Consider the following 68,136-nt stretch of genomic DNA (forward strand, 5'->3'; position numbering starts at 1 on the left):
AGAAGCATCATTTTTACCTTGGGAAAAATACAAATGCCTTATCCATCTTTTTTTAATATTGAATGGAAGCCCCATGGTCCTGTACTTCTTTTGTAGTCCTCAGAGATAACTGAGAACAATGTAGCTGATACCTGTCGGCACAGGAAGGAAGAAGGTACGGTAGATTATCCACCAGGATTTGGGGCAGAAAAAATGTGTTTTTGTGCACTTATTTGAGATAAAACAAAACACTTTCAATTACTTTTTTTGGGGTTAAAGGTTTAGAAAAGTTTTTTGTTGCCATTTACATACCTTTACCTAAATACGTTGTCACAGCTGTTTAGAAGCATATAGTTCTCTACAACGGTATTGAATTTGTTATTTTTCATTTGCAAATTCTGTTAATCCTGATGTGTCAGAGCTAAAATGATATCAAATCAGCAGGAAATGTGGAAATCTCTAAAAGCAGCTGTTATTTCTTCTACAAAATCATTGATTTGACGCTCTTCATTTTCATTTTTCTTTTTTACTTTTACTGTATCAGAATCTAAGCTAGCACCTGCTGCTCTTTTCTTTCAGTGGATTTTAGGTAAAACATCCCTACTGTTCAGGAGGCTGTAAGTGTAACACAGCATTTGTAAGGCAGGAGCCAACACTACTTGGTCTTTTGGGTACCCAGAAAATAAAAAGAATAGATAAAGATCATCATGCAATTCTTTAATCATCTAAATGAAAAGCTGTGAAAAAAAAGGAAAGAGGAGGAGGGAAAAGCAGAGGGAGGATGACTTGGAGGCAGTGTGGAGTGATGCAGTTACTAACATCTCTTTCCACGCCTTTGTGAGTTTCAGTCTTTGTGCAAGCTCTGTCTCTCTCCAGAAAACCATGCAGCCTACTCTCTAACATCCTGTGCAATGAGGGTGCTGCGTCTGTGCCCTCCAAGCAGCCTGCTCCAGGGGCTAGTGGCTTTGCTGGCCATTTGTATCCAGCCACCAACCCAAGGATGGAGTCAAGAGGGACACACTGAAGAGGATATTTTCTTACTTCCTATTAATTCCTCAAGCAGGTCCCTGGCTAATTTGGAGTTTGATTTACAAACTGAAAGGAGGACCACAGTAGAGGAGAATAGAGAAGAATTAAGGGGAACCCAACCTGGACATACCAAGATCCTGCCTCCTTCTTCTTCTCCTGTACCCTCCACCAGCAACACCTGGGAGAACAACAGAGAGACTTTGATCCTATCTCCTCAAACCCACCAGCAGTTCCATGCCTCCCAGTCTCAACAGCATGGGTCAGCGCACTGCAACATCAGTGTCCAGAGGTTAATGCTCACCTCTCTGCTGGTCCGCTGGGGTCGTCAGTTGGGTTTCCAATGTGACCTGTTGCTCTTTTCCACCAATAATCATGGCAGGGCATTTATTTCAGCGGCCTATAACCGGATGGTTTCTCCGGTTGTTATTGACCATCTTGGGGTTTCTGGAGCTCAACAAGAATTTCGTCTTTGCATAGGATGTGGATGGTCAAGAAGCAGAAGGAGTGGTCACCTAAGGCACCAACATGCATCTTCTGCTGCATCTTCATCATTTTCATTTATTTCTTCAACTTCAACAGATCATCAAAATTCACTGCTAGGAGAATCACTGAATTTCTGCTGCTTGGACTTCAGTTTGGAGGAGCTGAGAGGTGAACAAGGCTGGAGAATGAATAGGAAGCCAATTGAATCCACTTTGGTAGCCTGTTTCATGACTCTGGTTATCATTGTTTGGAGTGTTGCTGCTCTCATCTGGCCAGTACCGATTATTGCAGGGTTCTTGCCTAATGGTATGGAACAGAGGACAAGTAGTAAATAGCATTTCAAAATGAAATAAGGCATAGTTTATTTATTATACAATAAGTGTTGTGCTGTGTTGTGAAACAACTGCCCTTTTCTTAGTAGGCCTGATTTTTTAATGTAATTTTTTAAAATATTTTTTGTCTTTTAGTTAATTAAAAAATCAATCTATGATGTGTGCATTTTTATTTACATTTGTTTTAATGACATATATGAAATACTATTATATGAATGTAAAATACATGTGGATATTCATAAATACTGATAAATGTACATGTCTAGATTGTAAAATATAATAAACCGTGGTCACTCAAATTTACTTTACAATGATGTACAGACAAAGAAAAACCACCATTCAAATCATTTATTCTGTCAGACAATCCTTTAAGTATTTGATGCAGGATTCTTTTAGTACTGGTGGGTCTTAAGGGTTAATTAGGTTAATAAGGTTAATAAGGTTAAGTGTTTTTGGACTTAAGGTTTACAGTGTTTTAGGGGAGGGTAAACAATTTCAGGTTTCTTTGGGTTAAGAGTAAAGTTAAGGAAAAACTGGGTTATGGACTAAAGTTCGTTAAGGGTTAAATATGGCAGCTAAATATGGTTACATACAAATTAGGTGATAAGGGTTAAATGTTTGCATTAGATTGGGGGTACATTTTTAGTGCTAGTGCTTTTTTTTGGGAACAGAAAAGGTTCAAGTAACATACTGGTCAGGGTGTGTTTTGGGGTGGAGGGGGGTTATTTACATTTTGTAACCTATTTTTGCCAAACGTAAAACAATTACATTCATTATTCCTGAAAAAAAATTCTAAAGGTCTAATCATCTTTGTCTGAATGTATCTTTGTTTTGAATTCTCTAACAATACCTGCTTTCTAGGACTTACTGTATGTTATGTCATTATTGGTGTTTTCAACATTTTCCTAAAAAACACAAAGGACAAAAATGTGCTTTAGCTCATAGCAACCAATGATATACTAGTTTCCAGCATTTGCATGTCATTTTAATTTTAATCAGCGCTGATTAGCTGATCACAGCTCTTTGCAGTTTAATATTAAATAATGCATGATGACTTAATCTTGCATTCACTTAGTTCTAAAGCAGAAATGAACTACTAAACTTAAAGTGTATCTTAAGACGTTTTAATAGCTTTTGATAAACTACTGACACTGAAGTTAAAACATCTATCACCTGTCAGGGTGGCAAAAAAAACTGATGGGCTATAGCAATTAATTTTGGTTCAGAATATACTTTAGAGCCTATGTTTTGTGCTTGTGTTCATGGCATCAGTTTGAGATGATTCTGTTATAATTCAGAATTATTAGATGCATTTAAACTGCAGCCATCCTGCCTGAAGTAGGTTTTACATTCCTATAGAGTTTTATAGAAATGTAAAACCCATTTAAATCAAACAAAACCCATACACAAGGCCCTCAAACTCAATTCAAGGGCGATGTCAAAAATGTATATCTTTAGATACAAAAATGTAAATGCTATAGGTGGTCATCTAAGCCTTTTTTCTCATACGTGCATTTATAATAATGACCTGGCCCCCAAAACCTTACAGACACTGAATATATTCATGCTTAATATGCATAAATTAAAAAAAACACATTTTATTGTTTATTTAGTGATCCATTGTGAAGCACATATCATTTGGCTTCTGACTTCTCTAAACTCATGAATTGTGAACAGATTGGTTGCTATGGGTTATTGTAATTTTCACGTCACTGTTCTTTGTACTCCCTTATACAAACAAAACGGAACAGAGACTGGGAGCATTTTAGCTCATGCAACACTGAGCATACATGTAACAACAACAAAATGAGTGTTTCTATTTGTTTCTGAATCAAGTTTGCATTTTTTAATTTTTGACTGAAGATTGTTTTATGTATATTTATATTTTCACTTAGCATACAAGACAACTATCCTTAGAATGTATTCTTCTTGAAACCCTGCAATAGGAAGATATTAAATGAATTTGTGCTATTCATTACATACTGTGCAAACTTACCATTGTATAGCCAAAATCAAAATCCAACATGTGTCATTCACCTTCATACAAGTCACATGGAAATTAAAAAAAAAAAAAAAATCACAAAAAAATTAAAATCACAAAATAGAGGATGAAAATTCTACTTTGCGGACACTGAGATTTATTAATGACCTGAACTTATTAGGAAATCCCAAACTAAAGAAAACACTTTCATCTGATATAATGATAAAAAGACATGCTTCCTGCCTTTTTTTAATAGCCTGTCCTGCTGCCCACACCTCTGATCTCCTCTGTATTACAGAGATACCACTGCCCGATGGTCTTTTGCACCGGACACTTCTAGGAGTGTCAGATGTCTGGTGCTTTCCTGTATACTATGGTTCCTCCCATTGACTCATATGTCATTACAGGAAAGATTGGTGATATACGAGCTGTTAACAGGAAACACTCCTGAAGTGTGCTAGATAGGTACAATTTAAATATAAAGAACATTTTTCTTTTAGCTGCCAGTCAGTAAGTGCTATTCTTAAATTCTCAAGCAACAGTAAGGCTGTGGTTATACTAATGGTTGCAGTGTAGGTACATGTCGCAACCCGCCAATGGTCACCCATAAAGAATAGGGGCAGCAGTAAGTGGTTCAGTGCCACTCACTGCCACATGCTGTAAAACTTTCAATCTCTGGTTCTAATAGAACCAGCATGGCAATGTGGAGATCTGAGCAGCAAGCAAAGGTGCCAGTTGCTGGGAGTCTAAGAACACCTGTTCCCACTACAGGTTGGAACATAGCCTAAAAGGAGATTTTGACTGCTTGTTGGGTACTAATAAATAACATTCTCCTGTCAATCATACATGAGGATCATGTGCCTTATGTCTTCTCAATAATGCCTTCAATAGGTTTAGGTGAACTTTAAAGATTATCTCTAGAGCAGACTTGGCTATTTAAGACTATTCTCACACTTAGAAGTCAATGAAATATATCACATACACAGTTTTTTTGCTAAATTGGCTACAAATGTGTAGTGATCCTTCACAGAATGCCAACAACATAAGAATGAGGATGCTGCTGTCATTATTTTCAGTACATGAATCTGTTGCTGATTCCTTTGTTCGCCATGTAGGGGAGGTAAAAATATGTGTAGGTGTAAAGACTGATTAACTGTCGCAGAGGAAAAATGAACTTTGTATACCAAGCAAAATCCATTATCACAATTCATTTTGACATTTACAGCTCTACTTTTACATCACCTGACAATCACTCATTCGGAGCAGGAGCAATATGTGAGCACAAACTAGAACTTTAAAGGCTACATATGATAAAATTGGAAAAAAACAGAACACTGTAATTTATTTGTATTCAAAATTGATTGTACATTTAGTATGACTTTAACAGCTGTACTTCTAAAGCACTTGATGAATATAAAAAAAGCAGGGTACAACAGGGTATTTAGTCTTTTTTGCTTTAGTTGAGAATTTTTGGGGTATTCATACTATATTACACTGCCTACCGTATTTCTGTCCCGGGGCTTCTGGTCCTGGAAATGTGCTGCTTTCCCTGTAAAAAGAATATTACTATGGTAATATATGGTACCTTTGAATAAAGACTTTTTAATTAAAATCTGTCGTATATTTTTATTTTTCTTCATAATACTGGTAATATTTTTTGATAATGGTTTGTTGAGAATGAGAACAATGGGGATGCTGGTAAGCAGCAAGATGTGCAATACTTTGCAGTTAATGTGATTATTATTACACAGTATAGTGCTTCACTGATCCTGGAGGGAAGTTAAAAATAGAATACTGGGAAGATTAAAGGTAACACTTTTAAAGATTTGGTAGGTGGTCCTGGAGGGGACAAGAGGCGGAGATGACTCTTGTGATGCGCTGTCACCACAGGTGGGGAGCTTTGAAAAATTTTTATAATCATTTTTGTTTATAGTTTACCAACTATCATGTTGGAGGAAAACGGTGATTAACCTTTTTCTGGGGACCTCTACCTCCAAACTAGGCAAATGGATGGCAAAACACCCTAAAAGAATTAGGTGCTGAAGTGACTTGCTGGGTAGCCATGTTGATGCAACATGCAGTCATAATATGTCATTGGCCCAGTCTGTCCTCTAAAGTTAAATTTCAGGAAACAGGTATATAAGCACATAAATACATATGGGAGGACTGTTTAAACAATTTGTATTTCTGTCCATCCAGTGCTAAGTTTTAAACAGCAGTCCTGTCTGGCAGGGGAGGGGGCACCTTCTTCTTTTATAGTTTCACTTTCGTTGACTCACTCGCAAGGGAAGCCGATGGAATAGGAACATGTTTGTGCCGTTAGGCTGTATGGTCTTTTATCTGTTTGAGGACTGAAGGACATGAAACTTAGGACCACTGTGATTTATATTGAAAATTGAAAGAGATTACTCACTAATTAGCTAAACGGGTTTTGAATATACCATTGCCGCCATCACCACCTCCTTCCTTGCAACAATTTTAAATAAGAGGGCTGCTGGAAGTACGAACATCAGACTTCTCCTCTCCTTCCTCCTGAAGAGGCGATTTTTTTCTGCGAAACGCGTCGGGAATTCAGAATTTAAACCCTTTGGGGGTATTTTGTAAGGAGAGGTCATTATATACACCCACGATTTTATTGTGTTTTATGTATTTGAAATGATGTTTGTTTTTAATGTTTATTAATAACAAACTTCTGTAATATACTGATGGTACTGGCTTTAAAAGTCCCGGTTAAAATTGATGTCTTTCATCGCACATCTTTTCCTATGAATGTTAGGGATGTGGCCTGTTTAAGATAAAGAAATGTATATAAATCTCTTCTGTCAGCATGCTCTTCACACAGAACATCTTACTTGTTTCTTGTTATATATCTTCTTCATCCTCCCTGAGCTCCTCAGTAGAATGCATTGAGATATGTAGTGCATGCTGCTTAAATAAAAAAAAATAAAAAAAAAGTACATTTAATGATTACAGAACTGCATTAATTTCCACTAGTTTTAAAGGTAAAAAATTGAAATAGTCACCATGCAGAGGAAATGCTGTGTGTTCAGCACTGTGTAGAGTTATTGTTATGAAGGCATTGGTGATGGTGGGATTAAAACCCAGGGTCGTAGTTTTGCAATACAACTTAGTCACAAAAAAATTGAGGGATAATTTTGAATGCGCTAACAAAGGTAAGTAATATATGTCACCTTATCATTCACCTTATCATTATTTCACCTTATCATTCCTATCAAGAGTGCACTCACCAGATGAGTACCCCTTGCAAGTACCAGGGTGGAACCCCTTTTACATTTAGAACTACCATAATTCTTTATGGCACATTCCTCTGGGATTTTGTTCCATGTTGACATGATAGCATCATGCAGTTGCTGCAAACATCAGCTGCACAGTCATGATGAAAATCTCCTGTTACACCACATTCCAAACATGTCCTATTGGATTGAGATCAGGTGAACGTGAAGGCCATTTGAATATTGTCTCAAAGTGTGCCAAGAAAATATATACCACAACATTACAACACCAGCTGTTGATGAAACACAGGGTGGATCTATGCTTTCATGGTGTTGACACCAAATTCCAACCATATCTTCTGAATTTTGCAGCAGAAAGAGACTCATCAGACCGGGCAATATTTTTCCAATGTATCTTGTCCGATTTTGGTGAGCTTAAGTAAACTGTAGCCTCAGGTGTTTGTTCACAGCGGACAGGAGTGGCACCCAACGTGGGCTCCTGCTGTTGTAGTCCATCTGCTTTAGGTTTCTATTGTGCATTCAGAGATGCTCTGCTACATTCATTGGTTGTAACCAGCTGTTAAATAGGTTACTGTTGCCTTTTTATTAGCGTGGAGCAATATGAGCAGTTTTTTTAGATGGTTCTGTGTGGATCAGCAGTTCTTGAAATACTCATACTAACATGCCTGGCCCCAAAAACCATGCCACAATAAACTAAGTCACTTAAATCACCTTATTTCCCAGACCTGGGCTCTATTTTATCTTCAGCAGATCATCTTGACAATTTCTCTATGCCTAAATGTAGTAGGTAGCTGTCATGTGATTTGTGTTAACAACTAGTTGAATAGGTGTACCTAATAAACAGTAAGTTGCAGTCAGACTGACTATACAATCGATTTTGTACAGAATTGTAGAAAAATGTGTGTGGTCATGTTGCTGATCTAAACATTAAATAAACAACTGTTGGTACTTAATCCAATATACCATTGTTGGGTGTGATTGCACAAGTCTATGCATTATTCTATAAGGCAGTTACTGGTAAAATACAGTGAAATTGTTTAGTAACCCTGCTATATTTTCATATCACCAATAAATGATATCAATTTTAAAGTTGAGTGTGGTGACATTGCCTAAAAAATATTAACTATAAAATTTAACTTTAACCTTAAAAATAAAACTTCCTGAGTATACTGTATACTGTTCCTTGAGTAATCACACATGTAATTGTGGTTTGTAACCAGCAGATGGCAGTCACCTAGCAGTTGGGTGAACTATCACTTCCCCAATGAAAGATGCAATGTTTACTAATAACTAATATGTACCCTGTGCTAATATTGATACTGGTGTGGTAGAAAGGAGGTGATGAAAACTCCTGAATTGTAAGAATCATCCATAAATCCCCCTTACCAATAGCTCAGTCTAAATTAACCAAATGTACCTTACCTGCAAATTTAAACAATGTAACACTAAGGTAAAAAGATAATAGTGTTGCTGTATAAAATGTATAACCACAGGATTACAGAGGTATACAGTCTAAGGGTTCTAAATATTTATCAATTTAATGTCCAATAAACAAAAACTATGCTAACCATTGGTAAGTGTGTAACTTACTAGTAATTATGACTTCCATTGAAGATCACAAGTCCCCCCTACACCCCACACACACACACACACACACTTTTTTCTTTAAAAGCTCAGCACTCTATTTGTACATTGTCAGGTAAATCTTGGTGCATGTGCAGTTTATAGCTGTGTACACAAATGTCTGACTTCTGTGACCCACCATAAAGTTATAATGTTGCACTTTCATCCCTGAGGTAGAAAAAAGACTGAGGACTCCTTAGCCTTTGCAATAGCACAAGATAAGAGAGCAATGACTACTGGTGAAAATTTCTTCTTTTTTTTTTTTTTATAAGCAATATTGTGGCTACATATCCTTAGAAACTGAGTAATCTACTTGGATGATTGAAGAACGACTCTAACTTTACAAAGCAAGTTCAATTGAATGGGGCTAAATCCTAGAACAGCGGTCGGCAACAAGTGGTCTGTGGCCCTGGGGGGCGCACCAGCCAAAGCCACGGACCATGTCTCCTGTACGGATCGCAGGCTCAGGGAAGTGGGTGAGTTCTTGAGTGACAACTGCCTCCCCGTGCATTCGCGGTCCAGGACTGGTAAATTTAGTGGCGGTGGGTCCGAAAAGGTTGGCGACCTCTGTCCTAGAAGTCTTAATGGATAAAAAAGTTCTCACACCCCTGGTAAAATGCCAGGATTTTGTCATTTAACAATTGGACCACAATAAATGGTTTTGAAACTGTACTATGTAATCGAAAAACAAATAAGTTAAGGGGAAAAAAATAAAAATGAACAATAAGCTGGTTTCATATGTGTGCACACCCCTAAATTAAAACTTTGTTGAAGCATAACTACAGCAGTCTTTTTGGGTAGGAGTCTATCAGCATGGCACATCTTGACTTGGCAATATTTTCACACTCTTCCTTGCAAAGGAGCACCAAATCTGTCCTATTGGAAGGATAATGGCTCACTTTGTCTTTTCGTGAGATTTAGGCTATGAATCGTGTCAAAAGAAGGAAGAAGTCACCCCTGCAATACCGAACTGAAAGAAAGGAAAGTATATTATCTAAGGTTGAGAGGTTTGCAAGGTCCACTTCAAAAAAATATTAATAAACAGGATTTATATAGCAGCAACATATAACACAGCGCTGTATATTATATAGGGATTGCGAATGACAGAGATACAGAAAATGACACAGGAAGAGAAGAGGACCCAAAGAGCTTACAATCTAGGAGGTGGTGGGAAGTATCATACAAGAGGAGGGGGGATATGCAGTGGTGGGAAGTAGTGAGGGTTTGAGGAGACAGAAAAAGATGGATAGGGGAGGTTGAAAAGATGGGTTTTGAGCGCTCTTTTAAATGAGCAGAAAGTAAGAGCAAGCCGAATAGGACAGGGAAGACTATTGCAGAAAAAAAAAATATACAGGACCATTGCTTGTGTTGACATTTCAATTCAGTGCACACTGTGACTTTCTGGTATTGTGTAATACAAGCTGCAGCAAGTCAGAGCCTGCCTTATTTTGTGGTTGATGGACATAAAATATCATCTAGCTATTTCCTTCCCCAGCCTCACTATTCCAGGCCTATACCTTTCTTTCCTTACAATATGTCAACAATACATGTAGGTCTTAGTACAGCTTTCTGTTTTCAGGAATCCATGTCTAGCACTCTACTGATGCCTACTACCAGACATGAATTGCTTAAAGAGGCATAGAGACTTTGAGATACGTCATTGAATAGTAAGTAATGAAAAAGTGACAATATTAAAAAAATATTTCCAACACGTTGATGAAAATGAAAATAAATCTAAAATATTATTAGATCAAACATTAGCTTTATCAGAGCTAGATTAAATACAAGTAGTGTGTAACATGTGTTGGACAGAAAAGATTAATATTATAAGTAAACAGGATTTATATAGCGCCAACATATTACGCAGCACTGTACAATAAACAGGGGTTGCAAATGACAGATGGATACAGAAAATGACACAGGAGAGGACCCTGCCCTGAAGAGCTTACAATCTAGGAGGTGGGGGATGTAACACACATCTCATATACATTTTTTTCAACATTTATTAGATATTAAAGGGAATTCCAATGCATAATTCATCAGCCCAAAGCAATGAAATGATAGTGGGAAAATGAATAAACGTGATTTTATAGTGGTGGGAGCAGCCAGCAACTCCCATAATGCGCCAGTATGCACATTTTATTGGCCCATCATGACGCACTTACCTCTGGGTGTGATCCCCTCCAATGAAGGCCAAAGTCCAAGCTCCCAGCATCATGTTGGCCCTGCCATGCCATCTCCCTTTTATATTGGGTCTGGCATCTTCTTCCTTCATCCATAGAACAAGCACTGGGCAAGGGAGTTACATTATCGCAACACTGAGCAATTCCAGGACTACACACTGTACTTTGCATACATCACATAATGATTTTAAAAATAAATGAGAAGACCATTTTTTTTATCTACACTATAGTAATATATTTTTACAGTACAACATATAACCAGAATAGAGCAATATATGTGTAATACAGGAATATATCTACATTACAGTAATATATTACCTAAAGTACAATTTGAATCTACAATGTAATAAAATATATCATCAGTCAACATATATATTTTACAATACAGTTATAAATCTACTGCAGAGCAATTCTGCACTATTATATATATATATATATATATTTATATATACATACATACACACACACATGCATATACATACATACACACACAACATACACCTAATACAGCAATTTTATATATACATATATACACACACACACACACACAGCATACACCTAGTACAGCAATTAATATATACATATATACACACCTAATACAGCAATTAATATTAATATATATATATATATATATATATATACATACATACACACACACATATTACAACACAAATATACAGTAATATAACTACAATAGTGTATATGATAGATAGATATGGAAAGGGTCATACTTGGCAAGCATAGATTTTAGTTTTTATTCAGATAGATATAGGGCTATATAGTAAATGAGAAGTTACCCATAGTAATAGAAGGGTGTAATATCTGAGATACTGACATGTGTGACCAGAGAAGTGGGTGAGGGACAAGCAGGTCAGTCACCTCAGCAGCCATGTGCTCCGTATGAATGTCAGGCTCCTGTGTGTGAATGTTTCAGCCCTTGGCTGTGTGGTGAAGTAGCTATGACCAGCTCCATACCTGGCAGGCAGAGCTCGGTTTATATACACCTTGTGTGTCCCGCCTCACTGACGAGCAGCTGCAGGGAGTGCACAGGTCTCCTTCCATCCGTTTCCTGTGGGTTGGGTCCTCCTGGAAAGGTGAAGACGGCAGAAGAAAGACTCTCTTATCGGCCTGTATGTGTGGCTATACTATGGCAGAGCTGATAACAATGACAACACACCGAGCACAGGGACACAAGTGAACTTACCTGTACATGGGACAGGGGGAGAATCTCATCTACCTGGACTGATTTGTATGGTCGGTGGATAATAAACTCAGCAATGCTGATTCAGGGATTCATCCTATGCTTCTTCCTGGTTTCACACCTGACAGGTAAGAACCACTTACTTGTGTATAACCACTTACCTGTGTATAACAATATATAAGAAGTTCTAAATAATTGTTATCCCATGTATGAATGTTACTTTGTACACGATGTACAGGTATTGTATGATATGGCTTTCCCCAAATACGCATGTTTTTTTTCCATTTGCTTCCTGTAATGTTGGTTTACACTATGGAAAATCCATCCTGGAAATATTGGGAAGTTTCAGCCAGGAGATGCCCAGGGTGTACATAGGGGTGTACAATGTTACCCAATCTGACCATAGGGGGATGGTAATGATTGGAGAATCCAACCTGGGAATATTGGGAAGGTTCAGCCAGGAGATGCCCAGGGTCTACATAGGGGTGTACAATGTTACCCAATCTGACCATAGGGGGACGGTAATGATTGGAGAATCCATCCTGGAAATATTGGGAAGTTTCAGCCAGGAGATGCTTAGGATGTACATAGGGGTGTAAAATGTTACCCAATCTGATCATAGGGGCATGGTAATGATTGGAGAATCCATCCTGGAAATATTGGGAAGTTTCAGCCAGGAGATGCTCAGGGTGTACATAGGGGTGTACAATGTTACCCAATCTGACCATAGGGGGATGGTAATGATTGGAGAATCCAACCTGGGAATATTGGGAAGCTTCAGCCAGGAGATGCCCAGGGTCTACATAGGGGTGTACAATGTTACCCAATCTGACCATAGGGGGATGGTAATGATTGGAGAATCCATCCTGGAAATATTGGGAAGTTTCAGCCAGGAGATGCTTAGGATGTACATAGGGGTGTAAAATGTTACCCAATCTGATCATAGGGGCATGGTAATGATTGGAGAATCCATCCTGGAAATATTGGGAAGTTTCAGCCAGGAGATGCTCAGGGTGTACATAGGGGTGTAAAATGTTACCCAATCTGACAATAAGTAGATGGACAAGATACAAATCTTGTTGTTATACACCGCTAAACCTTTCCTTCAGGAAGATTTTGAGAAATGTGTTCAAGTATTGGGTCTGGCAATATATTTAAGTAGATTGTGGAAGGGTCTCACGTCTGATCTTCTGATGGCTAACTGTTTATCTTTGATGGCCTGTAGATACAATATTATAGTAGTTAGAAAAGTTGATCAGATTTTGTATACCAGACACACATACATTATACGGTATATATATATATATTCTAGATTCCTCTGGTTCCCAAACCCAAGTTTGCAATGGTTAAATCAAATCTTGAGCAGGCCTTATTGCTTATCCAGATCATTTACTTCTCTATTGTTAGGCAAGAAGTGACAACAAGGCTGTACTTTGTATTGGGAAATAAATCTGGTTTCCTTTATAAGAATTACTGTAAGTTGATATGGCCTTTATACTATGGACCTCTGGGTCCTTGAGTAGTCATTTTACCTGTGCTGGTTCACATGGGGACAGAGTGGGGATGTGATTTTTGATACTTTCGAAAAAAAGTCAAAGCTTTCATAGGAAATTTTTTGGTGCTTAAGTCATGGATTAAAGGGACCCAGCGAAGATAAGTATAGGCATCCTATGGGAAATCTTTTAAAGCAGAACAGTTTCTTAGCCTCATAGAGGCAATGTAAAGGTTGGCCTTACATTTCAGTTCCAGGTATCAAGCAATCAATTAGTGATGTTTTCAAAACTCATCCACACATTCACATTTACATACACATTCAAAGTAGTGGGCAAGGGGAGTATAGGTGTAGGCATTCTATGGTGAATCATGTAAAGCAGGATTACAGTTCACTTGGTGCAAATTCAGCTATCAAGGGTAGTCAATTAGTTAGTAGCCAACCATAAATTGTATACAGCAAACAATTCAATTGTTCTAAAAACAGAAGGCTTAATTTGCCCTAATCTTAGTGTTTCTGCCTAGACCACTTTTTTACCATGAGAGAACCCTTGAAATAACTTTCAGGTCTTCATGGAACCCCTACAATAATTGCTATATCCACTGCTCATAGTATGTTAGTGTGATGGTCAGTGGACCATATGGCCTCCTATATGGTTGGCCGTTGGGAAGAATGTCAAAATGATAATTGGTGTCACTTAAACTGAATTGAGAGGCACACATTGGTCACTGCTCAAGGAACCCTTTGAGCAAACTTTGGGGGAACCCTGGTTGAGAAACAGTGTTCTAGACAAAGACACACTTTCTTGAAGGAAATTGTAGATACAAAACAGGCAGGGTTTATAGTCTTCTTTTCTTCTGGACTGCAGTTTGGGAGGGTTCTGTTTTGAGTGTCCACATTGTTGTATGATAACATAATTGCATTATGTTTGCTTTGTTGATAGTCCATTTGAGGGATGCTAACAGGATTTGGAAGACACATCATGACCTTACAATGGGCCTGATTTATTAAAGCTCTCCAAGGTTGGAGAGGATACACTTCAGTGAACATGGCTGATCTAGCAAATCTGGAATAGATCTGGTCCAGGATTCAAAACATTTGCTATCAAATAGCAAATGATTTTTTAGAAATCCCTCCCAGGTTTGCTGGATCACCCAGCTTCCCTGATGAAAGTATATCCTCTCCAGCCTTGGAGAGCTTTAATAAATCAGGCCTAATGCGAAGTGACAACATGACTGGTCAGCAGTGGCAAATCAAAAATCTCCACTACTATTGGAAGCATAAAGGACAGTCACATAGCCCAATTTGAACGTTTCATTCAAAGAAGTTGTGCTGTCAGTCCAAGAAGCAGTGACAAGACTAGAAGTGGCCAAGTGCTGATTGAAAATATACAGAACATGTGTCAACCTTTTAGCCCAAAGGAACCCTTAAAATAATTTTTAGGTCTCCTCTTAACCCCTGCTAAAACAGATTAATCTGGGATTAGTAGGAAGAATCCATAGGATGAATGCCCCCTTTTACAATGGTCATCAGAATGCCACCTTACAGAAATGTAAAGCTTCCATCGGTGTCCTGCCATCTCTGCCGAGTGGCATTGGCTGTGGACTTCTGCAAGCATCATCGAATGGGAGGTTTAGCATTCATGGCTAGGGGAACACCTGGCAACCAGTGGAGGAATTCTAAGGTTCCATGGAACAGGGTTGTACAAGTGACAACACTCTTGTTTATCTTACTGTCGTGCCAATGAGTGTCAGCACTACCGTGAATTTTGTATCCGTCCTACAGAGAAAGCTGCTTCAGGTAGATTTTACTGGCAGACTCGGCAGGTATTTAGGGGAAACTGTGAATTGTGGTAATGCAGAACAACAGAATGCATAAGTGTGAATCCTTTTACTTGGGACACTGACCCAGTACAAACATGCAAATGAGAAGGTCACAGCCACATTATAACTTTTTATCTGTATACTTATTTTTCACTAAAAGCATTGAAGTCAATGAATTTGCAAAAAAGCCAGGCAAATGGCAAAACAGAATTCAGTAATGGCAGCCTCCATATTCTGCTAGCAGAGTTTCTTTAACCAGGTGAGATTTCAGATTTTCTCAGTTTATTGCCATTGGCACTAATTCAAATAACTGCTGATAGGTTTTCATGCACCATTAAACAGAAGTCATATTGTTAAAATTTAACTTGCCTGCTATACTTGTTAGTATATTGGTCAGACTAGTTATTCAATTTTTATTTAAATCTCAAAGGCTCAGTAGTACATTGGTGTTATGTAAAGAAACACCCAGTTTCTCTACCTCCCCTGACATGACTCATAGTTTGGCAGAACTAAAAGATTAAACTTCCTTTATACTGCTCATATAAAATAAACTACTGAGTAAATTTAGCTAGTGAATTGTAAATAGCAGCTAATGCATTCATTCTGATCTCTGGCTATTGTCCTCTATTGGACTTTTTCTTTACTTTCATTCCTTCTGCACTGTTTATATCTGGAAGGGCGCCTTTATTGCCGTATTGTCAACCCATTCAGTATTTGTTTCTTCCTCTACCTTCAGGTCCTAGTCAAATAGCCAGCCATAAATTCCATGCTGATTAAAACTAGTTTTCATAGGAAGTAATTTTACCATAATAATCCTAGGGAGTAATTTTACCATATTAATCTATCACCTTTTCTGGAGCATTTGCGACATAATTACAATAGTAATGGTGGTAAATGGACATAAAATAATTTTGCATGTCTTGACTACCTCTGATTGGCTACTGTATGTAGTAGTTGAGCTACTTTGAGAGAATGAGTGTTGTTTTTACTAGCACAAGTAGAATATACAGATAAAGGCTGTATTTAAGGTTTATGGAGTGAGCCTTATACATGTAGGCCAGGTACACCCATGCCTCATTCTTGTAAAATAAAAGTAACAAAGCATTTTTTTTTATTATAATAAACATGAACAGTGTAGCTTATGATAGTTTGTTGTAGGCTATGATCAGACTGGTGTAAGAGGGGTGGCAGTGACCAGTTTAATACTTCTAACTGCTGCCCACCGTTTTTTAAAAAAACAGTTCAGCACTACAGGTGGCCGAGGCATTAATGTTCATGTCCATCTTTGAACCTTTATGATTTAGGTGGGTGAATATTGCAGAAGGGGACAGGCATTGTCTACCGTGCATTTGCCAACATTGCAGTGCTATAACCTCTATTGAGAAGGAAAAAAAAAAAAAAATATATATATATACACATCACCTTATAAAACTTCCTAGCTCTGTTGGGAATGTTTGTAGGAGAACATGGAGAATGATCACATGACTCTTTGTATTCATGTATTTTTTCCGTGCTTATAAAGAAAAGTGATACTAATGGGCTGTTATGTTCATCAATTGTGATAATGCTAGTTGCATTTCTTTCAACTCTGAAATGTGAGAAAGTGGGACAGAGTTACAAAGGAAGGGTATGTTAAAAATTAGAGGGAACTTGAGTAGGTTCAAAAGGGGTATGGTTAAAGTGATCCTTATTACAATACTCACTGCATACATATACCACATTCTTTGTACTCACAAGATTTGCCTCAGTTGCTATATTATAGGAGAGTGTCAAACAGATGCAAACAGCAGGGCAAAAAAAGAAATCTTTAGCCTTGTATGCTTTTCTACAAACAGCTAATATTTTGTTTGCGCGTACCTCACAACCATGTTGTAAAACACGGTCATAGTCACAGACGTGATACCTGTCCTTTGATTACACTGACAAATCAATTTTGTGAAAACGCTGTTGTAAATTTTTTTTATGTTTTTATTGATAACTGCTATAGTACTGGGTTCCATCTTTTCGCTTAAAAATAGGAAACTCTTTGGTAAATCCAAATTGAAATGAGTATTATCATTTCAATGCCACTCCACATTTGAGAACTCCTGTAGATCCCCGGACTATTCCAGAGGCAGAATAATATACCTTATTTTACCCTCAACGCAAACTGTTTTTCATGACACAGTGGGAGGCTAATATGGTCAATTCGTGGGCAATTGAAGATTGGCACAATGTATCATCTCCTATCCTGTATTTTCCTCATTACCTCCTTAATTGAGGCAAATTAAAAGGCAGTAGTATGGTGTCATCTAGTCCCAGGCAGGCTTCACAGACAAAACATCATGATGTCCAATGACAAGCTTACTTGTACAATTCTTCATAAACTTGCCAATTATTAGAAAACTTGGGACCCTTGGATAGAATATTTTAATGCCTAGAGAGTTATCCATCAGCATCTTAAAGGTCCTGAGAACACAGATATTGCTATTGTTGCACACCTGTATTCTGCTGCGGTATTTGAATTTTCATAAAATTTTAGGTGCTTTCATTTATTTATCAAACATTCTCTTGACATCCCTGTGCTATTGGTAAATATGGACCTACAACCTACTACTATGTCTTCCTGTTACCTTTCTGTTGTTTGTGTTATTTTCTACCCAAAACATCAATAAAATGTTTGAAATATAAAAAGTAGAAATCTCTGGTCTCCTAAAAATATTTACTTCTATAACTTTATTTTGTGTAGCCAGTGATCATGTTACTCTATTGTTATGTATATAAATGCCTTTCTATTTAGATTCTTACTTTGCTTCTCTGGAAGCCTTGTGTAGAGATTTTGCATGTTCCTCGTTCTGATTATTCTTTGCTTCTTCTTAATTGTTATGTAATGTTTGTAAAGATTGAGTTTGCATTGAAAAACTACTATTTAAAGTAATCATAGATTAAAATTCTCCTATTTATAATTAATTTGTAAATTGTTTCTTCTCTGTTATCAAAAACTGTGACCACTGACTAAAAAATACCAAAACTCACAATATCTTATAACTAACTATTACCATAATCAACTCAAAAGTTCAAATTATTTTAGCCTGTAAAAAGGAGGGGAAAGATAAACAGACTAAGGCCATGTCATTTTTTTCTTTAAGGAAATGTTTTGAAAATAACACACCATGGATGTGTGTATTCACATTATTTTATTGGCATTTTTATTTGAATACTGTTTTGAATGTTAACAGTGACAGATGCTTTTTTTGACCTAGGTTTATACCCAAAACATTTTCCTGTATTTTCAGGCACCTTGTTTTATATTTGCGTACATATATTTGTGTAGATACACAAGTGTTTTACCTTCCGTATTAATTATAATGCCACTAGTTTATTCATACCCCTCTTCTACAGGGCATAGCCAAGAAAATTAATTAGCTCTTTCCTTATTCATCTTTACAGTTTATTCCTGTGTCACTTGCTTATTCATTGGGACAATGAGGTTATGGTGATTCACTTTCCAGTAAGCGTGTTGCATGCATAAATATATTGAAAGAAGCTATAAATTACATGAGAAAGTAAGAATGCTGGTGTCATGCTTCTGGTTAGGTAGTATGAGTAAAAGTTTGTGAATCAAAGTATAATCCTTTGCAAAGATTTCAAATCCTTTGCAGAAAAGGCAGTTCAGATATGTGTTTAAGCAGAACTTTTAGCAATTTGTAGTACCACTTTAAGCTCCGACCATTGTCTCATATGTCAGTCAAATCAGCTCTCAAACATGCCTATATCCTGTTTAATCATCATCTCTGGTTACCTACAGCGTTTCCTGTTATAGTGATTACAGTTGATGATTCCCTTGGCTAATTTTTTTCAGTTTGCTCATCACTAATCAGCTAAAAAAAATTCTTAGTCCCTATCTGAACTGTTTATAACGATTCAGCTTTCATAAGCGCAGGATTAGAATGAAATATCTAAAGATATATATCCATAGATATCCAAAGTAAAAAACTTTTTGGAGAACGAACAAGCATTCTATACTTTTTTCTAACTTAACTACGTAAAAGTATAAAAGCAAGAAAGTAAAACTCAGTTTAATCAATTTAGTTCATGAGAAAAAAATGTTGTGAATTAAATGCCCTTGACTTGACTAAACAAAATCGGAAATACATTGTCAGTTGAATAAATACTGTATATAACTTTATTGAGCAAATAGATGAATTAATTATTGATGGTGTAAATGTGTGAATGTTTATTTTTTGTCAATAATGGGACTCAGCTTGTCTCAGTTTGATTTTGCCTTGCTTATTCCTCATTTAAGAATTGGCAGAAACAAGTTTGGGTGATAAAGGGATCTGAGTGGTTGTAAAGATATTATAGATGGAGGCATTGACATATGATTGTTTGAAAGGAGTACAATTTAAACTTATATATAAAGGCCCTATTGTGCCGACAGGCATAAAAGAAAATATAGGGGTGCCACCACTAAAAGTTTTCTATAATTTCTGGTTGCCTCTTTTTATGCCAATCCAATTTCCTTAAAACTTTCTAAATAATTCTCTTAATCTGATGTTCTGATTCCTTTTGTTTACTTGTTTCAGGTAAACCCAGGACATAGTTGTACTGTAGTCAATGATAGCCAAGCAACTTGCATTTTAAGAAAGAAAGAGGATAACAATGGCAAGCTGTAGGTTTGCTTTAAACATTTCTTGATGGCTTCTCCTAAGTTAGGCCAACCTTGTCAAACCTTGGTTTTATGTTGTTTTACATTTCATTACCTAAATTTGTCCTTGTAATTATTTATTTTTACCTAAGTAGCCTTTGTGCTTTCTTGATAGGACGGGCAAGATTCTAGCATGTGTTGGCTCATGGGTTGTGTGTTTTTTTTTTATTATGTTGATTTTAATATTGAAACAAAGGGAAATAGAAGGAAAAGAGAGGCTTTTCCTTTCTGCACTCAAAATCATAAAAATTGTAGAGGTTTATTAATTAATAGGCACGAGTAGTCTAAACGATACAGAGTTCTACTGTGCTAGAAGTTTACCTAACACACTTTCTTTAGAGATAGTAAATCATAAAGTCTGTGGTCATTTTGTATAAACGTAGGAAGTTACAATGAAGAGAGTTCAAAGAACTTGGCCCCAACGCGTTTCGCCCGTTTGGGGCTTCCTCAGGGGATTTAGGAGTTCAATATGTTTTTTTTGCGGATTTATAGTTTAGGGGACCACGTGTTAAAATAGGGATCGGTGGGTGCAGCCAGACACCTGTATAGGTAAACTTTGTGTATGCTGCCTGCAAGCAGAAGAAATATGCTAGCAATGTACTGGTGGTATGCAACAGGGTAATAAAGGTGGCAAATTTGGAGAATAGAAACCATAGGCATATAGGTGGAGAACTCAGGATTTCCTTGGTGGTTTCCTCAAGGCGATTTGTTAGTCCAAAATCTAAGCTATGAAGCTAATATAGTTAATTGTTGGTGTACTTCACTGTGTTGTTGCCATGTGGCTACTCCCCGGAATAAACAACAATACTGTAAAGTACTGCTTTTTGTATTTTCCATTACTTCCTTGGTGACAACAGTCACCAGTACAAATAGAAATGGTAATTCACCTCCGTGTAAACACAGGGTTTAACCTTTCCTCTCTCCATATCCAAAAATAAGAAAAAGTTTTGCTTTAAATACTCAAATAGCATTTTAATAAAATGGTGTACTTTTCTCTTTACAGAATCCATCACAATTTCATTACAAGCAAAAGACAACATAACAATCAGTATCAAAAATGTTGTTAATACTACGCCATCTCCGTGCCTCCTCTGCATTGATAAAAAGTGTGACAAGTTGAGTCTGATAATTCGTTCTGGGAGCACTGTGGATTTTACCTTCAGTTGTAATACTCCCCAGACGTACTATATTATGGAAATCAACAGGACAGTTGGTGAGTTCACTGTGCATATACTGTGCCCTAAAATGTTGAAAGTATATACAACTTCACATCTATCTCTTAATGAAGTGAAATTGTTTTTTTTTTTAATTGCCTTAAATGAAGAAAGTGTGAATGTTTCTGTTTGTATATTTTCAAATCTCGAGATGAAGAATGTGTAAACTCCTATTATAGATGGGTTCAGAAAAGTAGGGTTTTAGGCATAAAACAATGGTATTTAATTGCATTAAAAATCTAATACCGTGTTTCCCCGATTTTAAGACATCCCCATTAAATAAGCCACTCCCGATTTTTGAAAAAATAATTAAAATAAGACACTCATCCGTGAATAAGACATCCCCCGATATTTGATCCTGTGTGTGTCTCCTTGATGCTGGCTATCCCCTGAAAATAAGACCTAGGGCATATTTTGGCATTTCAAAAAATATAAGACAGTGCCTTATAGTCGGGGAAACAGGGTATATGTGTGTGTGTCACTATTTCACTATTATTGTCACTAAAAATAGTTCAGGAAAGAGAACAGGGGACTCACATGTCCCAGCGATACTAACAAGGCGTTTTAGAGTATTTCAATACGTTTGTAGAGGGGTTTGTTTCCCAGAAACCTATGTATGCAAAAATGTTTATGAGAACAACCTATGACCTATGGAGGTTTAAGGTAAATATCTACACTTTCCTAGGGGTTGGCTTAATCAGAAGCCTTATCTTTTTTAAAAATAGGGGGAGCACCCATCTTTGAACATTAATTATATATTTTAGAATCTTAGCAATCATATACTAAATTTAGTACATTTTTGAAGAAAATGTTTACTATCAATAATCAAGGTCCAGTCTTAGGCTGTCTGCTACTGCTTAGGTTTACAATTCATGGTCTAGGTTTTTAGTTTCATCTGTTAGTCAGTTCTGTATAGCAAGATGGGGCTTTCACGATTCCAGGTACTGCAGTTAGGGACTTTTGAATGAGCTACTATTTACAGTGATCATTCTGTGAAACATTGTAAAATTTTTCCTCATATCTTTTTTGGAAACTGCATAAAACAAGCAAGGAAAATTGTAGAAGGTGGCTGCCATGGTGCATCCTGTGAGACCTGCCCTGGTGGTGAGACAAGTTCTGTCTCAAGTATGTTGATATCAGCATGGTGGCATGTTCCCCCTCCCCAAATCTGGTTTTAGTGACCCAATATGGAGCATTGTACCACTAATTTTCTCAGAACTGGATAAATATATATTTTTCCACCTTTCCTGGGCATGTTTGCCTCATGGGTTTACAATAGCCTGGTAGTAAGATTTCCAGAGGACATGGCAGGAGCTCATGACAGTTCTCTTTGGCCCCCATCTATATATAAAAAAAAATCTCCTACCAATTTGCCCAAAGTAGTAAGCTTATTTAAACTAAAAGTTCAGTTACTCTGTTCCAGCTTGAAACCATTGACTAGGAATCCCAAGCAACTAAGGGGAAATTAGCCTTTTGGTTAAGTGCTGTTTTCAAAATGCCACCAGGAATTAAAGGTTTTGCCTGGTTCCAGGCCCATCTATGGAGAGCTGGTATCCAGCAGTGTACAGCACTTTAAACTCAATGCAGTTCCTCCTACAACACAAATTTGGCAGAGCTGAACCAGCCCAACCATACAGATTGCAGCTAAAAATAGATCACTATTAGAAATGATCAGTTTCCCCAGTATAATCTCAAGAATTTCAGTACTTTATTCTTCACCAAGAGCTCAGGTGCAGGTCAACGTAGCTCTATCCGAGTCCTTTCAAATTTGAACGGTACAAGACAGGGATGTCCCTTCTTCCCTTTGCTATATGCACTGGTCATGGAGCATTTAGCTCTGGCTTTGCGCCATACCCCAAATGTCAAGGGTGTCACGATAGGGGATTCACACTACAAACGCTCACTGTATGCGGATGATCCACTCCTGTACATGTGTGCGGACGATCTACTCCTGTACATATCTACCCCACACATTACAATTCCATCAATAATGAAGGAATTTGATAAATTCAGTCTCTGAGTAATTCACCCTTAAATTACTATAAAGTCTGAAATCCTCCACATTACTTTAGACGCTAGTCAAATGTCTTCTATCAGCACTAATACCTCTTTCAGGATCTGTAACGAGGCGGTTAAATACCTGGGTATTTAGATCACATCCGATCCCTCTAAGTTATTTCCATATAATTACACCCCATTGTGTAGTAAATTATAGTTGGATCTCCAGAAATATTAATCCCTACCATTGATATGGTTCGTTTGTATCAACACTCTAAATAGGGATATTTTTCCTAAGCTATTATATGTGTTCCAAACAGTCCCTATATTTCTACTGGTAAATAATTTGCATAAATTGCACAGGCTGTACGTCATTTTTTGTGGAGAGCAATGTGCTCTTGGTTAGCATTCCGTACCCTAGCCATATACAAGCATGGGGGTGGGGTAAGAGTTCCTGATATAATTTCCTATTATCGGGCATCGGTATTGGTGCGATTGATAGACTGGTTTCATAATAGAGAATCAAAGGAATGGGTTCTGCTAGAAGAATCTCTCTCTCCAATTAGTCTCAAGTCCCTACCTTGGGTGAACCGGTCTCTCTTACATCCAACTTCCCCCATACCTAAACTTACCACCGATTTACTACATAATTGGGATGTCTCTATCAGTTTAGGAAATCTATCTATGAGACCAAGCCCATGACGCCACTATTTATTAAATCCAGCATTTCTGCCAGCTATGGGTGCAACCCACTTTTTATCTTGGTTTGCCTCCGATGATCACCACCTCAAAAATATTCTTCACAATTGCTGAGTTCCCTCTATGTCATCCCTCAATATATCTAATAGAAGTAAGTTGCTCACATGGCTTTTGTATAGACAATTGACCTCCTTTGTGTCCTCACTCACTAATACATCCTTGCTACATAGAGGTCTGGCGGAACTTAGGGCGATATTTAGCTCAACTACACGCTCCACTCATGTTATCTCCATGCTATTCGTGCTGTTTGCCCAGAAACCTGACCTCATCTACCCTGTGTATAGAGGATATTGGGAGAGAGACTTAGGCGAATCGATAACAATGGAGGACTGGGAGAAATCCTTTATCCTTACTCATAAGCTCATGCTGACATGTAAAGCCCCGGAGACTAATTACAAGATACTATTTAGGTGGTATTGCTGCCCAGTAGACATGCATTGAATATCCTCCCAACAGTTTGATAGATGCTGGCGATGTTACACGCAAAGAGGGCCAATGCTTCACATATGGTGGGAATGCCCAACTATATCCTGGTTTTGGGAAACTGTATAATAATTGCACCGGGTCCGCCATTCCTAACAACCCCAAGGTGACTCTCCTTTCCTCATGGCTGCTAGGGCCCTGATCCCGAGAATATAGAAACAATCCACAGCCCCTTCCATTAACCCCCCTAGCGTTCTAATTCTGTTCGTATTTCCGTGGAAAAAGCGTTACATTTTTTTTTTGCATGGAAACATGCATGCATTTTTTTGTAGACTATAATTCTTAGGCATAATTCACCGAAATATGTCCAATATTTAATAAGTTTAAAATATATGATAAAATAAATATTTAACAAATTTTATAATAAACTTTAAATTAAAAAAAAAACACAATCTGTTAAAAAATTAAAAAAGAGTGAAACATTTAATATAATTGTACAGTGGCATGTATATTTTATACAGTGAGGAAAATAAGTATTTGATCCCCTGCTGATTGTGTACATTTGCCCTCTGACAAAGAAATGACCAGTCCCTAATTGTAATGGTAGATTTATTGTAGGTGTGAGAGACAGAATAACAACAAAAGAACCCTCAATAGACAGAGCTCAAAAGACAGAGCTTGATGTGCATTGTTATGAGTCAAATAAGTATTTCATCCCCTATCAACCAGTCTGGAGACTGGCTAGGCCACTCCAGGACCTTCATGTGCCTCTTCTTACCACTCCTGTGTTGCCTTAAAATTGTAAGCGACCCTGAGTGTGACTCGGGATTACTGCTTTTTGCTGGTAAAATCCACCCCGAGTCACACTCGAGATTACTGCTAGAGGGGTTAAGGACTGGGTCTCGAAAATTGAGAAAATTCGCAACATGGAAATGCTGATGGCAGAGGATAAAAACCGAATTGAACAATTTAAATTAACCTGGTCTGTCTGGGACTGGTTCAGAGAATCCCCCCAACTCCAAACATATATACGCTAAAGTAATAATTGTCCAGAGAATCATTGGTTCTAGTGATGAGGGTCGCTATTCAAAATCCACTGCCCCGGTTTTGTCTATATTCCCTCCCAAGAGCAATCTTGTTGTTTATGTATTTTGTTTTATGTTTTAAGTTAGTTTATTTTTATGACTGTTGGTATCAACCATGGGTCTATATGATAACATGGACTTCAGGTCCATCTACCCATGATACTGATGAGACTTTCAAATGTTCGACACTCATACTTATGGGCTTTTGTAAATCATCTAGGCCCATAAGGGCATTTCAGTATTAGTCTATAAAACCTAAATTGCCCAGATTGCAAAATGGATCTTTTTCATACCTTTAGACCAATGGTTGGTTGCATTGTTGTAATATAACTGTATTGTATGTACCTTGTTAAATATTTTTGGTAAAAACGATTGAAAAGAAAAAAGAAATGATCGGTTTCTGCAATGCTGCATGTTCCATGTATTTCCATACACTTTCCATGTATAGATAATTCCTAGGTTTAATATTTTGCCACTGGAGCCTTCTGCCTCCAATAGTGATTTATCTCACATACCCCACCACATTACCTTTTTTTCTGACAAAAAATCACACTTGCCTAGCACTTACCCCAATTACTGCACCTACATCCCATGATTGCCTCCTCTATCTGGCCCACACCACCAGAATTATCTCCAGATTGGTCATACACTGTTCATACCATAACCCACCACCCCACATCCCTCAGCCCCTATTCCTCATCACTGATGGCTCACTGTATGGTCTGCCCAACACTTACATGTCACTTAGATGGTAATTTGTTCTACTGTCACTTGCTGCAGAAACAAGCTCAACAGAAACAATTGTTAGTGCTATCCTAGCCCTGCACATTACACCTGCACTGGGTGTGCCAGACTCCATCAGATCTCTGCCCAGTCCATGCGGTACAAGGTTTTATATAGTGTTCCAGGTGGGAGAAAAATGATGAACTCCCATTTACTGATCTCTTCTGCACGCAGGTATAACTCGCAGGTTCTCAATAATGATCATGTCTGGGGTCTCAATTTAGAAAGACAGGGTATGAACAAATGGCACGATATACTGGCTTTCAGTGCTACTGAAGCAGACCAAAAAGTTTGCTGGGATTATGTGGTAGTGGAATGATTTGTGCAGAAATTGCTCGAGCAGACGAAGATACTAAAGTGTTTTGTTGTTGGCTGTGAAAAAGCTGACAGCTGTATTCAGTATGCCGTTCTATGAGCTGTCTAAATTACAAGTAATTAACACAAAAGACGCAATCGTGTAAAAGTCCTCTGATGTCTGCTTTAAGGTAACCTGTAAAATCTTTCATCCCATTATACTTTCCACAGTCCTCTTCTGCACGTACTGACTTAATCATACCTTCCCCACTCCTCTCTTGCATGTCCTGGCCTCTTCATACCTTCTGTGCTTCTCTCCTGCACATTCCATACTCATCATATCTTCCACACAATTCTCCTACACAGTCTAGCCTCATCATACCTTACTCAGAACTCTACATACTGCCCACATCATAACTTTCTCTCCCTCATGTGCATACTGACCATTCATAACCAGAGTACTTTTCTACTGCGCATTCTGCCCATACTGCCAGATTTTGTTGATCATATTTTGAGAAAAATTTCTAAGACTGTGAATTATGTAAAAGTTCCTTTAGAAATATTTAGAGAAAAATAATTTTTAAAGAAAAAAAGTTTCACTATATTTTTTAACTGAAACCAAAATATAATATATACCAAAATATATATCCAAAGCTTAAATTAAAAAGCCCTATCTATCCTAAGCAAAATCCAGAGAACTGGGACCTCAGTTGAATTAAACTTGGTTTGGGCTTCTTGTAAGCCAATGAATTCTTGGCAAATGGCTTGAAAATGCTTGCTGAATCTAAAGCACTCCAGATAAAGCATAAGCAATGTCAATATGTTTAAATTTTCTAATAAATATAAAAGACTGATATCATGATGTTTTCAAACCTTATTGAACATTTAAACATCATGCGCCCTGCTGAATGGAGAGCTCTGACTCTGACTTGGCTGAAGGCAAACCTGTGCAAATAAATCATTGCTTCCCTACAGAGGGTACGGTTTGGTTCTGCAGCAAGGTGTCAGGACACGTATTCTCTTACTCAGACTGTAGCTGCTCCAAAAGAAAAATGATATTGAACAATCACTTTAATCTCTGTGGAATCTATTAGGCTGTTTTAAACTGGAATTTTTCCCTTTGCCTTACGAAATCCAAATGGGTTTAGGAGAAAGCACAGGTTAATTTACAGAATGAATCTCCCAGGGATGTGAGAGAGAGAACTATTGGGTGGAATTATTGTTTCATGTTTGTTCTGTTTTTGATAATCTCTGCTACTGTTACAGCTGTATTTAATAATCTGTATTTCCTAAGTAGACTTTAACTATAATAAGTGTGTGGGAATTTGTTTTATTTAACTAGTAACTAGCTCCACAGCTCCAATGAAGACTTTTGCCATTCTCTAACTTTCAGGTCTTCAGGGAACCCCTGCTATATTTACTATAGACAAGGTTGTATACAGGTCACAGTATATCATGTGGTGTTCAGTGGGAAGAATGTCTTCCTTACACATGGCCAAAAAGATCATTGGTGTCAGTTACACTGACCTGCGAGGCACAAATTGTTCATTGCTCAAAAAACCCCTAGCAACCTCCGGAGGAACCCTGGCTTCTACAAACCCCTTCTGGTGGGTTTACATTAGAAGGCTAACAATCTGCCAATATCTTACCTTTATAGAAAATAACTTGGGCTTTAGTGCCTATGTAGTGAAATTTGAAAATACATTTCTGCACAATGCTTGTAAATGTTGGGTTATTTGAAAGTACTTTATTTTTTGTTGTGAATATTTAAAAACCTTATTTTGCATAGTCTGGGCACAGATTCAATTTAATGTTGTACGTTTGTCTCTGTTCATATAAATGTCTGTTTTAAATTCAGCTAAAATTCAGTAAAAATGAAGATAACATTTTTTTTTTTTTTTGCTCTTTTTTGTAGATTGTGACTATGGTGCTTGTCCGTTAAATGTAAGCTTGCTACCTTCAAGTTTACCCAGTTTAAATCGGACCTTTTTTTGGCACATATCAGCCCTCCGGAGTAAAGGTCTTGTATTTGACTTCTCTAATGCATGGCTACAACAGATTGATCCATCAGATAACTGCCGGGACCTAACAAATTTCAAGATCAGTACTTTCTCAAGTGACTTACCCATCAACATTGGAACCTTTTGCAGGAATGGAACTGTGTCTCAAATTAAACTCCACGAAAGAGGTGTTGTTGCTTTAAGTCTTCCTTGGGATCAGACTATTAGAGATCCTGTGTTCAGAGTGGCTAACCGATCCTCCATCCAAAGTAGGTTTTAAGTTAAACTTTAAATCACTGTACTTTTCCATTCAAACCTGTAAGATTGAGGAAGTGGAGTTCTTTTTTTTTTCTGAATGCAGCATCAAATCATTTTGAAATCAGTGCTGAAGTTTGCAATATACTGCCATTCTTTATGCATTGTAATTCAAAATATTGTTGGCTTCTATCCACTTTAATGTAGAGGCTAACATACTACAGCATTACAAAAAATAGTGTGATAGTGATACGTTCCACTATTTCTTTTCTGCATTTTGACTGTGAAATGTGCAAAAAACTTGTGCTGTTGCAGCATTTACATGTGGTTTAGCCATGCTACCAATAACTTTTTTAGTGATTTAAAATGTTAAAGACCATTGTCATATTGTCACATGGGCACATAGACATTACAATGAGCCTTTCAGGAAAGTAAGCTTTTTTTAGCTTTTTAAATATCACACATAATTCCTGTATGAGAGATTGTACACCTATTTATCTGTTTCTTAGTACAGAGCTGTTTTTCATGCTACTCCCCATGACCTGCATTAAAGTGAACCTTCCTGCTCAGAATAGTATATCATTTCAGGGAGTGGTGCTTTATAATGTTCTAGGATTTTTTTAGTTGTGCAATCTCTGTGACAAACATCTTCCCTACTTTTTTTTTTTGCTTTATATCTTTGGATCATATTGATACTAACAGATTGGAAAAATACTTTCCATTTTGTTGTCCCATTTATTAAACAAAAAATGGTATTAAGATAGCAACTTGAAGAAGATATCTAAACTGGGCACAGAAGAGGTTCCATTACAAAAAAGTTGTCATCGTAAAGGTAAGTATAAAACCTCTTTTTTTTAAGGACAAGCACTTCTTTACAAATTGTGCTTAAAGAAGTCAACTTAAAGGAGTATTTCATCAATAAATGTTTGACAAAAAAAAACTGTTCTCATTTTAACAGTTCATATACAGACATGATACCAGTAGGCACTATTGGCAGTTCCCGATCGATCACTCATCAGGGGGTACACACGGCAGATTTTTACCTGTGACAAGCACCACCATGTGTCTTAGGTGACAATTATCTGACGTGTTTATGAAACGCAAGTGCTTTCTGGATTCTGGCAGCAGTGTATTCCAGGGAGCTTGGGGTTAAGGTAGATTGTAAACCTTCACATGTTTTCACAATGTTTGATGTCTTTTATTCATTCCTTTCACTGTTAAGGCAAAAACATGACTTCCTCATTCCCAAAGAAAACCACACACTAAAAACAAGCACTGGTTCCTCTTGTGCTTGTAAATTGCGATAACAGCCTAATAAACAGATAAAGTGAATAAAGGGAGTTGTTTTACCTTTTAAAGATTTTTTTTTCTGTTTAACTACATCTGTGATCAACACAGCCATATAGCTAGATGGATGACCCTAATTTCTCTATTACATGGATGGACTGTAAAGGAATAGAGTGGTGTCTTCCTTCCACCACCAGCATTTTGTGTAGGTTAGGAGTGTCCAGAGACAGATAAAGCCATCTACCTGCATATTCTGCTCTCTTCCCTTGTTGGCACAATATTATTATTATATTTTTATTGTGTGCCACTGATGTGTTGGTCAGCGCTTTCCAAAGTCATGTCTGTAACTGTGCCTCAGAGGGGCTCACAATTCAATGTCCCATAGTCTTAATAACACTGTCCAAGGCCATTTTTAGGGAGAAAGACAATTACCCTAACTGCATGTTTTTGGTATGTGGGAGGAAACCAAACTGCCTATAGGAAACCCATTCAACCATATAAAATCTGAACCTTGGACCCTTGTACTGCAAAGTCAGAATACTATCCACTGAGCCAACTGTGCTGCCTGTTTAGTTGCAGCATACCTGACTGCTTCCATCCCTGCCTCTTCCAATAGACCTTAAAGGACAGCTAAATACATTTTAAAACATCCCCCCCATTCCAAGCAGTCTCCTGGCCCCCATTTGATCTATTTTATAATAAATACAGAACCACATAAATGTTTGGTGTTTATATCCATTGAAGTTTTGACTTCTATATCACTACAGTATTGATTTTTGGCTTCCTATTAGTTTTTGGCCTTGATTTAAGGCAGTAACATTTGACAGCGTTTAGCATTTTATCAAAGATGAATGCCTTCCTTTTCATGTTGTTGTTTTTTATTTTCCTCTTTCTTTAAAGGATTGTGCATCATTGAATCAAATTTCCATACTGAATCTCTTGTAACACTACTATCTGCAAATTACCCGTCTGCATTTCCCTCTAATGAACGCATGACTTGGAAGTTCAACTTGCCTCCTAATCATGCAGCTGCAGTCAAGTTCACCAACTATACTACACCGGGGTGTGAGAAGAATGAACTGGAAGTGCAATATTATCTACCAAGACTGTTAACATTAAAGTTGCATGAAAAGCAACCTGCAAATATATTAGAGAACTTCAATTTTTCCTTGCAAAACTGCATAGTGGACAGAAAGATCACAAATCTGCCTGGACTTACCTTGAATTTTACTGTCATAGTTCAGAAGTCACCAGGAAGTAAGTTGCTGTATCATCCGATATAGTTGTCTTCTCTTGCAAATACTGAAATTTATTTTAGTTTGTGTTCAAAATAATAAAATATAAATTACAAATTATATATAATGATGTGAAATGTTTCCCATCTGTTTAATCATTTAACACCCAAATTAAACATTTAGCAGCTAACTGATAAACTAGCTTATATCTAGGGAACAGTTTGATTCTTTTGTTTTGATTTTATTACTGCCATGGGTTGGACTGGAACTTGTACCTTTTATTATTTCCAGCAATTGCTAAAATGTGAGTGAACAAACCTTAAAGGGTTGTGAGTTAACCAGTTGACAACCACAGATCCAGTTGGCTGGTGGTTGTTTCAGCGGTTCATCTTGAACCAATTCTCAATTATCTTGAATAGTCCCTGACAACCATGCCAAAATATGTTCATCATTGAGCAGTGCAAGCTGGAAAAAAAAAACAATAATTCCATGCAAGATTTTTAATCTTAGACTTTTGCTTCTTGCATTAAAACAAATGCAACCATTCATCTTTTCCTGCATTTATCAGCCCTGAATTTATTTTTAAAGCCTGATTGAACCCTTTTAGTTATGTCATTTATTTCTGTAATTCTGTCCAAATGTATATTTGGTAATACATTTTCTGTTCTTTTCATTTTTAAATTGCAAAATGCTAAAACAAAGGGTCACACCATGACTCTCACACAAAGAACTTCCAAATGTGCACATATGGAATGAGAAAAATAATACCGGGGCCATCAGTTATTTTGACGTCTAAATTAATGACCTGTTAAGGGTATTACCTGTGGACAGATTTAGGTATCGTAGTTCATTTACATGTTTCTCACCATATATTCTGTTTGTGTGTACTAAAATGATTTTGTGTGGTTTTTTTTCTTTACACTTATTCAAGTGAAACTTAAAGATGTGAGTTGAGCCTTTTACTCCAGAGCCAGTGCATTGCTTTTTAATGTTGCATGATGTGATGTATTTATATTGTTTTCCTCTGTCTACAGATATTATGTATCCACTAGATTTGACAAAGGAGAAAGATCTGCGTGTGCGTATAGGGAAGAGGAAATTTATTGGCCGTCTGTTTAGCCCTATCTGTGAGATCTGTAAAGCAGCTGCTGATTGTTCCCCTGAGCTGGAGATTGAAGGAGGGAAATACTACAAAATCTCCTTTCTCTGTCAAGATATGAGCAGTCTTACTGTAGAAGCTGTAAAGGAAATATGTAAGTGTTTAAAGATTGCCAAATTCTTGCTGTTGTAATCTATTTTTTTCTGTATTCAAGCCATAATGAACACTGCATAAATAGCAGGGCAAGAATGATTAAAAAATGTAATTTTAAAATGCTGAACACAATTTCCTTAAGTACCACTTTATATTAGTTACCCCCCTTGGTATCCCCTCTACTCTGATTGTCCTAGTAGCTGTGCATATGTAGCAAGAGACAGAGCAGTGTCCCAGCTTAACTATTCCTGGTGCTGGGTACTTATAGAAAGTACATACACACACTTCCAGGCTTTCTTTTAGCAGCACGTGTGCATTCATTAAGCTGGGATGGGGCAAATAAACACCAGTTGTCAGCTTCAGGATAAACGCATCTTGTAAATAATAGAATATCATTTTTTAGTGAAGGTTAATTTGCATCTATGATGATGTACACACGATCAGAGAATACAGTTGCATATTCATACAACCCTGTAACTAATGCGGTGTTCTTTGCACCTTTTAAACCTTGAGGAACCGCTTGCAATAACTTTGAGGTCTTCTGGAAACCCCTACTATCATTACTATATCCACAATTCTCAGTACATTAGTTTGGTGGTCAGTAGGAAGTATGTCTCCTATATGGCTGGCCAATGGGAAGAATGTCAAACTTAAAGATGGCCAAAGAGATCACTGCTGTCACTTAAACTGACCCGAGAGTCAAAAACTGCTCATTGCACAATGAACCCCTAGCAACCTCTGGAGGAAGTCTTGTTGGAGAACACTGAATTATTGTCCCATTACTTTACATTTATAAGTTAGTAGTGGAATCAGGGTGTAGCGTATTACATATATAGCAGTTCCGATGCTTTGTGATTAATATTAGATCACTGCAGTCTTCTGATTCATTGCTGTCAATATTTGTTTTACAGCATGTCATTTTTATTATGCAGATCATTGGAATCAACTAAATGCAGACTGGCCTTGTGTGGCTTCCTCTTTTGCCATGTCTAACCAGTCCACCCTAGATTTACTTACAACATATTCATACTTCAAACATGCCCGTGTTAGTCACAGAGTCACTAGAACACTCTGTATATCATAAATGCTGCTAAATAAAGTATAGACATACAAGACTCAATCTATTGTCTGTTTCTGCCTGAAGGCTTATTGCTGTGCAGTGAACAACAGTGGTTACTGATTTGTGGCTTTGTGCAAAATAGGGAACTTTTTGCCAGGTTGTTTTTTATTTTAACATACTTTCTGCTTTTTTGTTTTGTGTTATTAGCATGTTGGAATCTCTCAACCTGTAATATCACCAACATGGCCCTTAACATTCCTGAATCATTCATTGATTTTCCTGTCCATCTGGACAGTTTTACCTGGAAGCTGATAGCGCCAGAATACATCAGTACTGAAGTCACCTCTAAATCAATTTTCCTGCAACAAGATACTCAAGATAAACCCTGCAACTCAAATTCTTCAGGATTTACTTATGAAATCATCAGCTCAACCAACACAGACAAGTTTAGGATTGGCACCTTTTGTCCAAATGGGTCCTTTGAAAATGTTCAAATGAGGGACAATGTCACCATCATGATGCATATACCAAAACAGACAAATATGCGTGAACTGCAGAAACATGACCTACATGTGTCCTTTGTGTCATTTATTAAAGGTATAAATCAATACGCAAAAGTAAAAATTTACTATAGAAATGTGAAATGTTGCAATGACAACTAAAACATTGTTATTATTTATGCAGTGCAGCTGAGCCTGGCTGACTACTAGTGCTCCATCACGTTCTCTACTTGAGATTATGGTCACCAAGACAGACAGTGGCTTCAGTTTTTACCTATTCTATAAAAAAAAATGTGTGTGTATGTATGGATGTATGTATATATACAGTTAGGTCCATAAATATTTGGACAGAGACAACTTTTTTCTGATTTTGGTTCTACATTACCACAATTAATTTTAAATTAAAACAACTCAGATGCAGTTGAACTGCAGACTTTCAGCTTTAATTCAGTGGGTTGAACTAAAAGATTGCATAAAAATGTGAGGAACTGAAGCCTTTTTTTTGCACAGTCACTTCATTTCAGGGACTCAAAAGTTATTGGACAATTGATTCAAAGGCTATTTCATGGGCTGGTGTAGGCAATTCCTTCGTTATGTCATTATCAATTAAGCAGATAAAAGGCCTGGGGATGATTTGAGGGGGGTGCTTGTATGTGCAAGATTTTGCTGTGAACAGACAACATTCGGTCAAAGAAGCTCTCCATGCAGGTGAAACAAGCCAACCTTAAGCTGCAAAAACAGAAAAAAAACATCAGAGAAATTGCTGCAATATTAGGAGTGGCAAAATCTACAGTTTGGTACATCATGAGAAAGAAACAAAGCACTGGTGAACTCGGCAACGCCAAAAGACCTGGAGGTCCACAGAAGACAACAGTGGTGGATGATCGCAGAATAATTTCCATGGTGAAGAGAAACCCCTTCACAACAGCCAGCCAAGTGAACAACACTCTCCAGGAGGTAGGCGTATCGATATCCAAGTCTACCATAAAGAGAGGTGCAAGCCACTCATAAGCCTCAAGAATAGAAAGGCTAGATTGGACTTTGCTAAAAAAAAAAAAACATCTAAACATTTGCTAAAAAGCAACAGTTCTGGAAAAACATTCTTTAAACAGATGAAACCAAGATCAACCTTTACCAGAATGATGGCAAGAAAAAAGTATGGAGAAGGCGTGGAACAGCTCATGATCCAAAGCATACCACATCATCTGTAAAACATGGCGGAGGCAGTGTTATGACTTGGGCGTGCATGGCTGCCAGTGGCACTGGGACACTAGTGTTTATCCATGATGTGACACAGGACAGAAGCAGCCGAATGAATTCTGGGGTGTTCAGAGACATACTGTCTGCTCAAATCCAGCTAAATGCAGTCACATTGATTGGGAATCGTTTAAACATACAGCCAAAGCAACCCAGGAGTTTATAAAAGCAAAGAAGTGGAATATTCTTGAATGGCCAGGTCAGTCACCTGATCTGAACCCAATTGAGCATGCATTTCACTTGTTGAAGACTAAACTTCAGACAGAAAGGCCCACAAACAAACAGCAACTGAAAGCCCCTGCAGTAAAGGGCTGGAAGACCATTAAAGAGGAGGAAACCCAACATGGTGATGTCCATTAGTTCAAGACTCATCATTGTCATTGACAGCAAAGGATTTTCAACCAAGTATTAGAAATGAACATTTTATTTTCAGCTTTTGCATTTGTCCAATTACTTTTGAGCCAATGAAATGAAGTGATTGTGTAAGAAAAAGGCTTTAGTTCCTCACATTTTTATGCAATCTTTTTGTTCAACCCTCTGAATTAAAGCGGAAAGTCTGCAGTTTAACTGCATCTGAGTTGTTTCATTTAAAATAATTTTGGTAATGTACAGAACCAAAATTAGAAAAAAGTTGTCTCTGTCCAAATATTTATGGACCTAACTGTTTGTGTGTGTATGTATGTATGAATGTATGGGTGCATTATTTCTTTTTTTTCTCACCACTAATGGCTGCTTTTTTAAATAATTTTACTGATTCCAGGAAATTTTTGTTTTTACTAACCATCAATGCTGGGACATTTTTCCCTCCAACTGACATCTGTTCTTTTTTCCCGGTGCCAGGGCACATTTTTCCTCTCAATATTCACTAACAATGAGGCATTTTATTACAGTGATAAATCTTTAACATTATGGCATTTTTTTCCTCCAACTGATCAATAACATCTGAACATTATTTCCTCCTACTTATTTGTCTTTTTACCTTATTTTTAAATTAGAAAATGAGGTATAACATAGGTTCTGTACAGCATGGTGCACATTATATCATTTGGACCATAATTGTAAGAGCTAATACTATAGATTGCAATATGATGATATAATGATTTTTGTCTGTGCATTTGCCTTTTCTCCATTTTCTAAGTCTGGTAACACAAGCCAGCTGTTCTGTGTAAGAGAAACCCTAGAAATAGGGTGTTGATTTGACTGTTTGTCTGTATGATGCCAATTCTATCCCTGCTACCAGCATTTGTCAATTTGGTGCTGATTGTGTCTCCATGAGGTTATTTAGTTCTGTCAATACAGTATGCACATTGTCTCTTCACACGTTACTAGTTGTTATTGTATCAGCTTGGTTTGTATGATACGATCATGAACCTGGTGGTTGGCTTTGGCATTTGTTGTTGATAGGATTATTATTAATATTATTAATAATAGTAATAATAATAATAATATTAAACAGGATTTATATAGCGCAAACATATTAGTAGGATGAAAGAATTTTGAGACCGTGATGTTGGTGGTAGAAAAAACATGAATGAATTGAAGGTGCGCTATTGGAGCTTGGTAGCTCTGTGGAGACCTGGAAGGCTTTGCAACAGACTCAGTGGCACTGGCAATGGAATGCAAATGTTATATTGTAAGTCCCATATAATTTGTTTTGATTGTTTTGAGGGAAAGGGCTAAACAAGGTATCTGTCTTAGGGTGGCAAAATATATAAATACAGCCGTTGTTCCCCAGTAGATTTCATGATGATTCCCCATTATGGTAGTTACTTTCTATTGCTCATGTTATATGAAAAGTGTATGTCTTTAAAGCTTTAGAGAAGGGGTGTCAAACTGGTTTATAGACGCGAGTGATGTCGGGAATTGTTCATTTCATATTTCACATATTTACATATCAATTCATATTTAGGATTCTTTGAGGGCCAAAAAAAAAGACGTTGTGGGCCAGAGTTTGACACCCCTGCTTTTTAATTTAGGACAATGTTTAAATAAAGGGGTGCTTTTAGGGTAGATTCAGGTTTTTTTTTTTATTTTTTGCATGTTTACAGCAACAGGAAGCCGTGTCAACACCTGTAAGCCATGGACTTCTGGCGTAATCGGAAAAATATCTAATCTTTAGACTTCATTCAGAGCTGACCCACCGCTTTAGCTACATGTAAGGTTTCTTCTAGTCAATCTTAATGCAGTAGTTAGAACTGCCCAGGAGTGAGCTTCAGTTTCATCTCTGTTAAATAAATTCTGATAATTAGAGAACTGTGTGACTCAACCTTTTTAAAAATGATACAGTAGGAGGTTTTCATCAGACAACAGGAGCTGCAAATCAAGTGATTTACTCTTTCCCTTTTAGCTAACTCAGAGTGTTTTGGGAATCCTTTGTCGTGTATTGTTTTTTTTTTAATAATTAAATAGTTGCTTCACTTATTTTGTTTACTGGTATTTGAAAGTATCAGCATCTTCCAATAATTTATGTTAGTTAATCCCTAAAATTTATCTTTCCTTTATACTCTGTCTTGGCTAGGCTTAATACTGTGTGTATATGGTAAAACATAAAATGTCTGTATATATAAAAATTATGTTCTGACCAAATTATTTTTGTAAGAAAACATGAGTGTTACATAAGTTTTTTTCCCTCCTGGCATCCACAAACCAGTTAAATTTGTCCCAGCTTAGAAATGTTAAAAACTGGAAGATCTGTGTCAGTACTTGGAAACTTTTACATGTGAAATTGTGCCTACATGCAAATGTACTAAATGACTTATATTATATTTTTTTATTTATTTTGGCTTTTATTTTCTCTGTTATTTTCACAGAGGAGTGTATATTCACAGTATCTCCAAAACCTGGAGAAACAGTTCACATTCAAACTCCAAACTGGGACTTTGGGCTTCCAGATTACGTTTCTCTTTCATGGAAAATAAATGTACCCAGCAAACAGCTTGGCCGACTAAAGTTTGCGAATGATAAATTTGGTATATCTTGTGAAATGGGTCGTGCATATGTCAGTATAAAGGAAGAGAAGGACTATGGGCCTGGCATAGTACAGAGAGATGACAAGCAGTTGCCTGGTCCCCTTGATATTTATTCTTCATTTTGGGTGAACATCTCCAATTGCAAACCCTGGGCTGCAACAAAGAAACTTAAACTTCAGCTGTCGGTTGCCTTCAGTCCAATTACCCCAGGTGAGATGTTAAAAAGGCTTGTGAGATCCAAAATTATTAATGCTTGTTCTTCTGAGACTAGCGCAGCTAACATGTACCACCTACTTTATTATTATAAAGGAGTTCATAACAAAAACTGAAGCTTATTCTACAAAAAATGGTTTCAGTGTAGCAAAACTGATTGTCTTTTTTGCTGACTTTACAAGTAAGCGTAGTATTTCCTCAACAATTCCTTCAATTCCTCTTTTTTGCTGTAGGATGGTGTAATCTTTGTTTAGGTAGCATTCTGTGTCATCGGTCATCAGGAGTACCCAGAGGAAACTCATGCAGACATGGGGAGAACCTGCAATCTCCATGCAGATAGTGTCCTGGCAGAGATTCGAACCTGGGACTTGCCACCATGGTTTCTATATTTATCCATTTGGGGTGATTTGTCTATAGATATGCTCTGTTTTGGTTTATTAAATATTAGAGCTACTTTTGTTTTCTGTGCAACAGATATGACAGGAAAGTTTTAAACAATTCACAGTCATAGGAAATTGCATTTTTTTATATACTCCGTGGTATATTGTTTTCATCAATCATATCACCTTCATTTTCACAGGTATTAAGTACCTACTCATTGCAGCCGGTTCAGCAGCTGCTGTTGTTCTTGCGGTGATAATAACTATCTGCTGTGTGAAAAAGAAGTAAGTATTACCTCATTTCATATCGGCATTTTAATATTTGCTAGCTATCATTTCATCCTACTGCAGTTGGAATATTATTTTCATTTCATTACCATTATTGTAATAACAGAGCTTCCTGTTATTCCTGATAAGTGCCAATATTTACCAAATTATTATTTGACAATACTGTTCACTGGCTCGTTTATTTTCTCTTGCATTCATTAATTCCATCGCTCTGTACTTTTTTATATTCTTCTCTATTTCTCTGTTTTTCATATTTTGTTCATAAGGAACTCGTAGGGGGAGTGGGAACTCATAACCTTAGACAGATTTATCCATCCTTTGGGGATAAGTCACATCAGTTCTTACAACCAATGATGTTGTAACTGGAACAAGAAAAAAAGGGCAAAGAAGTTTCAAAGTCCTTGCTCTCACAGAGTTGGGGGTTTGAGTGGAAATCTCACTGGTAAAAGTTTTCTGACAACTTTGTAATGCAGTATTTCTTTCACTTTTTTATTCTCATTCATGAGAGGCAAAGGAAGTCTTACTTATATGTGTCACTTACTGAAGGATTAGACACTGGTAAGCAAAGAAGAAAGTGTAGGGCAGACAGATGATCCCTTCTGCTCCCTGCATGCTTCAGTGTAATGGTAGTGTTCTACATAAATAGACATTAACAGATCTGCTTTTTTCTATTTTTCTTTTTATCTAAATTTTTGCTAGAGCTTGTTTCTCACCCACTAGGTTGATTGTCACCCTCCACTCCTTTTTATTTCCTGGTATTCAGTACAAGAAAGTATCACCTTACTACTATTCCTGTTTGCAAGGGCCATGTGGAACTCCGAACATCAAACATTGTTCCTAAATGGTCTGGTCTTAAAGGGACAATGACTCTTCTGACCAATACTTGAAATTATCAAGGATGCCACTGACATCAAGCCAGGAGTCTGAACTTCCCTATAGAGGGAAAGTAAGGGGGAGAGACAAAGTGGAGGTAGCTGGAATAGGATAAAAAATGGGGGGAGTAGAGGGGGAGAGAAGTGAGCATAATCCTGTAGCCCACAAACTAGGTAATAATGTTGCAATATTTATTCACAAGTCAGACGAAAATGCTTCCAGATTGTCCGCAGATCTAAAGAACAATGCCCAATAAAACCATCATTGGTGGCTTTTCCTGTGCCTCTCAAGGAAGCGGTGAGGTCCTCCATTAAGTGAAGTTCGTTCATTTGGATTTTTATGTTTAAGGATGCTACGAGTTTGGCCTATATTGTATGTCAGTAGAGAGCTTACCATATATATTCAAGTATAAACTGAGATTTTAAAGACCTGAATATGGCATTAGAAAATAACTTCATATTTTCAGCAGTCCTGAAACTGCAAAAGATTAAGAAAGACTGCCCAAAAGATTAAGAAAAGTTGACCCATCATACCCAACCTAAAAATGCAAAATACTTTAACCCTTCACAAAGATAGACTAAAGCACATTTGATTGTATTTTCCTTTAAAAAATTATTTAATAACATACCATGTATGTTTTAATTCATATCCATTTTATTGATGTTTTTGTGGACTACCGTTTTGAATGTTGACAGTGATTGCCACATTTTGCACCCCAGGTTTATGCTAAAATCAATGTAGTTTTCCTGTGCTTTTTTTCCAGGTAAAAGTAGATAACTCAGTTTATTTTTGAGTATATACAGTATATTTCATTAGATTGTGAGCTCCTTTGAGGGACAGTTGGTGACACGACTATGGACTTTGTACGGAGCTGCGTAATATGATGGCGCTATATAAATAATGTGTAATATTAATAATATTTTCATGCTGTTTTCTTACACAGTGGGACTAACATAATAGCTAAAAAGGAGAGTATCACTTCTGGTGTTTTTAGTGTTTATTAGAGGTGAAATTAGAGGTGAAAACTTACTAAGATAACTGAAAATTTACTTTGAATTGTTTTACTCCTTTAGTAAATTACGATTATTATGACACACCTTTTGTTTGATTCTAGGAAAAAGCAGAAGGAAGCTCCAATGGGTATATACAACACTGAGGTAAATACTGAGGCACCCAGGCGGCAAGCTTTCTTCAAGAAGGGTAGGAAGACTAATGAATCACACGTGTATGCAGTTATTGATGATACGATGGTGTATGGCCACCTGCTGCAAGAAAATGGTGATTCCACTCCAAATGTAGATGTATACAGACCATTTGAGGGCCCTATGGATGATCCCCCACCGGTTCCTCCTTTGAAATTTCCTAATGGGAGTACAAGAGAAGATGCAGTGCAAGACCCTCTTGCACGTTCAATGAAAGAAAATGAGATCTATATTGTCTCTGAACCAATTATGAGGCAACCAGTAGAAAATGAAGACACCAGCATACCTTACATTGAAGAATCAGACAGTGGAACCATCCGTACGTAAAGGAAATAAAATGGAACGATTTCTGGATGATCATCAGGAGAAAATATTTATTTTGATAACAAACAAAAAAAAACTTTAAAAAACAAGACATATATGTCCACTTTGGAGATGAGCACCCCGTACGGAGCAAATGATTCAGTTGCGTCCACTGAATTTAAATCTCACTGGAGCCATGTTGGCTTAGCTGACTGAAAAGCAAGATATCAATGCCTTGTCAGCTGCATTGTTTCTTTCAAAAGCATGCAGAGCACAATGTGAAAAACTGCAGAATGCAAATTGCTTGTCCCCTCCTATCAGTAGCATCTGACTCTCTGCATTGCACTGGTACCCAATAAATGACATTAATTACAATTCTATGAGAAATTGTATATGCCTTTTTGTGTAAATCCACCAAGATTTGTTTTATAAAAGGATTATCATATTTTTTAATTTTTTTTTCCCTGTTTTTTTTCTTACTAAGTATTAATACTCTACATCTATGTCTGCTGATCTATGAAGATGTTATCCACATGTTTGCAATGATTTTTTACATGTTATATTGATATACATCTTAAAATTGGTCAGAGACAGTAGCCAGAGGGTGGGCCAGTAAGCTATGGAGGTGTCATTTGTGTGGGCACCCACTGGTGACAACTTCTGATAATGCTAGTTGCCTGGTTGGTGGTCACGTATAATTGTTTTTCCACATTGAGTCAATGACTGGAAATTATATTTTCTGGATAGTTCTTCAGAATCAGTAACCTAGAATGGATTGAAGTCAGAAAATCACATTGACAGCCAAGCAAATTGCATCTAGCAGCAAATAGCAGTTTTCATATTGCCCTAACATTAAATTTCTATAGGGCTAGGATGTTGCAGCATGCATTACGTGCAGTAGTGCACTGTGGTATCATCCATTTGCCTTAACTCCACTGAAAGGTAACCTAAGGTAAACTAAGCAATATAACTATTGTACACAGTGAAGCTCATTCATAGGCATTTGAGTTATTTAGTCCATTTACAGCATTAAAAACAAATACACAAGTGCTGACACGTAAGCAACGTTACACTGAATACATAGAGTTGTTACTAAATGTGTTGAGACAGGAATTCCCAGAACGTGTATTTGTCCTACTTCCACATTCTGTAAATGTATACTCGGCACTCAAAAAGACAGAAGTGGCAATGCAGTCAGTATGCAGTCATGTTTTTTTTTTTTTTTTTTTTTTTTTGTTCAATGTGTGCTGTTGTATTGGTGGGTACAATTTTTAAAGTGTATGTAGACTCTAACAATTAACTGTTTTTTTTTACTGTACTTGCAGGGTTGAGATCCCTTTTACATGGGTGATTTATGGACAGTTTACCCAATCATGGGTGTTTTTTTGTGGCTGAACACCTGCCCCCGCTAATTACCTGCCTATTCACGTCCTCCTTTATGCTTTAACATTGAAACAAATAAAATCATAAAAGAGGAAGCAGAAACACAGGCAGCCATTCATCTGGCCATAAGCACCCATAAACTGCATTTAAATAGCCCATGTTTTTTAAGTTTTTGTTTTACTCCGAAATATGCTTTATATTTGTTTTTCATCCAGAAATAGTCTTACCAGGAGTAACTTTGACAATTATTTTGGTTCTTCCCATGTGGACCTTAGACTGAAAGTTGGAAACCATGGTGTTATATTTGCCAGTGAGAGTATTGGTTTTAAATGATTTGGACAGATTCTTGTACTACCTAACTGGTAGCACATATTGTTTTTAGTTTGCTTAATATAAATATTTAAAATATGTTCTTCATTGTGTTTTCACATATTGCCCAAGTTTTGTCATTTATATCAACATTCCATGTTGTATAAATGTTCTCTGCCTTTTTGTGTTTTGTGTATTTCTGAATAATTTTTGCACTGCTTTAGTACATCTTTTAAAGCTTTTTTGGTGTATTTATTGTTTTTATGTTTCAAGAACTTTGTGTGAAAGAGACAGCAGTTTAATTTGTTAGATGCAATTGCCTTGTTTTCAGAGGATTTAATACTTGTTATATAATAATATGCCTGTCTGTTTTCATATGTGGAATAAAACTTTAAATGCCTAATTCTAAATTTGAATATCTGAATGTGGCTGTGCCACTCCCTTTACATTGGACTGAGAAACTGACAGTTGAGCCAGGAACATTTTTTTACATTAAATCATCACAATGAACTCTCTGCTTTATTTTTTACCATTGTTGGGCCTGTACGTGCTGGCTATTTTTGAGTCACAAATGGAAATAGTTTTTCAAAGCTTTGTCATGGCCCTGTCTGGAATTCATATATTTGAAAGATTAGTATCTTTGTAAGGTATGACCACATTTTTAAAAATCTAGAAATCTAAAAATTTCCAAGTCCAGTATTTCTTTTTTTAAAGCAAATATACATATGTCATTATGGTCAACTTCAATTCGACAAAATGAACTGTACAGATTAAGGCCTTCATAATAATTATGGGTAAAATAAACACATTCCCCAGGCCTGCTAATTCGAGGCTTCCTTTCCAGTGCAACATTCTGGAACGTATCACTTTTTAAATATTTTTATATTAGTTTGTTTTTCAGATTGAGTAGGACAAGGGGTATTATATGTAAATTGTGATTATGTTGGGACATTTCGTTCCCTATAACAATAAGTGTTACCCATTTTGTGTGCACTATTTATTTCATGTACATAGTATGTAATCCATAGTACCAAGATATGTATTCTGTGCAATACAGTATATAAACTTGACTGTCCCCTTTTGTACACTGTGATATAAATTACATATTCCTGTCTGTCCTCCTCCGTACTCTGTGGTGTACATTAAATAATTTTACCCGCCTTACACAGTGCTGAAGATACATACTCCTGAAGCATGCCTAACACTTCATTATTCCCTAATTGATATGAGTTGCAGTGTGTTACATACTCCTGACAGCCCGTCTGTATGATGTTCCCTGTGTTGTGTGGTTAAGTACTCTGTTTGCATTCTGTACCAGGTAATGTACAATGCATTAACAGGACAAACCACCATCTCCATCTCTATACTGTGCTTTATCAGTAGAAGTTGTAATCCCATTTATTTGAATCAAAGCAATAGATAACATATATCATTCAAAGTTTATGGGCCAGCAGCTAGTGCTCTTTGCACACATGGCCTTTATGAACAGCGAAACTATTCTCTATAAATCACAGATGGCACTGGAGGAGAGGAAAGTAGGATATCCCTAAAGGAGATTCAGAAGTGCTAAAGCTGCAAAATGTGACAGCTTTTTTTGGCAATAATTTTATATTAACTCTTAAAACTCTTAAAATTACCCTCAGGTTTGACAGTCTGAGCATCTGTTTGACTAAATTCTGTTTGCTGAAACCCTTCCTACATAGTCTTAAAGTTGCTGGCTTAAACAGACCAACAGTGGCAACCTTTTAGCTGCCATTCCCTCCTGAAGCAAAAAGAAGATGGCAGCAAACAGAGGGGGGAACCTATGGCCATAGACTTTTCTCCCTCCCCTAATTTATGGGGAAGGATGGGCAGCACCCCCTATTGTTAAAGTGAAGAGCAGTTCTAAAAGGTAGTAGCGGTGTGCCACATGGAGACAATAGATAAGCATTGCTGTTGTACTCTTCTCAACCCTCTACAATCCCTCTTTACTTCCTTTGTTTGCATCCTCCGCCATGTTTAGGAAATTAATTTATACCCTATTTCCATTTACAGAAGGAGAGCTTGGCTTGCCTATGCTCGGTGGTCATACCCATACTGACTTTTTGGGCCTGAATTAATATAGCTCTCCAAGGTTGGAGAGGATACACTTTCATCGGTGAAGCTGGGTGATCCAGCAAACCTGGAATCGATTTCTTCAAAGTAATTTGCTATTTTCCAGCAAATGTTTTAAATCCTGGACCAGATCTATTATAGCTGCACTGATGAAAATGTATTCTTTCCAGGCTTGGAGATGTTTTTTTTATAAATAAGGTCCATTGGGTCTGACTACCATGTGTGACCTAAACTTCATATTTCAGCTTCATTGAGCAGAAAGTTCCTGGGCAGCGCATTATGATATTCTAAGTCACCGCCATTGATTTGTATTTGTTTAATTTTTAAAAACCTTTAATTACATTTTTTATATATTCTTAATTATTTCCGGTTAGCATTATAGCCAGACAAATACTGGAGAACTTTCAGAAGTGATATGGCAATGGCAGCTCCTATTTCTCTAGGCAAATCTGGTTCTAGATATTTTTGGGATTTTTATTACCAAAAACTCGTTTACAGCTAGCCCAACAGTGACTTGCAATGGCAGTCAGTTTACATTTTACCAGTAAAGATAGCTGTACACCTAGGTTTTATCTTATATAAAATCAGATTTACAAGGTCACCTAAGGTGAATTTTCTGGTTGAGCAACATTTATATAAGATTTTCAAAGCAGCATCTACACTCACACACATAATTGAAGAAAGATTTCTTTGTGTAAACACATATTAATTTCAGTAGTCCTCAAAAAAAGAAGTATATATTACAGAAACTTTGTACAGAAGGCTGGTTTAACAATATTCTTTCACACTTGGCTTCCGTCATGAGTAATGTTTCCAGCTGTCACAGTTAAAATTGTTACTGGTGGCCAGGATATGAAAAACATACTTAGAAATTGGAGTAAGATTTTTACCACTACCCAAAGACTATTTGTCATTTGAGCATAAAAAAAAGGTCTGGTTTAAAAAAACTTTAGGAATAAAGATGGCATTTCTGCAAAAGCTTATCAAAACATTGTTGTCAGTGGAACTATACAAAATTTAAAAATAAAATAAAAAAAAAAAAGTTGCAGGCAGGTTGTTTATTGCAGAGGGAACAGGCGATGTCCCTTATGCTATAAAATAAACGTGTCTGCCTGTTGACAATTTTTGCTATAATGTACCCTTACCTGCTCGTGTCAGTATGCCAACATAACTGGCAAATCTTGCTGTTGGGAATAATTTAACTCGTGCATGCATTCCCAGAAAGTATGTATAGAACCCTAAGAGAAGCCTGTGGAGATGCCAGTGTCCATAACAGAGTGTGAAGATGTGGGTGTAATTAAAAAAAAAAAAATCTGAACAGGCATCTAATTCTTATTTTATTGCAGAAGAATTGTGCAAGAAAATACTGTCCAACATTGTCCAACAATAAAAAAGTTAGGTTAAGTTGGCTCAGACCTGCCTGGGGATCAAGTGATCCCACTTGGCTCCCAGCGGATGGCACCTAGCCAGTCACTTAGTCGCTGCTGGTTCTTAAAGAACCCATGTCTGCACATTTGAAAGCTGGCTTTGACACCCATATATGTTCTTTGGGGCTACATGTGGCAGCAATTCACTGGCATATGGAAATGGTAAGCGCACTATAAACCTGAGAGATTGGCTAAGTGCCTAAGTTTCAAAATATTAACTGACACCTTCTGAAGCTCTACTGTCCTCCCCGCCCTACCCCGTATACTATCAAAAATGTTTGAACCTGAAGTAGAAGTGCATCCACACTCTGATGTGTTTCAAAGACAAGCTAGTTTAATATTCACTCGATAAACACTATGCTAAGACTCCACTCTCTAATGCATTTCACCCAAAAAAAGAGCTAATCATACAGATGAGGGGAGAGAATGAGGATAAGATATTTATATACAAACATGTCTTCATTGAGCAATTGCCAAGGTGGAAACTTGGCAGGATGCATGTCTTTAATAATAAACTTCTGCTTGACATATTGGAGTGCAAATGTTTTCTTTTGTTCTTCAGTGCTATCAAATGATTTTGAAAAAACAACTGTACTACATATATTTAGTGTTACTCCAAAATGATGAACTCTTGCGTGCAGTAAATCCAGTCTGTATTGTGCACATGTGTACAACAAACATATTGTTTTTTATTCTACTTTTATATTTTATCTTATGTTGCTTTATTTCAATTATGGAGACAATATGACTGCCATTCTACAATTACCCACTAAAGGTTAGCCATCACTTGTTCTTGGAGGTCAGATGTTTACCTTTTTCTAGCAAAAGTTTAAAATGTGTTTCAATCCAAAAACAAAAAATATATTGAAGTTTAGCAGTCATTGTGGTGGTTACAATAAATTATTTTTTTATTTTTCATTTGGTAATCCTTCCAATAGCACACTTGACTTGGACTTGAGTCTGAATTAAGTCGCCTAATGAACGACTTGCGACCCGACTTGGGGGTTTGCCAGCAACTTGAATTGGACTTGACTTATGGCTTTCTCCGCTGTCAGCTGAAAGGGACAGGGAGGAATGCAGTGAGGCTTTTGTAACACCCCCTTCCTCCTCGCCCCCTTCAGCTGCCAGAGGAGAAAGCCGTGGACTTAGAATGCAAGAGAGGTGGGAAGAAAGGGAGTGAGTGAGTCTTCTGTAACACAGCCTTCCTCCCCTCCTTCCTTGCATTCCAAGTCCACGGCTTTCTCCTATGACAGCTGAAGGGGGTGGGGAGGAGGGTGGTGTTACAGAAGCCTCACTGCCTTCCTCCCTGCCCTCTTCAGCTGTCAGAAGAGAAAGCCGTTGACTTAGAATGTGATCCTGTGCTCAAGAACAGGATTAGTGCTCTGTTTCTATATAGGGACAAATGGGCATAAATGAGGTGACTTGACTTGGGACTCGACTAGAAGGAATCCTTGGAGACTTGACTTGGTGTCAATAATAAATAGTAAATCTATCACTTAAAAAAAGGAGATGCCTAAAAATGTAGATAATGTACCTGCAGCAGCTTTTTTATACATCCGCTGTAGCAAAAAGTTAGTAGTTCGGAGGAGCAAACCTTTGTCTTCTCCTTCACTCAACATGTACACATTACTCTTAGCTCACCCAGGGTAATCCATGTCTTAACAACAAGGTAAGTTTTACAATGCCAGAATGTTCAGCTGTTTAAATAGTTGTATGGTTTTGTGTCATATATATATATACATATTAAAACAATTGAATAAACACCCTCCAATAGTAGTGGTTCTATACATTTTAACAGGGGCTGTATGTCAATGTGATCACCATAGGTGGAGGAATCTGAAAGTTCAAACTTTTGCTGCAAAAGCTGAACCCCCCTACCTTCACAGCACCCCTTATTAAATTGTGCCTGATATGTGATCTATAGTTAGGCATAGGCAGTGGAAGAGGTAGGAACAAGCTAAACTTATATTGGAAAACCGCCATTGAACAGTGACCAGAAAGGATGTGGCATTACAGCTGACCTTTATTCAGATATAAAATACACATACTTCAGGTCTGCAATAAAAAAATACATTATTAGAATTTTTTTTATTTAAGCAATAGAAATTTGAATTTGACCTGATAGCAGCCTTTGCAGTCACTGTACAAAACAGCTAGTGTGTGTTCTAGGCAGGACACAAAGCTATTTAAATCTACCACTGATGATGGTCAAAGAAAAAAATATTGCTAGAGAAATCTGTGTACTGAAGGTAAATATTGCATATATTGCAATATTTTTTTATCTTTGAATTTTACTTTTTATTGTCATTTATTTTTTTCATTTATTTATTGCTGGACTTCTGTTTTAATGAGCACAGATCTTCATATCAGGGCTGCAAGGGTAAGTAAAATAAATTCTTCTGAAAATCTAAAATGACTAGTTGTCAGCTGACAGCTGTATAGTTTGCAGGAGGAGGATTTCAGTGGCAAAGTATTTCAAGGTTATAAAATTGAATATTTATAATGTATAGCACCCAATCACATATAAACATTAACTGTTTACCACTAATTTTGTATTTTTAATTAGTTGGATTTACTTGCAGTAAATATAAATCCCTAATGGAAATATTTTCTGCTAGTAACCAGCCATTATAAATAAAAATGATAAAGAACTTAAGTTTAAATTGTGAAAGCACACATCTGGGTTACGGTAGCACTGCACATGTGCTTTTTGCTATTTTCATGTTTTATAGCCATCTACTGTTAAATACATTGCAGGGGTACATTTTGTCCTATAGTTCCTGAGTAGGAAAATGTAATTTAATCAGAGAGATCAAACACCATCAATATTTGTGTAGATGTGGCACACGTGTGCAGTAATGCATATCCACCAGGAGCCTAACAGAAGAGGCATGGAATTGTCTTTTATGCAGAAAAACATGTGGGTGCTGCCAGTCAAAGGAGAATGGTGATGTCATATATTACAAAGTACATTAAACCCTAGTGGATTGCTAAACATATGGGAACTTGGTAGTTACTTTCACTGTTCTTTCAAGAGACCACTAATAATATTTGCCTACATAAACTAAATTGCATTATGCAAATAGAGGGCCTGCACTCAAATATCCTGGGGTTTACAAGTGCTGGGATATCTAGTGTTCATAAATTCTGGGATGGGTGGTACTTGTGATTCTCATCTGACTACCAATGATAACTGGATGTAGAATGAATATCTTATGTGATATATTACCACATGGCTAATCAGTGGTCAACAGGGAAATAAGTTTCCCACTCATTTTTACCTCTCCTGGTTACTTCCCCTCTTTCCTTTTCTATCTCTCTTCCTCCTCTACTCTTATTTTCTAGTCATCTCTTCTACTATTCCTTTTGCTTGGCATTTACCTTGTGCCCTATGTTTTAAAGTCATATATCAGGACTCCGAATCATCAAAGCGAAAAGAAGGCATTGACAGAGTCAGCTTTTTATAGCATATTTTACCTTACCATGATAAGATACAATATGAAAGAGATTTTCCACAATCTCTAAGTGCTAGTGTACAATTAGTGTAAGTTGGCTAATAATTTAGGTACCGTATTTTTCGGACCATAAGACGCACTGGACCATAAGACGCACCAGTTTTTAGAGAAGGGAAATGAAGAAAAAAATATTCTGAAACAAATAGTGTCCTAAAATATTTTATGTGCATTAAAAACCAACAGCACAGTCATAAACACATGTAATCAACCCTGTAAAGTAAACAGCAGCATTTAGAACCATTATTAACATTATTTATATTTATTTATTATATTAAAATCATAAATTATAATATAATACATAAATATAAATAATAATTTAAAACAATAATGAAATAATAGACAACAATGTAATCTAAAAATAAAATCAAAATGTACGGTACTTTTATTTTTATGTTGTGTGGTGTTTTTGTACTGTAAAAACCATTTAAAAGCAGATTACATTGTAATCTGCCTTTAAATTTCCCTCCCTGACACACCCCCATACTTCACCAATCACATCACTGGAAGATGACTCATCCTCCGGAGTGATGTGAGGGGGGGGATTTCCCTGCGTGCTCACACAGACTGAGACAGATACGGAGGCTGGAAGCTGCTGGCATGTGTGGAGAGATACATAGCATAATGCAGGATTTCTGCATTGTGCTATACATCTCTCTGCAAGATGCCAGCAGCAAGCAGAGCTGCGGACACCTGGGTGAGTATTTCCTTTCAGTTGTAATCCGATTGTCATACTATGTATGACAATCGGATTGCAATATAACATTTGTTTACTTTGTGTTGTGTACGTGTGTTGTGTATGTGTGTGCTTTCCTGCTCCCAGCATGACTTTGTCAGCCAATCATGCTGAGAGTGGGAGGACGCAAGATACCAGAGTGACAGGAGTCACAGTCACTCTGGCCGCGCTGGACAGGAGAAAAGCCGGAGGGGGGGCTACACAGGGGGGACGGGACAGCGGCTGGGGAGGATACCGGAGAGACGGCCCGGGCACAGAGGCTACATTTGGACCATAAGACGCAGGGACTTTTTCCCCCCACTTCTGGGGGGAAAAAAGTGCGTCTTATGGTCTGAAAAATACGGTAATTCCCCCCCAAAAATTACAAAAACTAATTCATAACAGTTGTGGACCTATTGGGTGATTCCATTGAAAGGTCAAATATATCATTTAGATAATACAGAATGTGTTTCAACGTACTCCTAAGGATACAACATTTTATAAAAGAAATACACACCAAAACCATCAGGATCTATTCAAATGTATACAATGGGGCAAAGGCAATAAAGTGTTTGTTTTACCATGCATTTCTGCAGTGGGTGCCCATACCACAGTGTGTTGCCTTCCATTTAAAATGGATTCCTAATACAGTAGCAGGCAAAGTGCTTGTACATTGTGGTGCTCTGTGTTATATTTAAGGGCCATATGTGTTCATGTCTATGTTAGCATTGCTTTGCATATTGGAAAGTGACTGGACAGCCTTAATGGAATGCATACCATTTCAGTTGAAACCAGCCTTATAGATGTTCTTTAGGTAAAGAAAGTGATAACTGTGAATACACCAAGGCATATGGTTGGCTAAATCCAAATATTATTGCCTAGCGTATGATTTGATTTCCTATTAAAAGTTGGGCCTATTAGGGCTTTACAAGTTCCATACTTTACAAACAGGTACTGTACAGTACATATGGTGTGCAAAAGTATAATTGAATTGACTACTGGTAGTCCCCAGGTTAAGGATATCGGACATACAGACAATGCCTAGATACGAACTGGGCTTCCCTGCTCCCTCCTGTGCAGGACGGAGGCTTGGAGGGGGGAGGGGTGGTTTGCATGACTTGCAGAAGGAATCTTTTGCTAAAGACAGCTGAGGTTGTGGGTCATCTTAGGAGTGGAGCTGATCTGTAACATCTTGTAACTTTTTAATGACCATGACAAACTCTGCAGTTGTTTCTTTTTGCATATCAAAGCACAGCTTGCTCCAGAATTAATGAATGTCTAGGCTCCGTAAAGTTTTTTCTTGCTTTATTTGTGATTAACTCACAGTGAGGTTTTTTTACAGTAACTGACACCACGTTGCCTAATAATATGTTGAGACAAACATCTGTCCTAATTGCATTTATTAAAGTAATGTACCTGTTCTGACTTACATACAATTTCAACTTAAGAACAAACCTACAGTCCATATCTCGTATGTAACCCGGAGACTGCCGGTACTGACTTCACTATGAGCACATGCTGTGTTGTTTTTTATTCATGTTGTCCTAAATTCTGATAAATGTTTTTGAAACTATGATCTTGGTTCTGTATGACCTCAAAGCAGAGCTGTTAACTTTCCACATCTGATAAGTAGGATTCTGAAACAGTGTTAGGGTCAAGAGTTAAAAGATTAGGAGTTAGATATATGGCTTGATCGTAGATGTATCTGAACATTAATAGCTTGGAGTTTAAATTTTGGCTAGATTGAAAAAAACATTAAATCCTCTACCTGTTTACCCTTTATTTCCTTTTGGTGAATCTTTTTCCTATCCAATTTATGGTGGTCGTGGCAAAAGAAGAAATTTTGCAAATATAAACAGACAAATGATAAACATATGATTTAGTACTGCATGAAAATGTTGGTAAGGTCTGCCAAGTTTATATTGCTGTCTGTGTTAAAAAAGAAGTGAATCTGATAATTACTCAAACATTCCCTGGTGGAGAATCAATTACTTCCATTGAAACACAAGAAGTTTATTATGGATCCTGGAAGCCACCCCAGATTCACGTCCCATTCGGCTTGTCCTACCTTCTGCTCCTTTAATAGAACACTCAAAACCCATCTTTTCTAACTTTCCCAGCCATTGTCTTCTGTCTCTTAAACCCTTACTACTTCCCATCACCCCATATCTCCCCTCCTATTATTTGCTAGTTTCTTCCCCACCTCTTAGATTGTGAGCTCTTTCAGGCAGGGTTCCCTCCTCCTCCTGTGTCACTGCTTGTGTTTGTCTGTAATTTGCAACCCCTATTTAATGTACAGCACTGCGTAATATGTTAGCGCTATATAAATACTGTTTATTAATTATAATAATAATAATAATAATAATAATGATGTGTGAGTAAGGGTCTGGTTAGAGTATAAAATGGAACTCCACAATTTTTTTTACATTTTTCTTAAATGCACTTGTCTCGTGAAATAAGGATTTGTTCTAAAGAGAGATATATAATATTACTATATTACAGTGTCATGCTAGTGTGTGTTTCTTTTCTGTAAATGATTTATGAGATATTCTCTTGCAATGTACCTTAAACATGTTATTTCCTTAACGTACCCCCCTCCCTTCTTGCATTATACAACTCTTTTCTCTTCTGGCAGTGTCTAATTTCTCTCTATGGTGGCTCAGCACTTTATATTTTCACTTTATCTGCTGGGGCTGCCGACATTCCACCCAAGATGGTAGTGTCCAGAAGCAGCCTCATGCCTAGATGTCGACATAAACTTATACAAGTAAATAACAATGGAAAACTACATTAAATGCACATAAGTCTCAATTGAATATGTTGAAATGAATATGATGACAGGGTCTTTTTAAGACTCATTTTGTTAAATGTAGTTAATTTTGCACAAGTGAAAACAATCTGTAATATGAAGGAATAAATGAAAACATTTTTATTTGGTACAGTAAACATTCCTCTGTCCTAATATTATATACATTATAGAATATGTAAATAAATATATTTGCCAGCAAGTTAAAGTCAGGAACTAAATAAAATACTGCAGTAACAAGGACAATTATAGTTTACTTAAGCATGAGGTTTTAACAGATGTAGGTGAGCATATTGTGTTTAGATTCTGCTACATAATTGCTTTTGAACATGCTTGTAGATTTAGGACACACTTAACATTTTTCTCAGATTTGGTTGGATGATAGTAATTTAGTTTGCCCCACTGGCTTCTTTTGGATACTCTAACAATGTATTTAGCTCTGTTCCCCACTCCAGCCTTTAGGAAGCCTTACAAGGAACGTCTTCTAGATTCTCTGTTATGTTACATTAAATAGGAATCCAAAATAAACTAGACCCCCCCCCCTACTGTAAAACTTGGAATTAATGAGGACTTAAATGTATAATTAAAAAAAAAACATTTGAAACTAGTAGGTAACTAAACCAGCATCCATCCAAAAACTGTCCATTTGAATTAATCTTACTCTTTAAATTGGATAAAATAGATATGTCAACTAAACAATTGCAAACTGGCATACAAAAGGCAGTTCCTCTTTGCAACTTTTGTCAAACCACTTGCCATCGACAGCTGCAGACAATGATGCACAGTTTTCCTGTTTGCCACCATTAGGCTCAAAGGTTGCTCCTGTAGCCCAATGTTTAAAGAATATTTGACTACCTGTCATATCCACCCAGGAACCCTCATTAGCCATGTCATTGATACCTATCCAGATTTCAGAGCTCACGCCTAAGCTCTTACGCACATAATCATTTATGAAGTCGTTTTCATCTCTGGTGTCTGGGGTGCTCAGGGTTCCACCTTGTGCAATGCAGTCGTCACTGGCCTGGTGATAGTTCTTTGGTTCAGAGATGGACAAGAAGCATTTGTTGATAGCTTTGGTGCCCTTCAAACAGACTGAAAAATGATGTAATAAGTAAAGGTGAACCATGAGTCTGAAATATTATCTAATGAGCTAGTTTGCTTTATGGGCAGCTGGTAGCAGTTTTGGGCATAAATACTGTAGAAGCATTGGTCACACTGGTCTACAAAAGTATTCTTCTTTATTTTCCTTTGAAGGTAATACCGTTTTTCCTAACGGCTCCATGTCAGCATACTGCTGAGTTTGTCCCATCCCCCTACACTGTCATAGGATCATTACTCAACAAACTAAAGGTTACGTGCAGGCTCAGCATTATTTTACCGTCTTAGGGTTCTCTGTGCTATCGCCTGCCTAGCTGGGGTAAATTTCTGGAGGTCCAGCGCTCCCAGTTGAAGTTTTAAATACTATCTTGTGGGGATCCCCACTGCTGGTCCCTCTGCCATTAAATTTAGTCTGTGAGATGGATGTAGCTAGGTAGGAGGCTGTGACTCTTTATCCTTCCAAGTATGCTGCTGTTACTCTAATCTAGCTGTGAGGGGCCAGTAGTTCCTGAAGCCAACTTTCTGTTTCCCTTTCACTTAGGACCACTTGTGCACAATGATCAGAACAACTCCAACTTCACAATGGGCACAGTGGCAGTCGGGAGCTTTCCAGATGGGTTTTCTGGAGCTGTGGTACGTGGACAGACTCACTTTTAAGTCTACCTAACATGAGCAATAAGAGACAGCCTGTTTTGGTGGCAAGACAAATTAAATCTACCCAACCGGCAATCTTTTCATCCTATCTAATGGCTTACAGGGCAAAGGGTTCGCAGGAACTAATAGGGATTATGACTCATTCCACTTGAAGTATATCACCCTCTTGGGCAGCAGCCGGTGGTATGTTGCTGGAGATGATCTGGAAGGTGGCTACCTGGCTCCAGTAGAAACGCTTATGTCACATTATTGTGTTGAACTAGCTGCCTTGACCTTAGCTGATTTTGGACATTCATTTTTGGCTGTAAGTTCTTCATGTGGTTAAGCATTATTTTTGAGCATCCCTCCCTATGTTGGTGAAATTTTTCCTATTAGTGTGTTGACAGCAGCTGTCAGGAAAATGGAAAAGTTGTATAGTTACATAATACTGAGCCTGAGGGCTTCTTTCAATTTAGTGAGTAATAATCCTATGAGAATGTAGGAGAAAAGGAATATGAATGTGCTACCATGCAGCCCATCAGGAAAGGAAAATGACTGTAGTTATTATGATTGTGCTGACAATATATGGTGTCCAGTAAAAGTTTCTTGTTTCATGAAGAAACTGTTTTTGGGTTGTTACATGTTTTCACTAATATATGTATTGTAATATTGTTGTATATGTTTTGTGTTTGTGCGTTTTAAATGGTCGTTTTTACTTAAGTGATAGTGTGGTATGTTAGTAAAGTTAGACGTGTTTGGTCACACTAGATGAGGTTACCAGCATTGGTGTCATGACAGTTTCTCTTGTATGCAGGAAAAATTGTATATGCTTTTCCTTGTCATGCTTTAAAGTGTAAAACCAAAAAAATGGAAAGGCCAGACTTTTCACTGAAAAGCAGTGAGTTAATGATTAGTCACCTAATATTTTATGTGCACTGAGGATTTTAGCTTAAAGAAGTCATTGAGGATTTGCTTGACATGAATATATAATGATAATATGTGCCTTGTGTTATCAAAAGTCTGGTGGACCCAGCACATTTATATATGAGTATATTCTTTACTTTTTGTGTTCAAGTAAAAAGCTTTTACAAAATAGTTTTTTAAAATGAGATATGTGCGGAGAGATACAAAAACAGTAAGCTATGGAAGTAATATAATATTATCCTTAAATGTAAACAAATACACATATAATGCTGCTTAACCATTAAAAATACCTAACTAATTAATAATGTTCCAAAAATATCATAAATCATATGATAATGCATATTGTATATCATTTATAGGGTAGGCCATAATAGCATAAAAAATGTGTATAAAGTGTCCAGAAATAAAGGGTAAAATAATCACATATACGTAAACTGTTCAGACAATTTTTGACAAATTCTGGACATTCCCTTTTGTATGCTATTATGGACTAAGATAAAATATGAAATGTATGATTTTATGGTTTCACAAGAATTTTGTTGCACTGCTTGTTATTATACTAAAATATTTTACTATATTATAAAATACCTCTTAACAATATTTTTTCCACAGTTGTTAACATAAATCAGTTCAAGCTATGGTTTGTTTTACAGGACTTATAACTTATTTTACAATATAGGCTCTGGGGACCAATTCGATTTTTCTATCATTGTACTAAGTGAAGTTAGATTATGAATTAGCTCCAAGCCCAGGTAAGTCATGATTTACAGGACATACCTAATTTACCATTTATGAGTAGTTATATAACTGATTGCTGAAAATGCCCATCCGTATTTGTCTTACAAATAGTAAGAATTCATGTAATTGCACTTTACTTACTTGTCTGCAATGATTGTTGTTCCTTTAGGTGGTTTACATCATGCTTGAGTTCCTGGACCTCCTTCTTCAACTCCTCATACATTTTAAGGGTAACTACATCTGCTGAATGAGAAAGGACAATGACATACTGTTATTTATTTACTGGAACAAAAATATCAAAAGAGGTACGGACCTAGGAAAACTAAACAACCCAAAAAGTGAGTTTTTAGAACATGAAACCTGGACATGCTGTCAAGTTTCTCACTTCTTACCCTGTTATTTAACCAGTTTTCAAACTTGTATATTACATATGATAAGTAATGTCAATGGGTGTATGATGTGTGTGTGTATATATATAAATTTATTTATACAATCAAATTATTATTTTATTATTAATTATTAACAAAAAAGGTGCACAGCGGCGCAGACGAACGAGGATTGTCGCTTGAAACGAACGACCGCCCCGGCGGATCTGATTGGGCGACGTTCATTCGTTATCTATTGTGTATACGGGCGTTCAGGGATCATGGATTGTTCTGTGATACACTTTCTCCTTTACATGTCACTTCCTGCCTCGTCCAAACAATCGTATCTAGCGTGTGTATACGATTGTTCAAAATATCGTGCATAATCGTTAGCCGTTATTGCAATTATTGCACGTGTGTACCTAGCTTAAGACTCAACACCACAGGTTTAGAGGAAAGAGAGTGAACTGAATTGACTATTTAAATTCAGTTACCTTGAATAAATTGATAAACTTGACTTATTAGGATAGAAGAGTTAAAGATGATAAAAAAAAATACTAACTGAGCTGGGGATAGGAGGTAAAAAATAAAATGATAAATGGTATTAAAAATTGACTAAAAATATTGACTGCATTGCTATGAAATCAGCATTTGCTAAGATTTAATTTTTTATAAAAATGTAAATGCAAATATCTAAACCAATAATAGATATTTAATAGGGCCAGTACTGGCATTGCTAAATAAGTAACACTAGTAATGGAAATGAGTAAAACATATGTTGGCTGCAATGCATCTTCCACATCATTACAGGCACTTTTTTTGTGTTTCCCCACATTCCTTACAGTTAGTGATAAATTTCAGTGACGTTCTTAGAACACCTTGGAATCCAGCACACATTTATCTGTATGGATCTAATTAGGATGAGTTAAAGCCAAAGGAGATAATACAAAACACAGATCTCCTAAAATGTTAAAGATCTATATTTTCAATAAAGCAATAAACAAATGTTCTAAACATTTCGCATAATTAGAAAAAAAGTTTGCAGCTTTTCTCTATAGATGCCTGATCTATCTAGTCTGTGTTAAAATATCTGAAGCCTTCACATTTCATATTGTTTAGGTTTGTTCATTTCAAACACTGGCAATATAAAACATGTTATGAAAATAAAAGATGCCATAAATAAGCCATAGTTACCATGTCTGATCTTTTATGTAGGAGAGATCAAACGCTGTTGTAGGCATTACATGTAGTCCCAGCAGAATACAGGATAAATCATTAAAATCAGTGTTTAAAAGTTTTGTTGAGGTTAAATTAACTCCATGTGTTGTCTTGCTGTTAGATTATAGGTATCAAAATCACTTGTGTTGACATCCATTTAGTTAATGTATGGGAAACAGATACAGTGATGCTAGGAAAGTCATATTGTTTAGTTAGTGAAAGCATATAAATAGCAAAACATTATCAAAGAAAGTCAAGCCAAGGGAGAGATACAATACCACCCCTTCAACTACATTCAGTTTTTTTGATAAAAGATAAATGCTAGCAATACCAGATGGGTGGGTATTCAGACAGTGAAACTGTGATTAGTGGGTTTTCATCCAAGAATACTTATTTTCATAATTATGGTATTTATCTTTCAAGATAATTTTCAGCCTGTTTAGATCTGCCTTTGCTGTCTATCCAAATTAAAGCTGAAATAGAATCAAACATCATCAGCATCAGTGAGCATTCCCTTGGCCTTACTATTACAACACCCTCCTGAAAATTGAAAGGATGATAATTACCGAAACTCCATTTAAAGAGAGCTTTAAAAGCCATAGATGTAGCTTCTAAAGAACTGAATGACTAGAACTGCGTGAACTGTCATAGAGATCAGCAGCTTGCTACATATGGACTCTCATCTGCTGCCTTGACTGCTTCAAAGGTTAATATTCTGTTTTGTGTTTTTAGGTTTTTTTGGTAATACATACAAATGTTAAATATTCAAGTTGCAACACAAAGTTGCACACTGCGGACATAGCAAGATTTATTGAAATGCAATTATTAGCATTAAAGGGAAGGTGGGATGGACAAAAAATAAATGTCACTGTTGACTTGTTTTTCAGATGCAATTTTCAAGGTTGTCTTTCCAATCCTTGATGACTTTGCCAAATAGTAATTTACTTACCCGGAAGAAACATACAGGGTATACTTTTTTTTTAGACTTCACTGGTTGCATGCATGTACTTATTCATTGACCCAATAAGTAGTTAAACCAGGGCAATTAACCAATATGTCAGCCAAAGCTTAATTTTTAATTTACCTTTCTTTTATTAATAAATATACAGATCACTAATATGATTTTGATCATATGAAATATTAATGAAGTTAAAGTTAAATTAAGTTAGGTTAAAGTGCAATAATTCAATCAATATTTTTATATTACTACATGCACCTAAATGCTATTTTTGTGTTCTTGCAAAAGCCAAGTTTAAAAACTACTGATTTATAAAGATACCTACCTTGTTTACTTGTTTGCCTCTGCTTCTTCTGTTGAAAGGTGACTTGCACAAAGCAGAAGAGGCACAGCACCAGACAGGCTCGTTTGTACTCCATGGCGATCCCAAGCACCGTTTGAAGTACACTGTGTTCCTGCACTTTATTAAATACGCCTATAATAAAAACATCTGTTCAGGAACTCTTTCCACATCATGAGCAAAGCATTCCTGAACCTCTCAACAACCTAGCAATATGCATTATAATACAATAATGCCTGCTAAGTTATGGGGGATAATTGTAAAAAAAAAAAAAGTTTTATTTTTTGATTAGGCATAGTTCTTCAAGCAATATTAAATCTAATGAAGTTTGTAAGTAGTTTAAGAAAAAGAAACTAAATATAGATTATATATTTACAACTGCAAACAGAGGTGTTGCAGTTGTTATAAACAGAATATACTTGGAATACTTGGAAAAATCAGTAACAAGAAGATTACACTAATTACATTTCATTGTATTTATTATTGTCTGTTTTAATAGTGTGAATTTATATAGTGCTAACTTATTAAGTAGCGCTCTACATTGTCATGTCACTAACTGTCCCCCAAAGGGGCTCAGAATCTAATCACCCTACTGTAGTTATATGTCATCAATACAGTGTAAGATCAATAACGGGAAACCTGTTAACGGAACGTTTTTTATTTTTTCCGGGATGTGGGAGGAAACTGGAGTTCCCATAAGAAACCCTACACAGACATGGGGAAAACAGAGAGACTCCCTACAATGTATTGGCTGAGATTCTAACCTATGACTATAGCTCTGCAAAGGAAACAGTGCTAACCATTGAGCCAACCATTATATAAACTAAATGTATGTTTAGTCCCCTTTCTAATACAGTTAACAATCGAAAATCCAACCATCGATAATCCATTGCCTTCAGTTTCCCAGCATGAATTTCAGATTGCATTTTCAATACAGGGGCTGTAGTACACTGTTTAGCCACTTATGTTTTGATGGCGCTGTTCTGCAGAAACAGCTTTTACTGTAGGTCTTGCTTGCTACACTAAATACATGTTGAGATGTCCCTGCTGCCTGCTCCCTGGAACTGTGGCAGATGTCTGCGGGTGCTACGAGAGGAAAGCTGGCCTGCAAGTGAAGTTAGGTATAACCTTCGAATATCATGCACTCCTTGGGTCCGGAAGTTGCCGGATTTTTGAACGTCAACTGCACATCTTGCTCAATATACAAGGTTCAAAGTTGAACAAATTTGCTCTATATTTTTCTGGATTTATAGTGTGGTGGACATGTGGCAGAGGTGAACCTGGCAACTCCTTTGCTATACAGTATGTGCATTTGATTTGTGTATTATGTTGTAAATTTGTTAGAAATACAACATAGAAACCAACCCATGTTTGATAGCTTCCAGGCTTATTCCCTTACTGACACTCCCCTGAATAACTCTCTTATCATATGACAAGTAAAAAAATCTCCAACCAGGTAGAATAATACCAGGACTCTGTTCTCCATAAGTTACATTAGGGTCTTTTGAACTTGCAATGTTTGGTGACATTTATGTTTTTTGTTTTTTATATATAGCTGGACTAACTTGATATAGTGAGTTAGGTGCATTTACCCCCTTTTACCATCGCATATTCCAGTTAATGTTTGGTTACCTTTTCCCCTGTATGTTTCTGTATCATATTTATATTTTTTCCTTTAAAACATTTTTTAAAAATACAATTTCAAAAGAATTGTCCAAATTGAGAATCTTTTGTATTTTATGTGAATTCCTGAAGAAGTGTTTTGCATGAAATGTATAGAAAGTTTCCACTTTAGTGGACTTTTTTTTGTACATTATTAATACACAGTATTTATATATATGTTGACATATTACGCAGCACTTTACAAAGTCCATAGTCAGGAGCTCACAATCGAATGCCCCTACCATGGTCATTTGTCTTTAATTCAATGTAAGGTCAAGTTTTTGGGGGAAGCCAATTAACCTAACTGCATGTTTTTAGAATGTGGGAGGAGTATCAGAAGGAAACCCCTGCAAACATGGGGAAAATCTGCAAACTCCATGCAGACAGTGTCCTGGTAAGATTCGAACCTGAGACCTAGTGCTGCAAAGACCAGTGTCCTAACCTCTGAGGCACCGTGCTTGCCCATTAACACCTGCTGGCTCAAAGCAAAATATAGGTTTGCAACATTTCATATTTATCATATTTAAAAAAAATGTAGTTCTAATTACAATAAACGGATCTGTACTTGTCAAAATGTTGGCAAAATTTGTAGCTTTAAAATAACTTAATTGGTTAAGTGTTTAGCAGAAGGGATGAGCGAGTTTTTAAACTTGATCTCGCTACAAATTCATCCGTTCTCGCTTACCGAATGTTAAGCGAGAACTGCCGGTGTAAATTTGCAAATCAAGGTCAAATTTTAAAAAAATTTGCGGCTCTTGAGGGTAATTAACACAAATAATGAATCACACATCTTCTCAATTAATGCGGCCCAAGGCGGCCTTGTACCTTGTTTCATTTATAAACCTAAAACAACCTTCAAAACATCAACATACCCCACAAAAGTAAAAACATTATAAACACAAGCAGGTCTATTTACAAAGTAGTGAATCTGACATTTGCCGAAACATTCTCTGGTGGAGAATTTTACAATTCCATGTGATTCGATAGCAATTATTGATTCTCTATCAGCGGATGCTTCTGGAAAAGTCAGATCTGCTGCTTTATAAATAGACCCAAAAGAAAAGAACCATTTAAATCCCTAAAAGCCTTAAAACACATCATTCTAATTTTACCTTTGTTAAGAGGCCCTCTTTACCAATTATGGTTGGGGGCAGACAGCCGTCTGATTTATGCCAAAAGGAAAGGGGCTACATGCTTTTGCCCCCTTTGTTCTTTGGCTAACTAGATTCCAGAGAAAATTAATGGATAGAAATGGGGCACACACATTTGCTTCCCTATTTCCTATCCAAAAAGGTTCTAAGCCTGTTAAAGGGCTTGGTTTCAATATTACAGAAGACCCAACACTTTGGGAATCAGTTGAATATTGCATCTTTCATAGTCCACTGGGCTAATTAGCTGAACCATGCACTATGTTCTCTTATTGACATCAATGGGGTTCAAATTCAGCTGCAAATCCAACCCTGGGGTCAATTCAGACAAATTGTCGGGTAACTGAACACTTTAATACCCTACCAGTTTCCAGGACCTTTCAAATAAAATTTTCAACTCTACATGGTGCTACTATACCCAAATCTTACCATGGGAAGGGGTTCCTTTGGTGGGGAGCATTGTTGGCTTTTTGCCACACGCAGCCTTTTTCACTAAAAACAAAATACAACTTTTGGTTGGATAAGAGCAGAAATGTTTTCCCCACAATTCATGCATTCAAGACTTTTCAGTTTTGTTTTAGCTGAAGTAATTTAGAAACAATAGTTTTTTTTTTCTATCTATTGACTTACATCTTGGACTATTTTGTGTATATCAGTTACATAAAATCCCAGCAAAATGTATATAAATGATTTACTGTTAAGACAAATGTTCATTGCTATGTTATTTATTTATTGCAAACTCCTCATTTTTAAAAGCAGCAGGAGGCCAGTAAGGAAGTGAGCCTTTCATGTACAAACATTTCAGTGCAAATTTTAAATGCAATGCTTGTGAAATTTGGTGAGAATATTATGTTGAATTTAAATTTTAAATTTGAAGCACACAATATGGATTTAAAGTTATATTATTTTTGAAGTGAGTATTTATTATTACAAATGCAGCATTTATTATTGCATATGAATGTATTTTCATTTCCAGGCTAATTTTACCATTTTAAAAAAACATTTTTATGATTGCCTATTATGAAAAGCCTTTTGTTTAAAAAGCTCAATAGCAGAAGCTAAAATTTAAACAGCGAATAAGTCCAAGCAATGACTAATCCTCGTCTCTCTGTACAGATCTATGCCAGGTTTTAATCAGGGATTGAATATCTGAAAGGCGTGAATCATTTTCTGTGTTCTCTCCATGGAAAACCAATAGTGAAAATCCTTATATTGTTGTTATTATTTTTTTGTAAAACGATGATTGTATCTATGTATTTTAGTTTGTATGTATTTATGTATCTAGGTAATTAAAAAAAATCAGTTTCATTATAGCAAAACTTATTTACCCTAAAAAAAAAAAAAAGTAATTGTGACTTTTTTTTTACAAGCTTGTTCCTTTCATATTTTTATTATTAAATTAAGTGCTAAATCCTCTTACTAGATTACTAGAAAATGCTTTATATTTGACTCATTTGTTTGACTTATAGTTAAACACATCCATTGAATAGCACTCCAGAGGCAGAGCTTACTTAAAGGACGAGAAAACAAGGCTACCCAGGTACATTCAATATTACAAATTATACAGACTGCTGTCAATCTAGATCAGGGGTGTCAAACTCAAATACACAGAGGGCCAAAATTAAGACAAAATCGCGGGCCAACCTTGAAATTTATTGAAAAGTTTGAGAAAGTTTTTTCTTCTCATTAGATATAAAACCTTTGCATATGGAAACAAAGAGGTTTTGCTTCACATTCAATCTGGAACAAGCTTATAATAGAGAAAGTGGCATATGATTTTTTTTTTATTTTATTTAGGAAAATAACTTATGCCTCTTTCTCTATTTGTAGCCTTCTGAGTTAAATTTCAATGGTAACCCTTTTGCACAGGCTAACAATAATAATAACAATATTAATCTATGAAAATCCAACCATTCAAGTCCATGCCTTGGAGTAGCAAGGAAAAGTACAGCTGAGGGGGAGTGCTGGAAATGCCAGACGCGGCCAATGTGGGGCTGGAACTCCCTCTTCTTTGAAATAGCACCGGCATTACTTGCGTCTATAAAACAGTCCATGCATAGGGGCCACGCATAGGCAGAGAGTCGCTGGTCTACAGACACGAGTGATGCCGGGAATTGTAGTGGTGGCGCTATTTCAGTGCAGCACTGGCCATATTTAGGATTTCTTTGGGGTCCAAAAAAAAAGGTCTTTGGGGGCCAGATTTGGCCCTTGGGCTAGAGTTTGACACCCCTCTAGATAGAGGTTGGCCAGTGGTGCTGACAAGCTGCAGGCTTGTGAAGACAAAAGTCACTCCCCCTGGAACATTTTTCATCCCACTGTATTCTAAGCAGTTATAGTCTACATGAGGGTGGCAACTCTGCTCTAATAACAAAAGTAGTGCAGCATTGTTGCCACCCCCATATTTTAATGGGAGATTTTTAGATGTTCCAACATAGGATGTTTTTATCCTTGGGGTTCAGGTCCAAAGTTGTGCTGATTGCAAATATAGGGAACTGTTTCATCTATAACGCCTGGGCATATACAGAAAGTAGCAAAAGAATGACCGGGAAAACAAGTAACATTTTGAATCTGAATTTGAGTGTTATGTTGTAATATAATAAATAATATAACTTTGTAGCGTGTATATATATATATATATATATATATATATATATATATATATATATATATATATATATATATATATATATATATATACATATACATGCTTATCCACTAGTTTCTAGCACGTTCAGTAGGGGGCCAGCAATGAACGTCTCCATGTTTCTTTCTTGACATGTTTCCTTTAATCATTTATAAACATAGCCTGTTAATCCTTAAATATATGCAAAAAGTGCCACAGAACTTTTTATTTCAAACAGCTCCTGTAAATACCTTCCTGTTTTGATGTCGCTACTGGTTCTTTCCTGTCTCTGGACACTGAACGGACACAGAACAGAGCATCATACTCCTGATATATAAACCTCAGGTAACAAATAGACAAATATGAAAAATCACATTATCCCCCCACCGTCACCATTTCTAAAAGCATTTTTATGACTATTTTCTTTTTTTTTTTACATATACTGTGCCTGAGCATAATGTTCCATGCTGTAGGAGTTGCAATTACAAAATTAGAATGTGTTGAAGGTGTGTGTCTCACCTCTAAACTAATTTTCACTGCTTATTGTGTGAAACATAAATAAACTTAAATAGGATTATGACAAATTTATTGTATTCCAATTACATTGAGTTGGTACTTTTAGTTGCTGGTTATGGGTGCACGTATGTATTCATTAGATTATGTTTGCTGTCAGTAGTGTTGGAGAATATTAGACCTAGGCTAAGCATATACATACAAGAAGCAAAATTCATTAAAAAATAGTTTTTATTATTTTTTTTTTTTTTGTTTAAACCAAATTGAGTTGTTGTAGTTGTACTTCAAGTACAACTACAACAGTTTAGTTGAAAACAAAAACCTTTCATAGACCTACATTCTAAAATTCTTTTTGCAGAGGATGTCTAAAAGGACTGCAAACGCCTGGAAAAAAACGATCACGACTGCCACTTCCATGGGGCTTTCTGGTGAAGATGCGTAAATCCTGAGTAAAAAGTGAGCGAATTGTGGATTCACTATATCTGTCTACACTGATCCGTTAAGTGTTTTATAAAATGTGGTAGATAAAAAAAACAGGATTAAGTAGAACATGACTGCAGGCTACAGGAATTATTGCATGTGCAGACAAGACACTCTCATTCTACAGGAATGTACTATTCCTAAACTTGGCTCTCACATTTGCATTTCCTATATTAGTGAAATCTATTTTAACATCATTCCTCTGTGCTGGTGTGCAGAAAAGCCAAAATTCAATATGTCATCCAGTCTTTAAAGGTATATTCAGTTAGTTGCACAAATTAAAAAACAACAATCTGTAAACTGTGCCAATACATAGGTTGTAAATGAAAAATAGTAATAGGTGCATAGGAAAAAAGCTAAACCTTGTGGCAATACCAGGGGAATAAATTTGCAGGTACAGAACTGAAATTTACTCTGCTCATCCACATCTTTCCTAGCCTTGAGCACTCAAATTATATAGTATCTACCACCCTCTGACAATACACTTCTTTTCACTGGGCAGAGGGAAGTGAGGATGGAGGGGACAGCTTAACCTGCACCTCCTTATCCCCGTGTGGGCTTATGTTCTGCTCTACACCCAATCAGGGAAGTCCGAAGGGGAATACAGAAACATTATCAAGCTTGGTAGTACATGTGTTTGCCAAAAATGAGACATGTAGCAGGCATTTTGTAGAGTAACGGGAATGAGCACAAGAAAAATGTCAAGTCCATATGTCATATTTAGAACAAACAATGAATTTCCAACTAAACCTATTTGGGTGTGTGTATGCTACTGCAGCTGTGACCGGCTGAGGCATGGATTCCTAAGATACGCTGTGGTATCTGCCACCAATACGTTAGCAGCAGTCCCTTTTCCTTACGCTGCCTCCACTTACCTGACATCTCCTTCCCTGGAGGAAGCACATACTACTGCTCTATGGTCAACCATTGTAGTGTAATTTTTTTGCATATTGGGCAATATTTGGTGTGTGTTCGTTCTGTGCAAAGACCTTCTCATGTGCACCTATTATTATTATATACTACAGAAGGCTTTCTAGATTTTTGACACTGTGCTGTGCTGGTATTTTGGTGCCTACTTGCTGCTTTAGGGAGGAATAGGCTAGCTTCCATCAGATGTGTGGTATAAAGAAATTAAAAGCCAATGCATCCTTTACTATGTAATTCCATTATTATTTGTTTCATAGTACAAATGTCTACCAACTAAATGAAGAATAATCCCTAATCCACCATTAGGCACATCTGGTACCAGCCACCATGGAAGAATTACCTGATAAATGTTAATGATGCCCACCATGCCTCTTAAGCCAAGCTGTTGTTTAAAGCACTCTGCAGGGGACATGCCCAACTGGTCAAGACCCAGGTCAGACCACACCACAGCACTGTGTTGAGTTGCAGTGTAGTTCTTCATTGTGCTGTCAGCACAGAGTGTTTTAACTGCTGCAAGTAAAGTAAAAAAAAAAAAAAAAACATAAATGAAAAAAAAGAAAAGTAAT

At 36.8% G+C, this 68,136-nt stretch overlaps 3 protein-coding genes across 4 annotated transcripts; 2 read left to right on the top strand and 1 right to left on the bottom strand.

Moving 5' to 3' along the window:
• Positions 1 to 798: 798 nt before the first annotated feature.
• Positions 799 to 5,416, top strand: TMEM158 (transmembrane protein 158). Its single transcript, XM_072412262.1, has one exon. The coding sequence runs from the start codon at positions 891 to 893 to the stop codon at positions 1,824 to 1,826; it is 936 nt and encodes a 311-aa protein (XP_072268363.1). The 5' UTR covers positions 799 to 890; the 3' UTR covers positions 1,827 to 5,416.
• Positions 5,417 to 11,952: 6,536 nt separating this feature from the next.
• CDCP1 (CUB domain containing protein 1) lies at positions 11,953 to 43,792 on the top strand. The gene is made up of 9 exons (XM_072412263.1): positions 11,953 to 12,193; positions 21,071 to 21,280; positions 28,539 to 28,892; positions 31,066 to 31,422; positions 32,435 to 32,653; positions 33,920 to 34,309; positions 38,280 to 38,648; positions 39,232 to 39,316; positions 41,307 to 43,792. The coding sequence occupies exons 1-9, from the start codon at positions 12,142 to 12,144 to the stop codon at positions 41,719 to 41,721; spliced, it is 2,451 nt and encodes an 816-aa protein (XP_072268364.1). The 5' UTR covers positions 11,953 to 12,141; the 3' UTR covers positions 41,722 to 43,792.
• Positions 43,793 to 50,568: 6,776 nt separating this feature from the next.
• On the bottom strand, positions 50,569 to 60,338 carry CLEC3B (C-type lectin domain family 3 member B). 2 transcript variants are annotated; one of them, XM_072412264.1, is made up of 3 exons: positions 60,203 to 60,338; positions 57,478 to 57,579; positions 50,569 to 55,035 (listed from the first exon to the last, which is right to left on the bottom strand). In XM_072412264.1, exons 1-3 carry the CDS (start codon positions 60,294 to 60,296, stop codon positions 54,635 to 54,637), a joined length of 597 nt encoding a protein of 198 aa, XP_072268365.1. In that variant the 5' UTR covers positions 60,297 to 60,338; the 3' UTR covers positions 50,569 to 54,634. The 2 variants fall into 2 exon arrangements, with proteins under 2 accessions (XP_072268365.1, XP_072268366.1); XM_072412265.1 differs by having other exon boundaries at positions 57,478 to 57,576; positions 60,203 to 60,324.
• Between the last annotated feature and the right edge of the window lie 7,798 nt (positions 60,339 to 68,136).

The sequence above is a fragment of the Pyxicephalus adspersus genome, chromosome 5 (genome assembly GCF_032062135.1).
Source record: "Pyxicephalus adspersus chromosome 5, UCB_Pads_2.0, whole genome shotgun sequence".
Classification (NCBI taxonomy): domain Eukaryota; kingdom Metazoa; phylum Chordata; class Amphibia; order Anura; family Pyxicephalidae; genus Pyxicephalus; species Pyxicephalus adspersus.

Bases quoted from the DNA above. Each gene is read 5' to 3' on its own strand.
- TMEM158 (XM_072412262.1), top strand. From the start codon at position 891: ATGAGGGTGCTGCGTCTGTGCCCTCCAAGCAGCCTGCTCCAGGGGCTA.
- CLEC3B (XM_072412264.1), bottom strand. From the start codon at position 60,296: ATGGAGTACAAACGAGCCTGTCTGGTGCTGTGCCTCTTCTGCTTTGTG. The intron at 57,580-60,202 runs GTAGGTATCTTT...TTTCTCATTCAG, and splicing joins GAGGCAAACAAGTAAACAAG to CAGATGTAGTTACCCTTAAA. The intron at 55,036-57,477 runs GTAAGTAAAGTG...ATCATTTTTCAG, and splicing joins ACAACAATCATTGCAGACAA to TCTGTTTGAAGGGCACCAAA.
- CDCP1 (XM_072412263.1), top strand. From the start codon at position 12,142: ATGCTGATTCAGGGATTCATCCTATGCTTCTTCCTGGTTTCACACCTG. The intron at 28,893-31,065 runs GTAGGTTTTAAG...CTTTCTTTAAAG, and splicing joins TAACCGATCCTCCATCCAAA to GATTGTGCATCATTGAATCA. The intron at 34,310-38,279 runs GTATAAATCAAT...TTATTTTCACAG, and splicing joins CTTTGTGTCATTTATTAAAG to AGGAGTGTATATTCACAGTA.